Source organism: Calidris pugnax, unplaced genomic scaffold (genome assembly GCF_001431845.1).
Source record: "Calidris pugnax isolate Ruff unplaced genomic scaffold, ASM143184v1 scaffold694, whole genome shotgun sequence".
Lineage (NCBI taxonomy): Eukaryota > Metazoa > Chordata > Aves > Charadriiformes > Scolopacidae > Calidris > Calidris pugnax.
In genome coordinates, this window is record NW_015091411.1 from 98,411 (window position 1) to 151,792 (window position 53,382).

The 53,382-nt window shown below is 41.8% G+C and overlaps 2 protein-coding genes across 2 annotated transcripts; both read left to right on the plus strand.

Moving 5' to 3' along the window:
* The first annotated feature begins 2,879 nt into the window (after positions 1 to 2,879).
* Positions 2,880 to 7,452, plus strand: SPP1 (secreted phosphoprotein 1). The gene is made up of 7 exons (XM_014961493.1): positions 2,880 to 3,028; positions 4,277 to 4,343; positions 4,448 to 4,498; positions 5,394 to 5,507; positions 5,662 to 5,706; positions 5,968 to 6,219; positions 6,705 to 7,452. The coding sequence occupies exons 2-7, from the start codon at positions 4,290 to 4,292 to the stop codon at positions 7,110 to 7,112; spliced, it is 924 nt and encodes a 307-aa protein (XP_014816979.1). The 5' UTR covers positions 2,880 to 3,028; positions 4,277 to 4,289; the 3' UTR covers positions 7,113 to 7,452.
* A 380-nt stretch (positions 7,453 to 7,832) lies between these two features.
* On the plus strand, positions 7,833 to 39,589 carry PKD2 (polycystic kidney disease 2 (autosomal dominant)). Its single transcript, XM_014961499.1, has 15 exons — positions 7,833 to 8,237; positions 15,697 to 15,810; positions 19,260 to 19,393; positions 19,740 to 19,990; positions 21,190 to 21,414; positions 21,968 to 22,196; positions 25,914 to 26,084; positions 27,943 to 28,124; positions 29,235 to 29,355; positions 31,768 to 31,866; positions 32,548 to 32,669; positions 33,453 to 33,570; positions 33,822 to 33,985; positions 35,481 to 35,628; positions 36,626 to 39,589. Exons 1-15 carry the CDS (start codon positions 7,841 to 7,843, stop codon positions 36,857 to 36,859), a joined length of 2,709 nt encoding a protein of 902 aa, XP_014816985.1. The 5' UTR covers positions 7,833 to 7,840; the 3' UTR covers positions 36,860 to 39,589.
* Positions 39,590 to 53,382: the final 13,793 nt, after the last annotated feature.

The following is a 53,382-nucleotide window of genomic DNA, read 5'->3' on the forward strand; positions in this document are numbered from 1 at the left end:
ATGTTCCTAACACAGCCCAAGATGGAAGAAATTGTGGTCAAAAGCTTTGTTTGACAGGATAGCTGAGTAAAAAATGTCACTTACGTGCAACAAATTACAGCCTGTCTCAGTTGTGCTCCATACGGACCCTGACAGCTCTTGAAAGCTGAAATCATGTACCCTCCCACTTGTACAAACTCGAGCAAGTTGCTTCTGCTGTGCCACCACCAGCCAAGTGCTCACTCCAAAATTAGGTATTCTAATGTGGGAAGTGAAAATGATGAAAGTTCCCCCCTTTCTGCCCTGCTTGTTCTTTATCTCTGAGAGGTCGAGAAGCACTACCTCCTGCCAAGGCAAAGGATTTTTCAGCTTGACGAAATGATTTACAGGATAAACAACCACATAACGATGGGTATGAGGCAAGTGCTAAATTTACTACAGTTCTGTACTGGCTGATCTTGCATAAAATGAAGCCATCAAGTAATAACTGTTGCTTCACGTCCTGCTTCTGGATTACAGCAAAACACCACTGTTGTTCCTTTGTTCATACAAAATCAACCATATGTCAATATATCATATTTGGCAACGGTACTCAGAAATGCTGCCACCTCCCGGCACACTGGAAATGTCAATTGTTTGCCAGAAACAATTCCCTGGGGGCCATGTAGCATCTCTGCCTAGAGACAAGTGTTCCAGGCACTCAGAAAACATTTGCCTTGAAAAACCACAGCAACAAGTGACCTGTACTGGAAGGTCTCTAAGAAACTGCAGGAAGACTGTGTTTCTAATGGCATGACTGATAACTGCTGCTGAATTTGGTGAAACAGGTTGCTGACATAATATGTATTTTCCTGAAAGTCTGATAGGCAGTAATATGCCATTATGCAGATTGCAGGTGCTGGAAGGTTATTGTTTTGGCCAGACAAGAACTCTAGGGAGTTTTTCAGTACAATTTTGTTTTTCAGTTATGTGTACCTTGATGAATGGTTGTTAGAGTAGGTTTTTGCAGCCTTAAAACTTGATTGAGTGTATGTGGACAGGAGAGCAGAACTCAGCATATCCAGTCTCACATTCAGTGGTATGAGCCACCAAGCTTCTCAGTCTCAGTGTCTCACCCAGAGGACTGTCGCATGGGAGTAGTTTCTTCTTACCATTCAGCGGAGCTGCAAGGTGGAGTGTTCATTTGCATCGGTGTTTGGGATCAAAGGTACTCAGCTACCAAAGAGCCTCCTTTGCCATTCCCTGGAGTCAACAAAATTTGAAGCAGCCCTAGTGATGTATTATAATCTGGGTGTATCAACTCAAGCTAATACTCAGTGATACTCATAATGATTATGATACTCATAACGGTCGAGCTGAAACCTGAAAAATCCACTTACAGCTCTAGTCCTGCATCTGCATTCAAGGGCTTCAGCAAACTGGTTTCCAGAAGCACTGAGCTGCAGATATGATGAGAGATGATATAAATTATCTAAATCTGATATCCTAGTTACTGAAGGCTTTTTTGCTTGATAAGCCTTTCCTGAATTAGTAAATAATAATGGTTACATAGCTCCAAAAATAAAAGCTAGGATAGTCCTCATTCAGGCGGATGTGTACATGGATTTATGGACATGCAGAACTATTAAATGATGTATTATCTTTTTATTCAGGTCTCCTCATAGGATATTAGGATACTCTATTAAGCATACTAAGTTAAATTTCTAGCTGTTGCTGCTCTCAACTCAAAAATATAATTAGATAGGTGTGATGATGGGATGGGGAGTTGCTGAGCTAACTTGGGTATGTGTCTAATGGTGTTTCTAATCATGCCACAGAAGTGTTAGTAAGCACAGGATAACTGGTAACATGGACTGGGACATGAAGGTGTCTATTTTGTTGCTGCTTGACTAACAACACATCAAACATAAGTTGGGTATCAGAAATGAGGAGAAAGATAACCGCTTTGAAACAGTTATAAACATTCTGCCTCCTAAAGGGGCTATATGGAATGTTTTCCTGTATTTGAATGACACCTCATTGTCATTTTAAAGAGTCACAGAATGGAAGAAAGTCTCAGAGCACATCACAGATGAGGCAGAATCTATCCAAAGGTATGGCCACCCGAATGAGGTGCTTCCAGAACAGATCTGTCACCCATCAGCAGGACTGCACTGCTCCATAGCAGCCATGGAATTTCATCCCATGATGTCCCTTGCTTCCCAATGCTAGTCATGGCACTTCTCATACTGGAGCTATAACTGCTTTTTTTTTTTAACTTATTCTTTTTTTAGCTTGAAAAATATCTGGCATCTAGTCCCTGAAAAGGGTTCTTGAGCAGGTTTGGTGCAGCAGACAGCTGTAGCAGGTGATTCAACCAAACCATCTGAGAGAGTGAATGAAAAGGAGTGAGAATTTCTGATGATGTTGCACAACCCCTTTTTAATTAGACTATCAGTGGCTCTTGTGTACCTTTACAAAGGTATTGAGACACACTAATATTAGACATATTTTTGATTCTGTTCAGACCAAAACAGCAAAAGGCCATATTCTTGGGGAAGTTTTAACACCTTTTTAGGGAGCTTTATGTTCAGATCCCTTTCTTCCTGCACACATTACATATTCTTACCCCCTACAGAACAGGGCAGGGAAGGTTTCTTGGAAACTGGGCTTTGTCTTTTCACAAAAGGACAGACATGCCCTGAAGTCCTCCCACACAATACCAAATGCTGTGCATTCAACAGACCTGCTGGTTAATGATCTTGTCCATAAGTAATGTTTTAACCATAGAGTAGCTTTTGTTTGCTTCAAAACCCACAAAGCCAAAGAGGAAGTGTTGGAGAACGTGGGCAGGATGGTGGCCAGGAGCCTTATGACCTCATCTTTTTCCGCCACATGGGGATTGGTGGCCGTGCCCGGGACAGGGTTTAAATTCCCTGAGGTTGGAGATGTCAGGCAGTCAGGGGACGAGGGGAGAAAGCCAGAACTGCTGGGAATCAACTGGCTGGAGCTGCTGCTGGGATCACTAAGAGCACTCTTATTGCAGCTGACTACTCCAGCACCAGAAAAGGTAATTTTTTGCTTTTTTACCTGACATGTGCCACTCTGTCTGCAGCTTTAGTCAAGGAAGTGTTGGGCAGGAGATCTTTGAAAACTGCTTCACTGGACACGGACTCTGTGGAAAAAGGTGTGCTTTTATAGGAGCAAGATTGCTTTAGTGATGCCAGGTATTATACATAATCATAACTTTAAAACTTTGTGCTGATAGATGTTGGGAGTGTGTTACTATCTACCCTGCCACTGAATCAAGTGCTGGAAACTCAAAGCTGGTACTTGAACACAGAAAGTTTCCTCCGTCATGTAACTACTGCTTGGCAGTGTCCTTATTTCTCCTGGCAGGCTAGCAGTTTGTGATGCACGCTACTGAATGGATAGGAATGCACCCTTCTCTGCCTAACTCTTGAAAGTGCAGTACCTCTAACACAGTGCAGTACCTCTAACACAGTCTCCTGTCTCAGGGCCAGCTCTACTAACGTATTTTAAATGGGCCCCTTTCCTGCTTTTATTTAGTAAAGTTTTAAATACCTCTTGTCCATCAATAAATCAGCTTAACTTTTCAAGGATGTTCCTTACCCTGGGAATTGGTCTGTCAGCACCAGAATTTACTGTAGCTCAGCACCCTCCTAATTTCAGCAGGAATCACTAATTTATTAAATTGTGAAAACTGCAATGTGAGCAGATATCTCACTTCATCTCTGACTTGGAAACATGGGTTATTCTGTTCAAACTTCTGGAAGGGGGAAATAAAGGTCTATCAATAAAAGCAGTTTATGTTCATATAAACTGAGTTTACTCACAGTGACTTCAGTTAATAACCCTGAAAACTAGTTTTAAAATAGCTGAAAAGAGAATCCAAGCTGAGTTTGTCTTATCCTGTCTCTTCTGACGAAATGAATGAAGATAAACAAAAGCTGATCTTTATAGTACTTTGTTTTTCACAAAGCTTTTCCTTTGCCAGTGCAAGTCAGTAGCTGACAGGAGTCTGGCCAGTGTGCCTGCTCTCAACACTGCTCAGCACTTCTCAGTACCTGGTTTTAAAATTCTTGTAGCTTTTAAGTTGCCAAGTCATTAGAAAACCAGCTGGTGGTAATGAAGAACAGAGGAAAAAGATTGGCATGGGCAGGCTGAAGTAGAAAGACCAGTAGAAAGCTGGTCTTGGCACAGTGAAGTATCCAGGAGAAAGAAAAAGTCTATTGCATTTTTGTGGTATTTTACCTTTTTGACTCTAACTACCACACTGTTCCAAAATATTTTCTAGGTAAAACATCACAATGAAGGTGGCAGTTCTCTGTTTATGCCTTATCAGCATCACCACTGCATGGCCAGTGAGTAAATCACAAATGCATATCAGCAATCACTTGCATATTTTCTTTGCATATTAGCAAGAAATGAATACTGACAAATGCTTTTTGTCTTTTCTCCCTTCAAGGTGAGTAAATCCAAGCAGCATGCCATTTCTGCCAGCTCCGAAGAAAAATATGTAAGCTCCTTTTGTCTTTCTATTCCTTTTCTTTAACAAATCCTTTTTGATTTATTTTTTTTTCTCTAATACACATTGTCTGATACTTGTTTTATGACTGTAGCTGCTTGCAGAACATGTCCTCACCTGGCTGTTACAAGCTAGTTTCTCAGGTAGCCAAAGCAGAGAGCCAATGATGTCAATAGATTTTTGCCATGTTAGGTGTCCTAACTTTTGTGAGTTGCATCTCTGGACCAGCACTAGAAATCTTTTTTCTTAATGAAAAAATGTGTAAGCTGTCAGTTAAAAAAGATAAAAGGAATGTAGCATGGCACAACTACTATAACCCGCATTTATTAGTATGTATCAGATGGCAATATTTGGTGTTGGAAGAGCACTTTAATCCAATTCCCATGATTTTTTGGAGTGGTGTGAGTGAACACTATTAGTCTTGTATATAGCTATTTGATTTATACTCTGTTGCCAACTACTATCCATGTAAAATCAATTCTTTGCTCTGATTATCAGCTACTACATGTAGTTTAGAGTCTTCATGATATGGGAGATAAATCACTCTTAGAAAAAGGACCTGAGAAGTAGCAGAAACGGTGGACATACCTCCAAATTTCACTTGATAAAAAGGAGTTGGAGAAACTGATCTGAAATTCCCCAGGATCTGTCAGTAGAAGCAGCACATCTGTATTGTATTGTTTGGGTATAACATTCATTTGGGATCATGGCTTGCTCTCAGTTCTCCTCCTGCTGCAATGAATTGTACAAAAGGAGTGTGTATTGCAGATGCCACATCTGGCTGAAAACAGAGGTTGTGATGCAAGCAGCTTTGCCTGTCCTGTGTGCTCTTTTGTGGATTAAACCCTCTCTTCCTCCCCCCCCCGCTTTTGTTTTTCTTTTGAAGGACCCCAGGGGCCATCACTCACACAGATATCATCACCACCCCCACCACCATGTAAATTCTCAGTCTTGGGAGAGTCTGCAGCACCCACAGAATGACCTGGCATCACCTCAGCAGGTATGGACAACTAAATGGAAGACAAAGCAGAACATCTTTCAATGCCAAGATTAGGATTAAGCTAGGATTAAGCGCTTAAAAAATAGCCAACATGCTGATGAGCTCTACTGTATAGGCCTTTGTGTGCTAATAGTGAGTTGTATGTTGTTTTCAGACTCTCCACTCTTCAGAAGAGTACGTGGATGACCCAGTACAACCAGTAAGTGTTTTGAACAGCAAAATGTCAGTTGAGTGCTGCAGGGCAGCCAGTGTGTAGCAGCACTCATTTTTCTCAATTAAATGCAGTTCTTATGGTAACATCTCTCCCTAAATGAAACAAAGCTTCAGGCGGGGTGAGGTGAATTCAGAACAATTTGTGCACGTAGCTCAACAGTACATAAACCCTGGGTGAGCAGGACAGATATCAGTCTGCACGTCACATATATGTTTATTTGCCTGATGCATAATAAATGTTTTCCAGCACTTTCCTGATGTGTCAAGCAAGAGCCATGAAGATGTGGATGATGACGACGATGATAATGATTCCAATGACACAGATGAATCCGATGAGGTTGTCACGAGTTTCCCCACAGACATTCCAGTAACTGTACCCTTCCCTCCTTTCCCTTTCACTCGGGGAGACAACACCGGCAGAGGTGACAGCGTGGCCTACAGGGTGAGGCCAAAAGCTGCAGTGGTGAAGTCTAGAAAACTCCGCAAAGCTGCAAAAAAGGTAAATAGTGATGAGCGGTGGTACCCAGGTTTTGGGAAAAGGGTAGTGAACTTGAAAACAGAGATGTTATTTTATGAGAGTCATTTGTGGAAAGGATTGGTGGGGTGAAAGTAGGCATAAGTGAAGGAATGTATTTTGTTTCTCTGAAAAGAGAAACCCAGATCAGGGGATATCGATAGCCAGAGGGCTGTTGATGTGCTGAGGCAGAAGGGTGGCCTGCTGCTGCAAGCTATGCACCACTGCCATTTGCACTATCATGATGTACTTGCACACATGAAATCTGAGGCCAGGATCAAACTTGAGATTCTTGTAATGTGAAAAGTTCATGTAACTCCATAGAAGATCACAGTGTCTCCAGGCAGAGACGTATCATGCAGGCTTGGAGCTTGGAGTGTTCCCACAGCCCACGCAGCTTGCTTGGGTGCAGTACGTACAGCATCCTCAGGAGTGAAAACGGCTCTTTCTTCTTTTCCTTTCTAACACAGCTCATTGTGTATGATGCCAGTGAGGATGATGAGAGCGCCCTGGATGCAGGCAGCCAACAAGCAGGGCTCTCCTGGGAGGATGCTGCTGCCCGCCGCTCCCTGGGGAAGCATGCCATCAGCGGGGAATGGGCTGACAAGAGCCATGGGCAGGACACCAGTGAGCTGGACAGCAAGCAGCGTGACCAGAGCATGGAAAACGACAGCCGGCAGAAATTTGATAGCCATGAGGTGGAAGGAGATGATAGCAAGGCTAGCATCAGAGTGGATAGCCACCAGAGCATGGAAAGTAGGGAGAGCCAGGTCCGTGCTTCAGCTGAGAACCCCAAGGATAACAGCAATCAAACGTTGGAGAGTGCCGAGGATGCTCAAGATCACCACAGCATCGAAAATAACGAAGTCACCCTTTAAAGGGAGACAAATGTAATGGTTCCCTTCTTTTTCCAGTTCCTACCGAAGGGGAGGGGGGGGGTGTAGCTTTATTTCGGGTAACTGTAAATGTAGAGCGCATGGTGACTTTTTGTGTTTGGGGCTGCTTATTTACCCGGTGGCCTCCCCCCGGCTGCCTGCAGTGCCAGCCCCGCGCCCTGCCCGCCTCACCAGCCTCACAGGCCGGGGGCAGCGGCTGGGGCAGCGAGGCCAATGCTGTTGGATGTGCAGAATGAGCGTTACCTCTCTGGCATGCTGCTCTCTCTACTGCCTGCCTGTATTTTGCTGTAACTGGATTTAAATAAAAACACAAAACCCTGTACCTGCGGACTGTGTTACTGTTTGCCAGGTTGGGGTGGGGGGCTGGCTGCAGGAGGAGCTTCAATACCTCTCCTTTTTAAAATAACGTGAAATAGCTGTTTCGCCCGTAATTTATTAAGTGGCTAAAACCCCTCCGCGGGGCCTCCTTCTGCTTTTACCGAGAATGAGGGGCGACTTGGCCTGAAATACCCAGCTCCGGCCCTCGCACCGCTATCACCTCAGGGCCTCCCGCCTCTCGGCTCGGCAGGCGCGTGCGGCCCGAGCGGCCGCGCCCCTCTCTGAGGGGATGGGGAAGCAACTACATCTCCCTCCGTACCCCGGGCTTTCCGGGCTGGCGCCGGAAGGCGGGGAAGCGGCGGCGCCCCGCCCCGGGCGGCGGCGGCGGGCTGATGGCGGGCCGTGGAGGCTGCCGGCGCGGACAGGAGCAGCTGGAGCTGGAGCGGCTGGGCGAGGCAGCACGGGCCGGCTCCTGCCCACCGTCGCCGCCGCTCTCCGCCTGCTCGCGGCAGGCCTGGAGCCGGGACAACCCGGGCTTCGAGCCCGAGGAAGACGGGGCGGCGGCGGGGCCGGTGCTGGAGATGGACGTGGAGTGGGGTGGCCCCGCGGCCGGCGCTTCGTCGTCGTTGGGCAGCGGAGCGGGGGGCCAGGGCGGCGGCGGGCGGCGGCAGCGGCGGCTCCCCGCGGGGCGCGGCGGGGCAGAGGGGCCGAGCCGCCCTCAAGTGCCGCCCGACGGCGCCGCCCCCCACCGCGCGGCCTGGGCCAAGCGCCTGGCGCGGCGGCTGCGAGGTGAGAGCCTCTGCCCCCCGCTGCCCTGTTCCCTCTGCCGCAGCGTGACTCCAAGGCGCTGGGCTCCTGCAGCTCGGCTGCCTTTTCCTCTCTGTCGCCCAGAGGAGCGTTTATGAGTTGTTTGTAGTTCTTTTGCGTTTTCTTCCACCCGCCTCCTTGCTACCTCTTTTTCCTCTAGCCGTGTTGTTTTCCCCTCTCCCGTCTGTCCATCCGTGCTTGCTCCTGTCTATGTCCCCACAGCTTAGTGCACATCCATATTCTAGACTCTGTCTTGGTTATGCCTCCCAGCATGCACGTATATACGCACACCTGTTCCCTTCCTTTTGTCTGAAGCACAGAGCTCTCTGCTCCCCGGGTCTTAGTCCTGGCTGCGTTCAGTGTAGGAGACTCTCCTGAATGTTTTTTGGATACACGTGGCTATTCTGGTCAGGTGTTTGGAGAGTTTGAGCAGAACGCTTCTCTTTCTCTCTTTTTCAGCATTCTCTGTCCTGTAAAAGAAGTGGTTAGGATGGCATTTGTTGCTTAGACTGGGATTGTTTATTCGCTTTTGCTTTTCTGCGATGTGGCACGGTGCCTTGGAGCTGCCCTCGATTGTTAGAGCCGCCTGTTGATGCACAACTGGTGAGCAGGGGCATAGTTTGGAGTATAAATGGAAGCATTTGGAGTGTTGTTCTAAACCTGCTGTGTTAACCCTGTGCTGAGCTGGCTCTGTACAGAGTTGATGTGACAGAGCAGAAAAAATGGTGAACTCGCTGGATTCAAGGTTGTGGGAGAGCACGTGAGAAACTCCCCTTCCTTTTCAGAGAAGCTTAAAATGTCAGCATCAAATTGTGAGGATTTTAAACCTAGGATTTGTTTAAGTGTCAGACAAAGTCTTTATAGTTATAAAGCTGCAGGAAAATTAAACCATGTTTAGAAAATAAGGTTTCTTCTAAAATGTGTATTTTCTGAAGTGATAGATTGTACTGTTACTGGCTAGCACAGCATCAGCAGAGATGTCAAAATGAACTTGATTTTAAGCAGGGACTTGTAAATTAGGCTATTGTATGTCCTGTATGTCTTCACTTTGATTTTCACGTGCATTCAAAAACTCATTTGCTGTAATGATTTCTCTGTCTTCAACTGTCTTGCACCAAAATAAATCCCTCTTGATTATTGCAGTGTTGTACTTGGATGCAAGTCAGACTTGCAGAGATTATGGAATAGAGCATGTTTTCTTTTCAGCAGATTTTATTGAGAGAGTGTTCAATGAACTAAGTCACTTCATAACAAGAGACCAGAATGGCCAGGAAAAAGTATCAATGATTATTATGTGTTATGCATGAACTGGCACTGTGTTTTGAGTCTTCAGTGGTGTGTTTAGTTTAGTCTGTCGCTGAGACACGTAAATTCCTAGGAAAGGAGCTGCTTCACGTGGAGAAAGTCCTTTTATAAAAAAATTTGTCTAACAGACTGTTCAGATGCTCCCTTTGTACTAGTTGTTGCCAAGAGGGAACCTCCTGCATATGCTTTTAACTGTGGTGAAAAATAGTGGTGTTTGGACATGAGGTGAGTGTAAGAGTGACTTTGTTGTGACCTGGCATAAGTTGCTACTGTTTTATCTCCGTCATGTGCTTCTGCAGTAAAACTCAAAATGATTCTCAACACTAGGACCGATTTTGGTGCTGATTTCTGATCCATTTTGAACCTGAAGGCAGAGCTTAATAATATGTGATTTGTGTAAGATTACAGTACTTGCAGATGGAAAGAAGGTCCAGCAGGCAGACTTTTTTTTTTCTTTTTTTTTCTCTCCCTCACCCCATGAGATACTATTCTGACAAAGGCTTGGTAAAATGCTTTGTTGATTGTTCATCTGCATCTACAGCTTAGGCTTGGTTTTGGGTGGAGGAAGGTTGCTTATTATTACGCTTTTTTTTCTAGTAGGTTTTTTTTTGTTTTAAGCCTATATATGCATTTTCACCTTGTTCAGCTGAGCAAGCAGCAGAACCAAGAGGAATTGGCTTTTGGTGAAGCTGCTTGCTGTGCTGGCAGAATTAGTGCAGCTGAGCCTTCAGCGGCTTCAGCATCAAGCAGGTGTTGCCAGGGAAGGTGTTTTGGTTCTGCTCTGATAGATGGATCCCTGGCCTGTCCTGCTGCCTAAAGGCAATGTATCTTGAGCAAGAATAACCAGTTTGGGAGTTGATGTGCATCCATAGCTTGAACTTTTAATAGTTGTGCTTTCAGGCTGAAAGATCAGGACCACCTTTGACATGGTGACTTTATGTATCCTTTTGACTGGTGTGGTTCTCTTTACACTACTGGGTTTGAGCTTATTAATCAAGTGTGTGCGGTGTGGAGAATGGTGCAAAGTTACACCTTCTTGCAGTGCCTGAAAACAAAAGAAATATTTTCAATAATAGGTGTGGATCAAGCTGCCTATTGCTGTTTAAGACTGCCAGTGTACAATGGCAGTATTTTATTTTTAGCTATAAAGTGAAAAGACCTGGTTTCATGTTCTAGGAATGTTCAGAGTGGATTTATCCCTGTGGCTACTATGGACAGTTTCTGTTGATTTCTGACCTGCTTACATTGTGTGTTTATAGGCAAGTGTAGCAAAAGTTACTGTAGTAGACAGATCCTTTTCTTGCTCTTTCATGAGAATGTTACCATTAATGCATAGGCACAATAAATGGCTCAGTGTGACTTCTGTGCTGTGGAGGTACTGCAGGGTGCTGTACTGTACTTGCCTGCTGCATGGGTAACAACCTTCTCTGAAGAATGTGATTGCTACAGGCTGCACAGCGAAAGGGCTGATTTCAAGCCTAAATTTAATATAGGCATTTGAAGCATTATGGAGTTTTTAGTACTGGAAGGAGCATTCAGTAGTTCTTTTGACGTTTCATGGATAACCATGAGGATCTTTGAAGACTGGAAAATGTCACGCTTTCAAGATCACAAGATGAAAGTTTGTATAGATTTATTTAATGAAACGGCATTTGCATTTTTCTAAGTAGTATTCAACAAGAGGGATTAATCCTTTGTATATCAAAGGTGATAGTGTTATCATGGCTAGACAAGTTGCCATCCCCAGCTAGGGGATATTGAGTGACAGATTACACTTTTCCTGCAGTCAGTTGTTAAATAAAAATGCAGATAGGATTTAAGGTAATGGGATTTTGGTAATTGCAACTATAGGGGAGACTGTAACAGAAGTTACTAAGGGAATAGAAAGTCTTACTTCAGATTAGCTGAATTTTAGGTTCTCTTTGTGGATTCTTCTCAGATTCTGATGTGAGTGTCTGTGAAGTAGCTTTAGTCCCTCTAGTATTGCAAATCTCTTCAGCAAACATCCCAGATGCTGAGGGGAGAAGAGGGGATGAATATTCAACCCTGTTAAGCAGAAAGTCATCAAAAGTTTTGACAGGTAAGAGCAAAGTCTGTTTCCAGAGCCAGGCTGGAAAGGTAATCTGCCCATCAGAGCTGTCACCTTGTTGCTCGTGTGCATCAATACTGAGGAGTGTATGTGGGATATTTCTTGAAAGATTTTCATAGTTATTGTTAAATGGAAGTATCAAATATCATTTCCAGTCACTTACTAGTGGTTAATGCTCATGAAGGCTCATTGAGCTCATTGAGGCATTTTTACTGAGTTGAACTAGTGAGGGCTCCAATTGTACCTTACTAAGGAATGTGAACTAAGGTCTGTGAGACTGTGTTTTGTTGTTTGGGGATAAAGCATCTTTGCCTGAGGGTCATTTTCCTCTCCTTCCTCCAACCTGGTTCTTTGCCTGGCATCTGAATTTCTGTATAGGTGGAACTGTTGGTGCTATGTATCTTGGCTTGAGCAGTTGCAGAACTTAGGACTTTTACATAAATCTGAATTACTTTATATGCATTTTGTACCTTATAAACTTGGCTTTATGATTGTGTAGGTATATGTATATATACATTATGTATATTACAGAATCACAGAATCTTCATGGTTGGAAAGGACCTCTGAGATCACTGAGTCCAACCATACACACACAAAAAAACCCCTACAAACTCGGGCACTAGAGCATGCCCTGGAGTGCTACGTCTACATGTATCTTTAAATCCCTCCAGGGATGGTGACTCCACCACCTCCCTGGGCAGGCTGTTCCAGTGCCTGACCACCCTCTCAGGAAAGTCATTCTTCCCAAGATCTAATCTAAACCTCCCCTGCCCCAGCTTCAGACCATTTCCTCTGCTCCTGTCATTCCCGCGGGAGAAGAAGCCAACCCCCACCTCGCTACAATCTCCTTTCAGTAAGTTTCACAAGGCAATGAGGTCTCCCCTCAGCCTCCTCTTCTCCAAACTCAACATGCCCAGTTCCCTCAGCCTCTCCTCGTGTGACTTGTTCTCCAGACCCCTCCCCAGCTTGGTGGCTCTCCTCTGGACACGCTCCAGCCCCTCAATGTCCTTCTTGTGGTGAGGGGCCCAGAACTGAACCCAGCCCTCGAGGTGAGGCCTCAATAGTGCCCAGTCCAGAGGCACCATCTCTGCCCTGCTCCTGCTGGCCACGCTGATCATGATACAAGATGGATGCTGGTGCCCTTCTTGGCCACCTGGGCACATGTGTATATAGGTATATAACATCTTATATATTTGTAAACAGAAGGATTTTCATTTCCTATGTTGCCTAACAAGCTAAACCTTTTTATTGTAAGATAAGTTTCATGCTTTTTTTTTTTTTTTTTTACTTTGATCTTAATTTTTTGACAACTCTTCTGAGTTTGTATACTCTTTGGGTAAGCCATTTGGGCTACAGAGTGAGTATGAGAGAATTGTTATTTGCAGATTTATTTGACAAATGAAAGAGTACTAGATGCTGTCTGAAAAATTGATTAATAGAAAATTTATGTAAGGAGTAAACTGAAAATTATTAATCAAGGCTGGAAGCAAAATGGTTTTGGTCCTTGCAGTAGATGTCAATTTAAATCCAGTACTGCTTACCACTGCTATTATTGATGTATATAAACAAACGTTCTAATAAGACAAAAACATAACAACTAATGGAAGCTTCAAGATAGCTGATGGGCAAATCCAGAGTTCATTTAACACAAATATCAGTGTATGATCTCTAATGCTGGGTTTGGTATGTGGAGTTGTTTTTTTTTTTTTTTTCACGTGTAACTTTCTGTTCCTTGTTGACTGATTCCTAAGTATTCCAATATGACAGAATTCAAGCTTGCAAGCTTTCTGCTCACCACATATCTTATTGGTGAGTAATGTGCTGACAGCCAGGACTCGCTCTCTCGACAGCTTAGCTCACTGGCTGTTCCAGCCTCTCTTCCCTAATGTTTTCCTGCCTTTATTATGAGGGTTGCTAGTGCAACGTAGCGGTGTGTTAGAAGCTGGATTTGTTGAATTCTTTATTATTAGTGACTCTGTGAATGTTCTTGTTTTTGTGTTTCCGTCTTCAAGAATGACCTAATGGTGAGGATTTGGCATTCTGTGTAGTAAAATTGCAGTCTCTATCTGTAAATTCTCAGACTTAGACTTAAAGAGCAGCTTTGAAAAAGCTCTCGTTTTGGGAGCTGACACTAGTGAAGGTTCCAAGTTACTAATTAAGGAGCGTGAACAGAAATTAATGCTAAGACTATTAGTGCATGCTGTGCACTTTTTATTGTAAGAGAATAGAGAAGTTTCCTGGTAGACTTTGTGGTTAGGTCACAACTTAAAAATGTGGTAGCTGAAAGGCTTCTAAAAACAACTAACATTCCCCCCCCCCCCATTATACTTTGTATTTACAGGTAAAGAGAAGAGGTTCTCTGTTAGCAAATGATGTTCTGCAGCAGGCAAATTAACCCTTTTTCTGTCTTACCTTACAAAGCAACTGAACTCTTATGGTGTTCTTAGCTTTATAATGTGTTTTGGCTGTCTCTTTTTGCTGTTCCATTTTACTTCAAATTACTGTGGTATGTTTGATGAATCAAAGATTTATTTTTTTTTCCTGGGGAGTTTGAGGTTGGTTCATTTCCATTTACTGAGAACTTAAAGCATGTTTTAAAAGCTTGGCCGTTTAAAATACCTGAAAAGGGCAGAAGTTTGGTGTGGTTCTGTAAGAGTAAATTTTTATTTTGATATGCTTTCTCTCCCACCATAAACTAAGGTCACAGCACCTTGCTTTATTTAGGCTTAAATGAAGGGAAGTTCCTTGAAGGTAGCAATTCTGCTCTGAACATCAGCAGCTATTCCCAGCTTTTTTTCTGCTCTGTATTAGGCACAAGAAATAAGTATGGTGGTTATTAACTGCTTTCTGTTCCAAGATCACAGAATCACAAAATAGTAGGGGTCGGAAGGGAGCTCTGGAGATCATCTAGTCCAACCCCTCTGCCAAAGCACGTTCACCTACAGCCTGTTGGGCAGGAACACATCCAGGCAGGTTTTGAGTATCACCAGAGAAGGAGACTCCACAACCTTTCTGGTCATCCTGTTCGGGTGATCTGTCACCCTCAAAGTAAAGAAGTTTTTTCACATGTTGAGATGGAATTTCCTGTGTTCCAGCTTGTGCCTGTTGCCCCTTGTACTGTCACTGGACACAACAGAAAAGAGTCTGGCCCCATCCTCTTGACACCCTTTAGATATTTACAAGCATTGATGAGATCAGTTATTTCTAATGGTTATTTCTTTCAGAGGCTCCATTTAAAAGATCCTTTTGCTTTTTTGTTACCCTTTTGGAATGGATCACCAAAGTTCAATAACTTCTCTTACGCTGTCTTCTTGAGAATGTCAAGTATAATATGAAGCTAGTAACAAGCAGCAGTAGTTCAGCTAACGCGGTTGCCCAGTTTGACAGCTCATGTGGTCATGTGGTGGTTGCTCACGTAGGTCACTGCTAATGTTGCAATGACAGCTCTGTTGTGCAGAGAAGGAAATCATGTACAAACGCTCACCAAGATTCCTGCTCCATCTCTGTTGGGTATGCCTTGCCTGTTTGAGAGAGGAAAGTTAGGATTCGTTTTCTTTAAAAATATGTTTGACTGACATAAGTAGCTTCCTATCTGAAAGGAGGATAAGACTACTAAGAAAGGTTTGATACTGAATGTGCATTTTCATTCATCGAACAATGCTTTTCATATTGTAAAAAAGCTCCAAACACTGCACTTCATTTCTTGAAAGATGGCTCTCTATGCATGTCTTTGTATACTTGTATCTCTTTTCATACCATGTGGTTTTAAGTGATGGCACTTCTGGCATATCTTCCATAGATTCTGGTAAGAGTTCTGCTGAGCTATTACTAAATGATTTTTGTATCTCATGAATAGTTAATACTGCCTTGGGCTCTGTTCAGCCTATGGAAGAAGTTGTTCTTGCTTGAACTTAGTTCAGTTTAAAATCCATAGAAGAACCTGCAGCAGAAGTTACATAGGTTAAGCATTCAAAACTACTTACTATGTCATTTGTGTATCTAGTATCAGACATTTGTGTACATCATTATATATGTTTTCCTTTTAAGGTCTATGGGGGACGAGACTCATGGAAGAAAGCAACACCAGCAGAGAGCAATATCTGAAAAGTGTTTTACGGGAATTGGTTACATACATGATTTTCCTTGTGGTCTTGTGTGTCTGTAAGTACCATGCAGCTTTATGCATCCCATTCTGTACTACCTGCTTGGTTATCTGTGATTCCAGAATAAAGGTTGTTTCAGTGATGTGGGAGAAGAATTAATTGTCAGGTGTGTAGGCAAATATTTGGAATCTTTATCTTGTTTCTGCACATGGATTGTTGCTTGAAATTGAAAATACTGCAACTTTCTGTGCCTTAATAAGTGTTGAACATTTAAACAGGATGATAGCATATTTGTTTTTAGGGAGCATTTTTTTAATGTAGTACCACATTGCCATGTAACATTTCTGCTATGCATTTTGAAATCACTGAACAAAACTGCTAAATGTGAAGAGTAGGAGTTAGTCATTTAGGACAAAAAATTAAATTAAATCGCTGAGTTTCAAGTTTATCACCAAGCTTACATACAGATCATTCTAAGACTAGAAGTTCTTGATAGTAGCTGGAAAGGCAGACATAATGCTAGCTACTTAGAAATATCTGATAATTTGTGTTTGCATGATGCTGGATGTTTTAAATACATCAGCAGTCTATGTATACTCATGCGTATATGAATCACAGCTGGAGACTTCGATGATTTAAGTGGATTGTTTGTTTTGTTGTCTATGATATCATATGAAGTATCATAACACTGTAAAACACAAAACAGAGTAACATTCAACCTACTTTTTTTTTTTTAATTATTATTTTATTTTATTTGGCTTTTAAGTAGGTGACTGCTTTAAGGTAGATGCTCTAGAATCAATACTGAAGACGTTAGCAGATTTTACTAAATACAGTCTTAGTACAGAAGAGAGGAGCTTGATGTATAGCAATATTTCTGGACCCAAACAGAGTTTAAGAAAGCAGCCTGGACGGAATTTGCTGTTCTTTTCTCAGGGTGAAGAACCTTAGTGATAAAGCACAGATAACACAGGATGTTTAGCACAGGCCTCACAGAGCACCATGAACAGTTGTGACTGGCATAATGTACTGATTCTGAGAGCGATCTTCTTTTCTGGTCTTGGGAACTTAAGACCCTTACGCAATTCTATTTTAAGATCTCTAGGGTTTCTTAAGTTAATAGTCAAATCATGGCATGTTTGCATATTTGCATAAAAATTAGCAAGACAGTGCAAAATAGAATTTACTATGGAGTTGTGAAATAGATGTTTTATTTGATTACTAGTGAGAATAACAACAAAATCTATATGCATTAAGTTAATCTTTGGAAAGCGGATATGTTTCCAGCCTCCAATTTTTAGTGTGGGCGGCTGTGTTCTAAATGCCTGAAATGTCAGTGGCTCTTAAGTTGTTGTTTATGATTAGTTTGAACAGAACAAGGTGATGGTTTTATTTTTTGTGAGATTGCATTTTATTTTCCACTCTAAAATTCTAAACTACATTGGTAGACTGCCTCTGTGAGAGCAAGTCTGCCTTGCTTGTCCAGAGTAGAATTACTTAAAAAAAACAAAAAACAAAACCAAAACAAAACACAAAACCCCCAAACTTTATATTGTTGAAACAACTGTTTTGGTGTTGTACTGCAAGCATGTTTATATACTAAATGTCATGTTTTTTCCTTTCTGAGTCCTTTAAGAATTCTTACTGCAGGTTTCTGAACAAAGTGGTGTAAGACTGCTTGTGGCTTGTATGCTGTACCACCAGGTGACCAGTGAGGGACTTGAAATTAAAATAAAGTGAAATTGCTTTCAGCAAGAAAAGTTTGCCTGCAGGCTGTTAACGCTATAGGAAAAGATTTTTGGTAACAAAGTAAAGGAAAAGTATAGTGTGTTAAATACCTACAGATACGCGTTAGTATTTTTTTAAGTACTATCCTTTTAAATTTTACGTGTAAGCAATAACATGGGACAAACTGGTATGTGGCTTGGCGTGCCCTAGGAGAGAGCTTTCCAGAGCAGGCTAAATGCTATGGGTGTTTCTTGTACTCTTGTATTTTTGAGAGCACATATTTAGAGAGAATCCAGGTATTGCGCAGTCCTGTGATACATTCCACGTACCACAGCAGAAGCCTGTTAGAAATAGTTCTTGTTCTCTGGTTGCTAAAGAAAACGACATTTTCTTCCCTGTGATAAAATATTTTTATAAAATTGTCAGAACTGATGGAGATTTTTCAGTGTATATTTGAGCTTTCAGGCTTCTCTGAGTTTTAGCTGTAAAATGGTTTTAAGTATTTATAGGCAGTAACAGTATCAGTGCCAGAAACTGTTCTCTCAAGCCATTTTGGCTTTGTACATCACTATATAGTTTATGCTCTGTGGTCCTCAGACAAATGCTTGGCCCAGTGTGAGGAAAAGAAATAACACACAGTCATTTATTTTCTGTGGGGAGATTCTTTTACAAGCACTGCGCATCTTGGGTGGAGTTTCATTGTCTAACCGTAGGTGGCTAATATTATGGTGCCCTGTGATATCCTAGTTGAGCATCATTATCTGCCCAAGCAGGGCATAGTTCTCCTGAGGTTTTGTGCCATCCGTGCCAGCCCTCTACAGATGCCTTGGATAGCACAAGTCACCTGAAAAGGCACTAGCTGCTTCTCTTCAGCCGGCTGAATGATGCCATTGTTTTTCTTGAAGTTAGCTTTTGTAGAAGCATTAATAATAGAATGAGGTGTGGGGCAGAGATCTGACTACTTTAAACTGATCGATCAGTCGATCAGTCTGTTATTTGCTGCTTTTTATGTTTTGATCACAGTTGACAGACAAATGCTGCTTAGTGTGGATTTTGTTTTGTTCTGAAGCTTAAACTTTTCAGTGCAAAATCTATACAAATACAACCTGCTGTGTTCAAAACAAGCCAAGCAAAGTAGTCTTTTTTTCTTCTTTTTATTCGATAAATTTCTTCTTTTTATTCGATAAATTTCTTCTTTTTATTCGATAAATTTCTTCTTTTTATTCGATAAATTTCTTCTTTTTATTCGATAAATTTCTTCTTTTTATTCGATAAATTTCTTCTTTTTATTCGATAAATTTCTTCTTTTTATTCGATAAATTTCTTCTTTTTATTCGATAAATTTCTTCTTTTTATTCGATAAATTTCTTCTTTTTATTCGATAAATTTCTTCTTTTTATTCGATAAATTTCTTCTTTTTATTCGATAAATTTCTTCTTTTTATTCGATAAATTTCTTCTTTTTATTCGATAAATTTCTTCTTTTTATTCGATAAATTTCTTCTTTTTATTCGATAAATTTCTTCTTTTTATTCGATAAATTTCTTCTTTTTATTCGATAAATTTCTTCTTTTTATTCGATAAATTTCTTCTTTTTATTCGATAAATTTCTTCTTTTTATTCGATAAATTTCTTCTTTTTATTCGATAAATTTCTTCTTTTTTCTTCTTTTTATTCTATAAATTCTTTTATTCTATAATATTCTATATTATTTTTTTTCTTCCTTTTTATTTTTACTTCTCTTTCCCCAAGCCCTTTACCTCTACCAAATCTTTTGCAGTGACTTACGGGACAGTGAGTTCCAGTATGTACTATTACACAAGGGTTATGTCGCAGCTCTTCCTGGAAGCACCTGTATCAAAAATGGAGAAAACTGATTTCAAAACTTTGTCCACAATGGATGACTTCTGGAAGGTAATCTAAGACCAGTTTTTGATCTCGCTGTTGCTGTGGTTTGCTTGTGCTGTCATGGCCTGTAAATTTAATCTGCAGGATCTTTTTTCTAAGGTGGTAGGGGTTGTGCATGAAGATTTATGCACAATGTCAAAGCTATGGAAGAAAGTAGGCCTTAAAAATGTGAAAGTTTAGAACCTGGGTAATGCTGGTAGGGCAAGGTTGCAGAATGTCTTTGGAGGACAGGTAACCGGAAGGTCTTCTGTCAGAAAAAATATCAACTACAATTCTACCATGTCTGTGGAATGAAGATCTATAAAACCAGTGCTGGCAACGTGCAAACTGAAATTCTTGTCTTCCTCCTCAGTTCACAGAAGGCCCTTTGTTGGATGGTCTTTACTGGGAGATGTGGTACAACAACAAAACCATGGCAGAAAACAAAAGCTTCATTTATTATGAGAACCTTCTCTTAGGGGTGCCTCGCATTCGGCAGCTAAAAGTGAGGAATGGGTCATGCTCAATACCTGAGGATTTAAAGGATGAAATCAAAGACTGCTATGATGTCTACTCTGTCGCTAATGAAGATACTGCTCCTTTTGGACTTCGGAATGGAACAGCGTATGTAGTATTCCTGTAGACACGTTTTTGGTTTTCTTTTTTTCCTGACCTGGGCTATGCTGAATTACACAATAAATCACTTGGCAGAGGCAGCTCTGCATTTGCTGTATGTTTTGTACAGAAAGCCAGGTACATCTAGACCTGCTGCCAGTTCTGCTCATGGAGAAAGCTTACTGAACTTGGAGAGAACTGTGCTCTTAATCCACTTGAATTTAGGTGCTGTCAATGTGCCATTGGTAGCTGTTGTGCTTGGGAGACGCGCTGTGGTCTGAGTGCAGCACTGCAACTTGTGAGCACCTGTTCTGTAATTCCAAATTGTATTACTGCAGTGTGTTTCACAGAGTTGTCTTCCCAGGCTATAAATGGGAATAGCACTGCATCTTTTGGAGGACAGTGTGTCGGTTGAACTGTAAAAGGTTTTGGAGATGGAAGGCAACTATGTAAATACCAGTTTTCTTTCCCTGAGGATTGAAATTCTGTGCGAGTGGATTAATGCGTTCTCTTTTCATGATTAACATATTTATGACCTATCTTTCTATCTTAATTTTGTTGTGTTCGTTAAAGGAACTTTGTAAGCTTTTTCTCCAGGGTACATCAAAACTTTAGAATCATAGAATTGTCTGGGTTGGAAGGGAACTTTAAGATCATCTAGTCCAACCATCAACCTCACTCTGATAAACCATGTCTCTAAGCACTATGTCAACCTGTCTTTTCAGTGCCTCCAGGGATGGTGCCTCAGCCACTTCCTGGGCAGCCCATTCCAAGGCTTAATAACCCTTTCGATGTCAAAATTTTTCCTAATCTCCAATCTGAACCTCCTCTGGTGCAACTTGAGGCCGTTTCCTCTTGTCCCATTGCCTGTGACTTGGGAGAAGAGACTGACCCCCACCTCCCTACACCCTCCTTTCAGGGAGTTGGAGAGAGCGAGAAGGTCTCCCCTCAGCCTCCTTTTCTCCAGGCTGAACACCCCCAGCTGCCTCAGCCTCTCCTCATAAGACTTGTTCTCCAGACCCCTCACCAGCTTTGTTGCCCTTCTCTGGACCCACTCCAGCAGAGATACTTTCTACAAGCATCTCTTAAATGAAAGCAGCTTTAAGTAACTGATTGGGGTTTTTTTGCTCAGGTTTTGTTGGTGTCTATTTTGTTAATTGTTGAGTGAAAGGTGGAAGGACTAACGTGCTGTTTCACTTCTGAACTAGTTGGACGTACACCAATGAGAAGGATTTGAATGGGAGCAGCCACTGGGGCTTGATTGCCACATACAGTGGGGCTGGTTATTACCAAGACCTCTCAAGGACAAGAGAAGTGACAGCTGTGCAGATTGCTAGCCTTAAGAAGAACCTGTGGCTGGACAGAGGGACCAGAGCAGCTTTCATTGATTTCTCTGTATACAATGCAAACATCAACCTATTCTGCGTGGTCAGGTATGAACGGAACCATGACAGTGTTCAAATAGCACAGTGTAGGTTGTAGATTTGGGGCTTTCTTGTGATTGCTTTGTTTTGAGAACATGGGTAAGTGTATGTTTTGTAGAAAGGAGGCAGAGAGCTGAAGTTGTGTGCCTCCCTGTTAAAGAGGTGGGACTCCACGTGGCAGCTGAATTCGCCATCTGGAGGCAGTTCTGACTTTCACAACGGCCTGGGTGCAGGTTACAGGTGATTTCTCTAGTGAGTTGGCTTATTAAAGTTAACACATGGATATACAATATCAGTCTTTAGTTTAGGTAGCGTGAAACAGATGAAGACAGGGCTTTCTGCTTTTTTTTATCACTGTTCTGAAATGCTTTGGGTTTTGGTCAAAATTGAGAGCGATCAGGTTTACACTTGTTCTGCGTAGCGTCTTCTGTCAATCATGTGGGCTGTTGCCTGTTTCCATTATTTAAGTAACTACGCAAATAAAACAATATATCTTTCAGTAGTGCTTTTCATCAATGCTGTGTAAATGATATTTGTTTTCTATGCCTTTTTTCAAATGAAGGTTGTTAGTGGAGTTTCCAGCGACTGGAGGCCTTGTTACATCTTGGCAGTTTCAGCCAGTGAGGCTGATTCATTACATCTCCACTTTTGATTTTTTCCTGGCAGCCTGTGAAGTGGCATTCTGTCTTTTTGTTCTTTATTATATGGTGGAAGAGATTTTAGAAATTCACATTCATAGACTACATTACTTCAGAAGTCTCTGGAATTGCCTTGATATCCTTATCATTGTGGTAAGTAATCTTTATAATAAGGCTTCTGAAATGCACTTGGTGGGAGACATTAATGACCCAGTATTTCTGTTGTGGGTTTAAGGTATAGGGCCATCATTAGGAGGGATACTTACGGGGATACTTACAGACTATTGGTCAATTCAGTCTGAATAAGACAACTTTAGTCTGTGTTGTAATGTTGGTGTCTGTTGCAAACTTGCTTGTTCTGTCTTCGATGGTTTGAAACTCCGTGTGCTAGTGAAAACCTAGAGTATTTGTCCAGCATGGTTTTTTCAGTTTTTTTCTGTGAAGGCACAGCCATTATGAGGAGTAACAAACTCACCCTCATTTCTTTTCTGCATATTTGATACAGACTTAATGTGGTATTAAAATACCCACCAGCTAATGCCAAGTTTTAAGAAGTGTCTCAAAACTGTAGAGTGCTAGCAGCTCTCAGGGCTGCTTTCTTGATTAAGTGGACAGTGTTGCACGTCAGTAATTTTGGTGTAGCAGAAAATTTAAGCTTTGAATTTAAAGCTACATAATGTAATTCCCTCTGGATTTGTAACAAGCTGAGCTTACCAAAAGTATTCGAAGCCAGTGGTGCTTCAGCAGTTCCAGTCCCACACTCATTTTATGTCTTCAGGCTTGGATGAGTCAAAGGTTTAAGTCTTGAAGTTAGTATCTGCAATCTACAGAAACCATACTTGCATCACAGTGCTTTGTAAATGAACCATTTAGGAGGATGTTTTCAGGCACTGTGTGCTGTTTATTATACTTAACAATGGGGGTGGGAATAAGATGCTTTGTTGTTACAGTCAGTGAAGCGTATTCAAGCGTGAGTGTAAAATTCAGTTCACGCAAAAGACCAAAATTCCATGTCTATACCTTGTGTGAGGGACGTTGTTTAAATTTATGACTATGTACTTTATGACTATGTATACATGGTGTTCACTTACACTAATAAAAAGTGCATTTGCAGACATCAAAGCAAGAACCTTAGCTGTATGGTAGAACTACAGCTTCTCTGCTGTTGCTTCTTCATGGAATCATGGAATCACAGAATTGTTGGAGTTCGAAGGGACCTCTAGAGATCATCCAGTCCCGCTCCCCTGCCAAAGCAGGGCTGCCCAGAGCACATCACTCAGGAGCCTCCAGGCGGGTCTTGAAGATCTCCAGAGAAGGGGACTCCCCACCCTCCCTGGGCAGCCTCTGCCAGGGCTCTGCCACCCTCACCCCAAAGAAGTTCTTCCTCAGATTGGAGTGGAACTTCCCATGGTCCAGCTTGTGCCCTTTGCCCCTCGTCCTGTCACTGGGAACCACTGAGAAGAGTCCGGCTCCATCTTCCCTCAAACCGCCCTTTAGATACTTATAAGCATTAATAAGGTCTCCCCTCAGCCTTCTCTTCCCCAGGCTGAAGAGTCCCAGCTCTCTTGGCCTTTTCTTGTGAGGGAGATGCTCCAATGCCTTAATCATCTTTGTTACCCTACGCTGGACTCCCTCCAGCAGTTCCCTGTCGCTCTTGAACTGGGTAGCCCAGAATTGGAGGCAGGATTCCAGTTGTGGCCTCCCCAGTGCAGAGCAGAGGGGGAGAATGACCTCCCTCCACCTCCTGGCCACACTCTTCCCTATGCAGCCCAGGATCCCATTGGCCCTCTTGGCCACAAGGGCACATTGCTGGCTCATGGAGAGTTTGCTATCCACCAGTATCCACCTGTTCTGGGCAATACTAGTTGGTCTGTGTGCCAGAGAAACTCTAGTACCTTTTTGGCCACTGCTGTCTTTTCTCATCTTTACTCTTTTTCACCTTTGTCTTTTTGAGTTCTCTTTTCTTTTTTCCTTATATTTCCTTCTCTGTGACACCTTAATTTTTCTGAGCCCACTAGACTTCAGTCATCTTGTTCTTCAACTGTGGCAAGGAAAAGATTTCTAAATCTTCTTATTCCCAGGCTTTTTGTCTGTAGTCTATAATGATTTTGTTGTGAAAACCATTTCCTCATATGTCCAAAAATTCTAGTTTGGATCTTATCTCAAACAGCAGCCATTGGGCTGTTAAATTACTCTAAGGTGAAAAGATGGTGAAACCTGCCACCCTCCAGCCCTGACAGCTGCCTGGGCATAAGCACCAGTGTGATCAGTCTCCAGCAGGGTTGATGCTGAAGGACTGTGAGAACCTTCTGTCAGCTTTATAGTCAGGACATCTTGAAAACAATATATTTGCTTTTACTTAAGGCTCAGTTTATGGTAGTGCTATAGATAACATAAAGTTCCTCATATCTTGGAATCATAGAATGGTTAGAGTTGGAAGGGACCTTAAAGATCATTGAGTTCCAGCCCCCCTGCCATGGGCTAGTTCTCCCACCAGACCAGGTTGCTCAAAGCCCCATCCAGCCTGGCCTTAAACACTTCCAGGGATGGGGCATCCACGACTTATCTGGGAAATGTGTTCCAGTGTCTCACCACCCTCAGGAAAAAATTTCTTCCTAATATCTAATACAAATCTCCTCACTTCCAGTTTAAAACTATTACCCCTCATCCTGTTACTACACTACCTAATAAAGAATCCCTCCCCATCTCTCCTGTTGGCCCCCTCTAGGTATTGGAAGGCTGCTCTAAGGTCTCCCTGGAGCCTTCTCTTTTCCAGGCTGAACAACCTCAACTCTCTCAGCCTGTCTTCATAGCAGAGGTGCTCCAGCCCTCTGATTGCTGTGATGCTCCTCTGGACACGTTCCAACAGGTCCATGTCCTACTTATGTTGGGGACTCCAGAGCTGGACACAGTGCTTCAGGTGGGGTCTCAAGAGCACAGAGTAGAGGGGCAGAATCACCTCCCGTGACCTGCTGGTCACACTTGATGCAGCCCAGGATGGGGTTGGCTTTCTGGGCTGCCAGCACACATTGCTGGCTCATGTTGAGCTTCTCATCCATCAGCATCCCCAAGTCCTTCTCCTCAGGGCTGCTCCCTATCCATTCTCTGCCCAGCCTGTACTTGTGCCTGGGATTGCTGTGACCCAGGTGCAGGACCCTGCACTTGGCTTGGTTGGACTTCATGAGGTTCACACAGGCCCATGTCTCAAGCTTGTCCAGGTCCCTCTGGATGGCATCACTTCCCTCTAGCTCTCGGCCGCACCACACAGCTTGGTGTCATCAGCAAACTTGCTGATGGTGCACTCAATCCCAACATCCGTGTCTCCAACACAGATGTTGAACAGCACTGGTCCCAGTACCAACCCCAGGAACACCACTTGTCACTGGTTACCTTTGAATGTGACCATCCATCCAGTTCCTTACCCACTGACTGGTCCATCCATCAAATCCATGTCTTTCCAATTTAGAGATCAGGATGTCGTGCGGGACAACATCAAATGCTTTGCACAAGTCCAGGTAGAAGATGTCAGTTGCTCTCCCCTTACCCATCAATGCTATAACCCTATCGTAGAAGGCCACCGAATTTGTCAGGCATGATTTGCCCTTGGTGAAGCCATGTTGGCTGTCACCAATCACCTCCTTATTTTCCATGTGCTTTAGCACAATTTCCAGGGTGATCTGCTCCGATCTTGCCAGGCACAAAGGTGAGACTGACCATCCTGTAGTTCCCTGGCTCTTCCATTTTTAAAATGGGGGTTATGTTTCTCCTTTTCCAGTTGGTGGGACCTTCACCAGCAGGAACATCTTAACCTTATCTGACATATGTGACTAAAACAAGTAATTTTGTATCTTTCTTTTGTATCTTTATCAGCTCTCTGTGGTAGCTATAGGAATTAGCATCTATAGGACATCAACTGTTGATATGCTCCTAAAGAAGCTACTGGAAGATCAGAACTCGTTCCCCAATTTTGAACCTTTGGCATATTGGCAAATGCAATTCAACAACATTGCTGCAGTCACTGTGTTTTTTGTCTGGATTAAGGTAACTGCAAGACAACCTTGTTCTAACACTAGAATGTAAGCTGTATTTGGAGTTTCACGTGATATATTAATTGAGATTTAGTCGTGTTTTGCGTAAAATTGGTCATACAAGTGTCATGGTTTGGGCCAGATTGGCTGATCTGAATGACAGGTGTCCCCTCTCTCCCCCCAAAAGAGAGGAGAGGAAGAGATAAGGCGATTTATAAGCTTAGAATGAACTAAACTACTTTAATGAAGTATGAATATTAAAATAAATAAAAAAGAAATAATGAAATAGATACAATATATGCAAAACCCTATCAAGCTCCCAGGATGATGTCCCCAGCAGGTACTGGGGAAGTCCCAGACTGGACTCGGAAACCGGTGGGAACTGGATTCCAGCTCTGGAGACAGGGACACATGGATTGGGATCAAAGGCAGATGAGCAGAGTCCCTTTTGGACGTTGGCCATTGAAGAAAAAGAGTGTTGACCATTTGATCCCTCAGCTTTTATACTGAGCATGGGGCAGATGGGATGTTGGTCAGGTTTGGGTCACCTTGCCTCTTCACTCCTCCCCACAGGTGTGACCCCTCTACGCTTTTCCGTTTCTGACCTGCCAACAGGGCAAATAATGAAATTAGCTGACCTTGGTTGTTATAGCAATAAGTATAAGCAAGAGCCTCTCTGCACACCGTTCCTTGGCATGAACTGTAAACATTGGTCTGATCACTGTGAGGATGAGCAGTTTTCTCCACAATATGCTGGTAATTTCGGAGATTTAGAAGAGGCCTAGCTAAGATATAAAATTACTGAACAGAAAGTTGGTTCTGTTTTACCTCAGACTGGAACAACAAGAAAGCCAGAGCACAGGCTTAACTTCTTGCATATTCAAAGCAAGGTTGTAATTTGCCACAGGTTTAGTCAGCCCTTGTTTAAGTCTAGAAGATGGAGTCAGTGCTAGTGTTTTGTCACAGCAGACACATAAAGAAATATTTTTATTATTCCTGAATAGATAAGTCAGTAATTCTTACTGGGTACTGTTTTTTCTTAGCCTGGTTTAACTGTGCCCATTTTATCTATTCAAAACTTCTAAATCTTTAGAAGGGTTGGTAGAGCTAGTCCAGTTCATTTGAAAATGATCCATATGACTTTACCTAAACTTAATTTCTCTGTTTTTTTACTGCCTCCTTTCTAGTGATAGTTCTTTTCATGTCTGTACTCATTTTCCTGTCCTCTGTGTGTGTAAAGTATCAGAGGAATGTTTAGTTAATAAACTGTCTAACAGGGGAAAAAGTTAAGACCAATGATAAGTGGGTTTCCAAACAGATGCATAGGTTTATCAAGCAAGTTAGCTAATTTCTTACTGTTTTATAAGACAAAGTTGCATCTAATTTTTGCATCATGGTTTAAGAAATAAAGTTGCTCATTTATAAAAAACAATGGTAAACTGCAAAGTAATAGAATAATGCAGGGTGGAGGGGACCTCTCTGTAGTCCAACCAGTTGCTCAGAGCAAAGTCAGCTGTGAGACCTTCTTTTCTCACATTTTACTACTTCATAGCTAACATCTTCGTTGAAGATAAATAGGCTTTTGGAAGCATTTCGGTAACAGTGCTTTGAAGCCAGGGTGTCAAATAGGAGAGTGAAAAAACAAATAACCCCACACCCAAACAAGAAGTTGGTGTTTTCACAGTATTTTTTTCACATTTCAAGCATCAGTGTTTTTAGGAAGTGATGTATTTCTAAATGTAGATTAACTGACTTTGCAGTCAAATTGAGTAAGGCATCTCACATGCAAAAGGCTAGAGAGTGATTGTGTTAAGAAATTGTCTTCCTTGTCTTTACAGTTGTTGGGTTGTGTTTTTTTTTTCTTTCAACAGCTTTTCAAATTTGTTAACTTCAACAGAACGATGAGTCAGTTATCCACTACCATGTCTCGCTGCGTCAAAGATGTCATTGGCTTTGCTATTATGTTTTTTATTATTTTCTTAGCATATGCTCAGTTGGCCTACCTTGTCTTTGGCACTCAAATTGATGACTTCAGCACCTTCCAGGACTGCATGTAAGTACAAGAATAAAAAAATGCAGGGAATTTCTCAGTACACTGGTGAATGGATTTGGTTGCCCCATCAGAGACCAAACAAATCCCACGATATCCATCTAAACAGATAAGCTGCAGACATAACACTGTTGGTGTAGCTCTGTAGCATATGCATTTTTGATAACATTTTTAGTTCAAAAACTGTCTTTGCTGTGAAATTCTAAATATAGTATATTCTTATCAGTGAACTAAAAGTGGCAAGTTTTGGTTGGTGGAAGTGACATGGGGTTTATAACAGTTCATCACATACCTAGACAAAGCAGTGTCTCTGTCTTCTGTAGTTAACTGATTACGTGCTTACTTGTTTGTAATGCTTACTGAAATGTTGTGTGCTTAATAACACTGTGTTCCTGGTAGTACGTGTAGTTGGTTGACTCACAAATGGAGTCCATTGTAGACAACCAACTAGTAAATTTGTAAGTATCTGCTCGAATCCAGGAGAGAGAGAAGACTTAATATAGGGATGTTAATCAGTTTTTCCTGTATTGATTTCACTGAATTTCACTGAATTTCAGTGAAATTTGGTGAATTTTCAGTGAATTTGGTACAATATAACCTGATTCTAACTGAGGTAAATAGCAAGTTGTTCAGTTATCGAGTTCCCCCTGGCCCCTAACACTGGAGCAGTGTTGCAAGAAGTTCCTTGTAGAGAAGCGGTGGAACTTGAAATATGCTGATGGTGTTGTATGGTGGCAAGCAGACTTGGAGGGAGAGGGCTTGGGTAGTATGTATGTGAGAGGCAGAAGGGATAGGAAAGAGAGGAGTAGGTCTTAAAGCTCCACAATGGTAGTCATTGGTTTGCTCTGCTGCTTCTTGCCCCCGTTATCAGTTCTGACCGAAAGCCAGAAGTGACCACCCTAGTTTTGTTCTCTGTGTGTGGCATCTGCGAGTTTGGTTATGCTTAGAGATGGGCTTGAGGAATTAATATTGCAGTGCCTGATAAAGTATTACAGTAGTGCAGACTTCTCTGCTGCTTATCAGTAAGACTGTTAGGGTAAAATAGATTGAGAATTCTTGCACAGCTCCAAAAAGTGTTTTGTTTCAACTTCTGGATGTGTTTTGTTTTTTAAGATTTACTCAGTTCCGCATCCTTTTGGGAGACTTCAACTTCACAGAGGTTGAAGAAGCTAATCGAATTTTGGGACCAGTTTATTTCTCTACATTTGTGTTCTTTATGTTCTTCATTCTTTTGGTATGTATGCCTTTCTTTATGTGGGGTGGGTAGGTTGCTGTTTTTGTATCTCTTGTTCTTTGATTTCTACTGCTATTTGGGGCTTTTTAATTTATTTATTTTTTTTTATGGTGAGTGTGTAGTCCATGTAGGGGCCTGACTTTTATATGGTCAGTCACTACGCTCTCTCATTTTTTCTTCATTTAAAATAGATTTGCATTGTATGCTTGTTGTCATTCCCGTATAGTGCTCCACGTTGTGGCTTTTTTACTTTATTTTTCATTATTATTTGAAAGAGTTTTTTATTTCTAAAATCTGAATAGTGCCTGGTTGGCATACACAGCAAGCCCGTATCTTTTGGTGAAAAATAGCTGTAGTGTTCCATACAGGCTCCTGGTATATTAAGTGCTCTAGTGTGTGGCTGGCTGTGTTTACAACAGTCTAGTTGATGCGTGCAGCATTCAGCTTGTCTGCTAGAAGAGCCTAACTCATCAGCAGTGCAGCAGCTTTCAGATAGGCAGGTTTGCCTGCAAAGGCCTCTCTTCTATCATCTTCCTTCTTCAGGGCAGAGTCGGGCCCTGTCTTTCTCACCTTCCCAGTGTGCATTACCTGTATGCTTTTTGATAAACAGTATTATAAGAAGCTCAACTTATCTGAGAGGCAGTATGTAGAAGTGATTGTCTGACAAATGAGTATATTGTGAGGAAGTACTTATCTTTTGTATACTCTCTATTGATTCGAGCACTGCATTCATATCACAGTCTTACTAATAATTTATATAACAACATGGAGGGAGGAGACTTCTCCTTTAGAAATGTAGGAGACCAAGTAAATAATGTTGGGGTTTTTTTTGTCAATAAAATTGAAAAGCCCCAGTATCTTCTACCTGAAATTAGTTTTCAGTTAGCTTGGTACCAACATTAATATATATAGTAATTTTGTTTCTGATGATGTCACCAGATGGAAGCTGTTAATGTGAGCAAGAAATCATCAGGTTATTCCCCAAACTGTGTGTCTTTTGGTGATTTGATAAAGGTGGCAAGCATTAAAGCAGGATTTTACTAACCTTACAACAGTACAGCAGTCCTGTGTTGTCACAACTTTTAGTTATTTAATGACCCTTGTACTTGATGAGGCTTGTTATTATTCTTTGAGATGAGGAGAAATGACATGCAGGTATTATTTGTGGGAGAAGACTTCATCTTGGCTATTCACTAGTAAGGAAGCAGAGAATCTGAAGTGTTCAGTGAGATGGAACTGGTGGTCAATCAGAAAATAATATATTGGTCACTCTGGTCAAAGAAGCACCTCAGAAAATCCAGAGGCTAGGGGTTCAGCAAGGGAAAGAAATAATTAGTTTTCCTAAGGGTTAGCGGAAAAGCACTGGGATGTGAAGGCACAGCAGGTTATTCAAAATACTCATTATAATTTGTGTGCTTATTAATATCTGTGCATCCTGTCATTTGGCTGGAATGAAATGTTGCTATAAGCTCCTTGAGATCAGTCTGAGACCTGGAAGCTAAGTTAGGAAAGATGGGCAGAAAGCACCAACTCTTAATGTTGGGCCTCTGAAAGCAAAATAGAGAGTAGTCAAGTTACCTCTTACTTCTCTGGTGTTGGGCAAGAATGCATATATTGAAAGATTGTTCTCCTAAAACATTTTTTTTCAAGTCCATGAGGAAATGCCTTTCTGCATGAGAGGGACACATTGAGCACACCAGTAAATTGAGTAATTCATTTTGAACGTGAATGTCCAGGTTGTAATTCAGTCATGTTTACTCCATGTTCAGCAGGACCCTTTCAGTAATGACAGCATGGCTCAAGTAAATTATATGCTTGGTACAGGGTTAGTGAGACCAATTTTTTCTCTTTTGTCTGAACAAGTGACTGAACTCTTTTCAGAGTGGCCTACATACCAAGTGTCTGATTTTAAGCTTTGTTTGGTTTTATCATTAGTCTGAAATGCAAGCAGAGGTGTAACTATATAAGAGCCTTGTGTTTATGCTGGTTATTCAAGGATGAATAATTAACTTGATTCCTTGGGCATTTTGTTGCCAACCTGTGTTGCCTAAATTAATTCACAGTTGTTATCTGTGAAGGTTTGACCTTGCATGTAGAAGGTCAAACTTAAACAAAAAACGTTAAACAGACATGGTTTATTGCCACTGCTGTGTGTAGGTGTGAACCCTCTCTGGAAAATAATTCTCCAGTCATGTTAGTAGCCGGTAGTCTTGATTAAAAGTTGTTATACTGCAGGGCATCATATTTCATATCTCAAGCTCTGGATGTTAGTGCTTTTTAAACAGCCCACCATTTTCTCTTGGCCCTTTTTAAAAAATTCATGTATAGGTCTGCACGTGAAGGTCATAGAAGTAGTAGGGCTCAGACTTCCTGAAAATTTCAAGTGGGTATTTTCATTTCTCTCATGAACAGAACATGTTCTTGGCCATTATCAATGATACATACTCTGAGGTCAAATCGGATATGGCACAACAGAAGGCAGAAATGGAACTGTCTGACCTTATCAGAAAGGTAAAACTAACATTTTGTTTGTTTGACATCTCATTCCTCACATCTGAACATAAAATGCTATATAAACTGTACAAAGTAAAGCTTTTTTACACATCTCAATTAAAATAATTTAATTTGAGCTGAGTGTAAATTAAATTAATGAAAACTTTCTGCCACAACATATTTTAGTCACCTGAGGCTTTGCGTTGAATCATCAGCCTACTGAGTGTGACATAGGATTTTTCTGCCTACGTCCATACAGAAATATTGAACTGATGGAGCAAAACTGCTGTTTGGTCACAGAACTCAGAATTACCTCATTTCAGGCAAGAAGATGAGGCAAGTCTTGGATAACGTGTTGAGAGTCAGAAAGTTGTACCTGTTTTGTCAGCTTTATTTAAAACTGTCACTTCAATATCAGTAACTGCCATAGGTGTCTTACTGGGACAAAAATACTCCATTCCTGCAGTACAAGTTGAACAATGAAAGCCTTACCTCTAACTACAAAGGTGTTTGTGTGTTGCCCATTAAAATGGTGAAATAAAAGGTGGATAAATTGCAGGAAAGAGGTTCTTGCAGGGCTTTTGGAACACGCTGAATGATAGTGTACACTGGCTGATTTTTGTAATCAAGAAAGTTAATGGAAATCAGGTGTTAACATTTCATGACAAGTAAAACACGAAATTTCACTTTTTACTTTAGGGCTACAACAAAGCCATGATCAAACTTAAATTGAAGAAAACTACTGTTGATGACATTTCAGAAAGTCTGAGACAGGGTGGGGGAAAATTAAATTTTGATGAACTCCGTCAAGATCTAAAAGGGTAAGGAAGCTGTTACTTCTCGTCTTGAATAGTAACCCCAGAGACAAGTGATGCAAATTTCTTTCACTTCTGTGATGTGGCAATTCACTAATGTGAATAAAGAAAACACAGCAGAGTACTTTCCTTTTAGTTAGTGGGCAACAAAGCCTGTGCTTTTCCTGTATCTGATGGAAGGTTTATGGAAACAAACAGATGTGTACAGGTACACAAACTGTAGCATAGGACTGTGGAAAAGGGCAGAAGGGAGGAAGAAGAATAGTCAGTTTGAGATGGAAGAGAAGGCTTAACTAAGGAGGTCTGCTGAGCTCTGGTGCCTGGTGCTGCACTATGGCTAGTGTTGCTGCAGGGGGGTGGCATCCCACACTGGAGCAAGGATTTGGCACTCTGGGGTGCAACCTCCTTGAGATGCTGTGTTGTGGGGGAGGAAGGGTCTGAGGAAGCAGAGGTCTAAGGCCTTTGAGGAAATGGTGATGTTTCTATCTGAGCCACTGCAGGAGTTTGTGAACAGGCAGGAGTCCAAGGGAAGGGAACAAATAAGGATGTATAAAGGGGATGTGAAGGAGCAGGGTGCAGCCTAGGGGAGATTCGTGCTATTAGCAGAAACCTCAGCCCTTACATTTCATTAGTTATCAGTGTTGTGAATTCATAGGCAGCACTGGGATCAGTTGTGTCTTTGGCTTGGGGATGGAAGTTTCTTCAAAGTGAAGTGTTTTTCTAATTCTTGAAGTTTGTTCAGTATTTGAAAAATGGAAAGTAAGGGAACTGTTTTTACTACCTTTCCAGGAAGGGGCACACAGATGCAGAGATTGAAGCAATATTTACCAAATATGACCAGGATGGGGACCAGGAATTGACAGAGCATGAACATCAGCAGATGAGAGATGACCTGGAGAAAGAGAGGGTGAGCTTAGCATCAGGAGTGGTATGCCACCAGCACCATCTGCCAGCCTTCTCCCTGTGCTGTTTGCTGCCCCACAAGTGTCCTCTTGTTTCCCTTCACTTTTGCTCTTATCCCTGGCTATCTGAGCAGAAATGTAAAAAGGCAATGGAGCTGATGGAGGGCAGAAGATCTTAGACCTTGACACCCCCATCCCCCTTGTACCAGTGAAAGTCTTTACATCATCTCTGTCCATGGCTTGTGTTTTCACAAAGGAGGATCTGGACCTGGATAGGAGTTCTCTGCCACGTCCGCTGAGCAGTCGCAGCTTTCCCCGGAGCTTGGACGACTCTGAGGAGGATGAGGATGAAGACAGTGGACACAGCTCCAGGAGGAGGGGCAGCAGCTCTAGTGGGGTTTCCTATGAAGAGTTCCAAGTGTAAGTTTATCCTTCTGAAAGGGATGAATCTGCATGGTGTGTCATCTCTTTTCTCTTTTTTTTTCATTCTTTTTTTCCCCCCATGGGTTTTCTGATTTCAGTTATATAGTGGTCTCTCCTATAACTCAAATTATTATTATCATCATCATCAAAATATTCATAAATATTGTACCATTGGCGGAACATGAGCCAGCAGTGTGCCCAGGTGGCCAGGAAGGCCAACAGCATCCTGGCCTGTATCAGGAACAGCGTGGGGAGTAGGACTCAGGAGGTGATTGTCCCCCTGTACTGGGCACCGGTGAGACCACACCTCAAGTGTTGTGTCCAGTTTTGGGCCGCTTACCACAAAAAAAGACATTGAGGTGCTGGAGCGAGTCCAGAGAAGGGCAACAAAGCTGGTGAGAGGTCTGGAGAACAAGTCTTATGAGGAGAGGCTGAGGCAGCTGGGGGTGTTCAGCCTGGGGAAAAGGAGTCTGAGGGAAGACCTTCTCGCTCTCTCCAACTCCCTGAAAGGAGGGTGTAGCCAGGGGGGGTCGGTCTCTTCTCCCAAGTCACAGGCGATAGGGTAAGAGGAAGTGGCCTCAAGTTGCGTCAGGGGAGGTTCAGGTTGGATATTAGGAAAACTTTGACATCGAAAGGGTTATTAAGCCTTGGACTGGGCTGCCCAGGGAAGTGGTTGAGGCACCATGCCTGGAGGTGTTGAAAAGACAGGTTGACATAGTGCTTAGAGACATGGTTTAGTGATGTTTTTTTATCAGAGTGAGGTTGATGGTTGGACTAGATGATCTTAAAGGTCCTTTCCAACGCAGACAATTCTATGATTCTATGAAAAGTGTTATGTTTTTAAAGTGCTTAAGTCACTCCTTTTAGTAGCTTTCAAGTAATATCTGAACTGGAAATACTTTAGAGAGGATCATGGGAATCAGAAGACAAAAAAATAAATCAAAACAAAGGAACAAAAAACCACAACAAAAAAAACCCCTGTCCTTAAAACCTGTCAGTTGAAAAGACAGAGAAAATAGTCATGCTACAATAATACCAGGAGACTTTTCTGGTTTGTTTTTTTTTTTTTTTAAAGTGGTGAAACCTTGAGATTGTTTTAGGTTCAGGAACTTCATCTGGTTTTTTAAGTAAGATTAAGGTACTTGCGAGTGTGTATTTTGTCTAAAATAATATATCTCCATATTAATTACAGCAACACTAGCTGAATGAAGAATTTGAGTAACTAGAACCAATAAATTTTCATGAGGATGCCCTAAAAGCAGGGAAAAGGAGTGGAATGTGTGCTTTCTTCCCATCTGCTTTACCCCTCTGTTATCTTCTTGGTCTTGGGTACCTTGTCCCTTCCTGGAGAGTAGGACGTATCTGCGGAAAGTTAGATGCATGCTTGAAATAAAATGCTTTCTCATCCTTATCTGCTCTGTGTGTTGACCTGCTAGAATGATACCAACTCAGAAATATCAGAGTCACTGAAGCTCATACTTGTTACCCTCAGACTCATGAGGCGGGTTGATCGCATGGAGCACTCTATTGGCAGTATTGTCTCTAAGATTGATGCGGTGATTGTGAAGCTTGAAGCGATGGAGAGAGCCAAGCTGAAAAGGAGAGATGTGTTGGGAAGACTGTTAGATGGAGTGACAGAGGTAAGAAACCCACCCTCTCCTGTGGTGACAACCTGCATGGCTTGCTTACTGTTGGCACTTCTTCCTACTGCTTGGCTTGGGAGGGTTGAGGAAGTGGTGGTAAAATGAGGTGGGTGCTTCGGCAGCGGCCAAAGGATTTCAGTTTTGTGTTAGGAAAACATGAAATGTTAGGGACGTGATGCAAGTTTCAAACATGACAACCCATCTTTTAGCAGACCTGTGTCACACTGAGACAACAGCACCATTTAAACCCCTGAACTGGGCAGCAGTGGTGTTTGGTACTTGAAGCAGCTGAAACATCTCGTTTATCCCTTGGTATCTGTCAGGATTAATGCAAAGGTTTTTATGGACTAGTCTGTGAGAATGTGGGGGATCCAGCCCAGCAATCCTGTGCAGCCAGCTCATCTTCTCCCATGTTGTTTCTGGGATTGTGTGTGGTGGGTGGTGACTTCTGTCACCAGGGTTATCTAGCTTCTGTTGCCTCCCTTCCCACCCTCTCTTTCTTGAGGACCCTATGGAAGTGGCCAGTGAGACAAACGTGTTATTTCTGTCAGCTTCCTGATGGAGCAAGAACAGCCAGAACAGGGCTGTTCAGCGTGGGCGAGGTGGACTGTCTTGGTGGGTTATGTAGGTCAGACTTGCAGCTGCCCTGTCACAGATAAGGTGTTTGTGGCTGTTACTGTTATTATAGCCATTAATTCTGCTTGATTCTTGAGATGGGTCTTCCTTGCGGATGTGTTCTCCTCACTATATTTTGTATTTCTGGACGTGGACTTAAATACTAGAAACTGTAGTACAAGTTGGGCTTTGATAAGTGAAGGTGACAACCTGGGTGTTGCATCACTGGAAAGAAAATAATTTACTGCAGTAGCTGTGTTTCTTCATGAACCTATGGAAATACTTGAGTGGCGTAACAATGTCTCGTGTTTGCACAGGGTTTTGCTTAGACTGGAGTTGGGAAGCTGCGCTTCCAGCTTCTGTCTTTTAATCTGTTTAGGATGAAAGACTGGGTCGTGACAATGAAATCCACAGGGAACAAATGGAGCGACTTGTGCGAGAGGAGTTGGAGCGATGGGAATCGGATGATACAGCATCCCAAATGAGCCATCGGTTGGGAACACCACTTGGAGTGAATGGCCAGCCTCGGTCAAGGAACTCTCGGCCGTCTTCCTCCCAGTCAGATGGTATTGATGGGGGAGGAGGAAATGGGGGGAATAACATCCACATGTAGGATTAACTTGGTAAGTGATTCTAAATATTTCAGGGCAGTATTATGCCAGCAGACACACTACTACAATGTTTCCGAGTATGAGGTGATCATCCTGATCAGCCTGCTAAGGACAATTTTTACTGGTGGGCAAAAGTAAATATTCTCTTCATAAGGCATTTTCCAGACCTGTGTAAGCCATGTGTCATGATCAAGTTACCAACAGTGAGACTGTCAGTCTTGGAAATGAAAATACAGGAAACAGAATGGAAACCAGGTCTGACAAAATCTACCTGGACAGAATTTTGGTTCCATACATGTATTATGGGGAACACTTTAATGAGGGCAGCAACTTCAGAAAAAGTAATATGCTGTGGCTAAAACACTCAAATGAAAGTTTGAGTTTTCTGATTTCTGTTGGAAAAAAGGACTTTAAAATGCTTTTATAAGCAATTTCAAAAATAAGGTGGCATCAGTTTGTCTCATTCATTATAGCAACTGACATTTTTCAAAGAAAACAGAACTTTTTTTTTTTACTTCAAGTTTCTGCCTATTTTTCTGAGTTATTCTTGGTGTGCAAACAATTTAATTAAGTTAAAATGTTCAATTTTTCCTGTTTCTGAGAAATATGATGTTTTTTCAAATGGAAGAAACTGCACTTAATTTGTAAGACTGTAAATTACATTTTTCCATAATAGAAACTGTACACATTACGTGTTTTTGCATTTCATTAGCCTTTCAAAAATTATTTTGAGAACTGTCTCTTACCCAACTAACAGAATAATTTTCAGCTTTGTTCAAAGTAGCCATTTTCTAACGCTGTGTTTTCATAATCTAAGTGTTCCTGGGATAAACTTTCCACAGGTTCTTTAGTAAATATGGTTACTTTGCAGAAAATATATTATTTAAAAGCACACAGAATTGAAAAACATTAACTCTTCCTTGGATGTGACAGGGAAGAGGACAGAGAAGTTGGGAAAATCAGAGTATAATCACAGATTTTTAGTATTTCATTTCCTCTGTTTTCCGTGTTGTAGAAGCTTTGGTTTTGAAAGGAGATGCAACACTGAAATTACGATGGTTTCCTATAGAAAGCATCGAGGTATAGTGCTTGTAATTTTGCTGAGCCAACATGTTTCCATACGTGGAATGCGAGTTTAGGAGGGAGGTTGTCAATTGGGCTTTTTTCCTGAAGTTGTCCTGTAAAGACTATCAGTTGATGTAAAGAAAAGTTGAAAGTTACATAATCAAACACATCTTAGCTACAGTAGGGTGCACAGAAGAAAAAAATGCATATTTAGCAAAGTATAAGTAGCATGTATATGTTATGTTGATGCTTTTTATTTCAAAAATGCCAGGGGTTAGCACCTTTTCTTGTGGTAGTACTGCTTGGGCAAAGCTTATGCTTTGCATACGATCTCTCAGCTGCATTGCCGGGATGTGCAGTGACTCAGAATGCCTTGCTAAAACTAAATAGGCTCCATGTCTTTCCCTATTTTTAAGTGTATGAGAAACCGTATGCACAGAAACTTAATGTAAGGGGAAGCAGGAGGAGGTTCATTGTGGAGACTGGAATTTATTTGTCTCAAGAATAGAATGACGTGAGAAAGCAGGTTGTGATTCTTGTGAAATATTTTTTTCTTTCTGTGGGGGTTATTTTGTCCTGCACAAGGTAGAAATTCATGCTCTTTCACAAGAGGCTCCGTCAACTTCCCAAAACAGCATGCAGTACAGTGGTTAGGGCATTTGTATGAAACAAGAGACACTTAGACTAAGCTCTATCTTGCCTTAATTGAAAGTTTTTGGACCTTAGAAACCCTTCTGAGGAAAGCTTTTCCGTGTTGAACTAGCATTTCTGACTTCAAACAAAAAACTCCGTAAGCTGTACACATGACCACCTGGTGTGCAAGGAAAAGAGCCAATACAATAGAAAGCAATTTAAGTATACATAGCCTTGTCTTTATATTCATATCCAAAATGTGATCAACAGCTTAAACTTGGAGGCATGCTGACTAATTCCATGTGTGCGTAACATGTAGTTGATGTTGGGTTTCTAGGGTCAAAGGTTGCCTAAATGCAAAGATAGTACTTAAATAATCAAGTACTTAAAATCAATGACCCAACTTGAGTTGTCAAGCGATCAGCTGGAACCTTACTAAGAATACCTTGTGTTAAGGCTTGTGCCTATGGCTGGTGAGGAGGTTTATGGCAGCAGGGGCTGGGGGGCGTGCAGAAATGATCTGTTGGTCATCTGGGACCATCCGGAGGGGGATGAGAGCAAAACTACATCCGTGAGTATGGTTTTAAATAGGTTTCCTGTAAAAACATATCTTTCAAAATGTAAGTTTAATCACGTGTTTCATCTTTTATTTGTAGTATATGATTATTATGAAAATGTTTGCATTCATAGCTGTACTTGTTGAGGTGTATTTCTGTAACGTGTCGTTACTTAATAACAAACTTCATTTTGAAGTGCAGTAAGTTTTCATGGGGTACCCCTGTGTGTTGACAGTGGGTCTTGCAGTAAGTGCATGGCCACTTGATAAATGTTATAAACATTTTATTATTTCATTTTTCAACTTTAGATTATAATATCATTTTTCACACTACAAAAATAAAGTTTTTGCATAATAATGTACAGTGTTTGGTCTTATTAGGAAGCTGTTAATTATGCAAGTCTTCTACAATGATCAGGAATGTATTGATCTGTAAAACTGAGCACTTTACTTCCTAATAAACGTTTTGTATAATCTATCGTACACTTGGTTTGTTCATAATGGAACATTAAGAATCCTACATTTTATTTGTATGTGTTACTTCTGTCTCATACCTTATTTTCAGATTACCTAATAATGTAAAAAGGACTACAGGGTGTAGATGAACGGAGAGGACTGGGATGATCCTACTTCTCCATTGCCCAAACAGTACTTTTTTTAACACTTTTTTTCAAGTTTGTGCAAAGGCACAAGTCTATTTTCTGCTATTTCAGTTAGCAGCTCCAACTGCTGGTAACACTGTCCCTTTATTACTTTACAGTTGCTGTCTAAGTTAACTTCTCTACTCTCTTTCTCCCCTTTATTTTTTCCCTTTGCTTCAGGGAATCCCACAGTATCTGGAGGGTTGATGGTCCTTGGACATTCCACGCTCACATGTAAGCCCCATAGTTCTGTCTGGGCAGCTATCTCACCCGTTCAAAAGTATAACATATTAATGAAAATTAAATGCTTAATGTAAATCCATCTTAGTCTTTGATGAAATACATACATACTGAGTTTATGAAGTATATTTAGCCTTTAGTGTGTTATAGAAGTCACAGTGTGTGGGAAGTGGAAACCATTTTTTATTTAATACTGTGTGCATGCTGAAGGGTCGCTGACATTTGAAAATTTTTTAAGGACGTGCAGTTTGAGATACATATTTGAAATAAGAATGACATAATTCTTCCAAATCCTCCAAGCATCACTTGCATGCCTTGCATATTCATATACTTTTCTCCAGTAAATCAAAACAAGAAAAAAAAAAAAGAGAAAAAGGGAAGAAAGTTAATTGCATGCTAAAATATCTGCAAGCAATTGTCACTTGTGTATTTAGGCACCAATGGGGCTTTTTTGGTTCCCTGCTTCTATAGAACATTCAGTGTGAGTGAAGAGGGTGGCAATTGGAGGTGGAAGAGTCCTCCTCCAGAGTCTGTTCTGCAGGCACTTTTCGGGAGAAGGTTTATACTGTTTGTGTCCCTGGCCCCTCCCCATACAGCCTTCCAGAAAATACATTCCAAAAGAAAATAGTTTGCAAAACAAACCAGCCTTCTACAGTGGAGAAATGCAAAAAAGCTGTGAAACTTTTTCCCTTTGTGGAATCTTAACAAAAATAGCAGCTTGGGTTCTGACTTGTTTTCAGGAACGTAGAAGTGCATTTTTTATTTCTAATTTCACAGTAAGTTTGTGTGCCTCCTGTGCCAAAATGGTCCTTCCAGGTTTTAAGCGCTGATTGTGCCAAATAGGCACAGAAAGGTAGAGGGACAGCTCGATGGCTTGGGTGATAGACTGACATTCAAGAGTTGACTCTCTTTTATTTTCGATGGTTTGGGTGATAGACTGACATTCAAGAGTTGACTCTCTTTTATACACGTCACCTCACCCCGACACGTTAAGACGCAAATTCAACCGGTCCCAGCTTGGTTCAAAGGACAGTGGTGCTTAAGTGTCAGTAATGCTAAAACAGCAGTGGGATCACAATGAAGTTGTACTTGGACTGAAGATTTCTGGCAGCTCCTCTGCTTTGCTTCTATGCTAAGAAACACTCAGGGAGACTGAAACTGCATCCCAGGAAGCAAAGAGCAGGCCTAAAGGCAGCAAACTTTTGTAACAGGCCTGAATTTGGACTCTGTGTGAGAGCAGCTTTCTGGCTCCAGGGTATTTAGGAGCAGGCTTACCAGCAGTGGGGTGCTAGGAAGAGAGCGAGAAGTTTTTTGGGATGGGGAGTGTACTGGGTTTGTTTGGCTCTCAAGAAGTTTTTAGTAATAAACTCAACATGCTCAGATTGTCAAAGGACTGATGGTGACAATTTGCATCAGCTACAGTTTTACTGGTGACACTTTGACAAAAGTTTAGATCAGTAAATTAATTCATTTTCAAAGCCTTGCAATGAGTGAAAAATCGATTAGGAGATATTCACAGATATTAACAATGAAATGTTAATTGAAAGACTATTCAGACAAACCAGATCAACAATATTAAACTTTTATAGAGCTCGAATTTGTTTAACTTCTGTCCAAATTCTGAGACTTCTACCACTGCAAATCCAGAGTAACAACCAACTCCAGTGAGCATCACGACCGGAGCTTCTGGGCAGTCTCCTTCCCCAGCTGGCAGCACCCAGCCTCTTTGTTCCCTTCCAGCCATCTCCTGACGCAGGAGGAGACAGCCCAGGATCTGAAAAGCTCTCTGCTGAAGTAGGTTTGTTGTATAGAAAAGGCATGCAGCTATTCTGGATTTAAAACTGCTATATGTTACTGAGCTTTGAATACTATTACTGTAAAGGTACTGGTCATGCTTGGCCAATTAGTCCTTCCAAGCTGGGTAAATGTCAAGAGGAGATTCCTTTAGCAGGAGTTCCTTTCCCAATATGACCCATTTCATCACAGTAATACTTACCAAGGACTGAGGTGGATGTACTTGAGACATGGCTTTAGAAACTTGAGCACAGTTAATTTGCCTAAAATTTGTGACGCTTCTGCCCTTTTTTCTAAGCAGGCAGCAATTCACCATGCAAGAACCTCCAACTTCAATTTCAGAAAAATGATTGCTTTGTCATTGTAACCCCCAGAAAGCAGGGCAGAAATCCTTGCCATGAGTCATGCACTTCTCATGGTAAGAAATTGCCCTTTCTTTCAATGTTCTTGTGTTAGAGCTGTGTAATAAAGGCCAGTTGGATTTCACTTAATTTAAAACAATTAAGTGAGGGGAAAAACAGGTTTGGCAAGGGTTTTAACTGTCTAATTGGCTGTTAATTCATGCTGAGAAAGCAATAGGAGGGAGACTCAGTCTGGGGAAGAAAGAGCATTTATGTTATGTTCAGAAGTCTTTTCCCTTTTTTGATAGCTAGTAGTGAGATAAATGTACCCTCTACCTGACAGAAGGCGAAATCATTAAAAAAAGAAGGCAAATATTTGGATTTAAAGAAGCTGTTTCTGTCTGCAAGAACCATAATCACACAGATACAGGTTATTTAGAAAATAGAAGTGTGTCACGTGGAAAATCCTGGGAAGCAATTCCAGGAGTCTTTTTTGGTGTTGCTGCTGTTTACATCATCGGATTGTACTCTCTTGTACTGTGCCATAGCTTTTGTGTAAAAACACACAGCTAAACGCAAAGCAAGTGATTGTACTTTACTGTCAATGTGCAAGAGGCAGTTGATGTTTATGAAAAAGTCGACATTAACTGCTAATGCTATTATCATAAATGTTAGAAAACCACTGCTCCTTTTTTTTCCAAAAAGGGTGGTTTCTTTTGGGAGATTATGTGAATAAAATGTGCAGAAAACCTAGCACTATTAGGCCGCAGTGAGGTATACTGAAATTTTTCATCCAGGAAAGAAAAATTTCAATACTTGTAATATTTATCAGCATCCCAGAGAAAATCTGCAAACAGAAAATATGTAACTACAGATCCGCAAGAGGGATTGTTTGAAGAGGTTTGACTCACCATGGCCTAGTGCCAGTGCGTGTCCAGAAACCATTTTTAGCACATTACCTGAGGGCCTGTCTGCCCTCATACAGAGGAGGGTGTCGCATCCTAAGCGCTTGACTCAGTGCCCACTAGGTCAATCGAAATACAGTCAGTGCCTTAAAGGTGGCTATTTCACAATTCTGGAGAGTGAGGGAATAATTGCAGAGTTGCATTATTTGAAGAAGAGAAGTGCCTAGAATATTGGCACGGCAGCTTTCTTGAGAATGAAATGGCTTGCATAGACAGCATGACTCAAACCCCTGGGGGGCAAAGAGTATTTCTCTCTGAATATGAAGGAAATACATGAGGCTGGAGAAGCATGATTTACTCTTTTATTTAGTTTAACAGGCTAGGTTAGGACTTAGCGATGTTTGGATTTCTGCAGCAGGAGTGTAGTCAAAAACAGGGAGGGGGGAGCAAGAACTGATAGAAAGTGTATGGGTCCACAAACACATTTTGACCTGCCTGTTCTTGGGTTCATGAGCTATGTGGATTAATCAGTATGTCTCATGACTTCTTTCACCCTCGTTTTGTGATTGTTTCAATTCTTCGGTTGTTTGTCAATTCTTTTTGGATAAGGATGGTTTTCAACAGCATGTTAGCATGTCAGAAGTTGTGCAGCCTTGGTGATACGGTTGTGAAGTGCTTTCATCAAAGAGCTAAGTGTAAAATAACAGACTGCAGAAATGGTAACTAAGCCTGAGCATCAAAGACAAGTTTTCCTCTGCACAAGGCACCTTTGCCCTTTTGACATGCTCTTTTTTCAAGTATTAAAGGCATCAGGTTTGCTGTGTAGTTAGTGTTACAGCATTGTCAGATATTGTTCCAAATAATATTGCAAACATACTGCAAATTTCCAGGGGGTTGCACTGAGTTGTTTCAAAGTATATGTTAGAAATTATTATTTCAAGTAATCTAATTGTGTGTCATATCAAAGGTGCAGGGGAAGAAACTGAAAAATCTGTCAGTGCTCACAATCATAAAAAGAGAATAAATGTTTATTAGGAGATTTAGCATCTGCGTTTTGTCCAGTTGCTTTTGCTAGAGCCATTGAACTGGCTGTATAGGTGTTAGGATGAGAGTAATCACCATGTTGAAGGCAGCTGCAGCTTTGACTTAAAAACTTTAAAATCAAAGCGTTACTCAGTCAATTACAGCAAATGGAGCATTCATTACAAGGAAAGAGAAATTACTTTCAGTTACTGGCACTGAAAATATAAAAACCTTACTTTTTGTAGTGCAAGTAGTAAAATTTCAAGTGGTAGCTTGTAAGATTTTTGTTACATAAAGCTTCCTTCAAACTAATCAATTCAAACGAATTATATTACCTCTTTAGAAAGTGAAAGCCTTCAGCTTGTGATTTATGTTTAATTATTTTAAAGTTGTTCAGATGGAGGATTTAAAAGAAAAAATTTTAAACTATATTGAATAATTTCACATAAAACCTAAACGTAAGTAAGTCTTAAAGTTTCCTAGAGTCCCCATTAAATCCCTTACTGTTAAATTTAAGCAAACTGAAACAGGAATTTTCATACACAAAACCAAATTTTCAATTGGGTTCATGTTATAATCAGAACGATTAAATTCTGTACATCACAATTGTTTAAATTCAAATGACAAAAATGTGAGGAAAACAATGGTATCAGGCAGTTATGTCATTTTAAAACTTGAGCAAGGCGTGAGTCTTAACACTATAAACCACTTGATCCATGGTACCCTATTGCTAAGATCCTGCCGAAAGCAACAAATGTCAGGGATAATTCAGCTCCTAAGCCAATTGCAGAGGAAAGCAGGGATCATATCAAGACCAATTTGGAGCAGATTAATGAAAAAAGGCTTAATGAGCCACGTACCTCTCAAAGAATGCTTGTAAAATCCACCCCTAATGAGGGTGGGGAGATAGAAAAGATTGTGAGAAACAAGTCAGGACTGTTAACCTTGGGGTATTACGAGATCCTTGCAAATCTAATTCTTGTCACAAGGTCAAGCTTTTACAAAGCAATTATTAAGGATCTCCATACTATCAACATGAACGCATACATATATACTCAAAGCCTTTTAACCTAAGGTATTCTGGACTCATTTCCCTTTTCCTACTAATCACTTTTTTTTTTCCTGCTTTCTTTATCCGTAAAGGTACATGTTATGCTACCTATGCAGATGATATATCTCCTGGCTTGTGCAAGCGATCTAATTGTAGTAGTCAGTGCCTTAACAAAAGTGAAGAACCAAGTTGTTTTTTTATTATTTCACTTTGGCTTTTCTCTCAGCTTGATTTGTGTGCGCCTCTGTTGGAATGCAGAAAGGAAAGGAAAATTCTCATCTTTCTGCCATAGTGGGCTGGCAGTTCTAACTTGGCATTAGTGCCTACTGTCAGTTTGGTTTCCAAAGTACAAGAAATTAATCTGCCATGAGTGATCAAGTAATTTATTAGTCCTATCTTCTTCTGATCCAAATATATAGAGAAAGTAGAATGCTGGTTAAAAAAAAAAAAAATAAAAAAAAATATCTTAATTTAAAGCCTATAATGTGACAGTGAAGTCTGACATGACTACTGTTGTAATTTCTGTGCATGGAGCTAGCTAAGGTATAGAATTTTATGAATTTCATTATACACCTGCAGAGCTCAGCTAGATTGTTTGACAGATTGTGCTGCTTTTAGTTCATTAGTGTTTAGGCATTCTCATCAAAATCACTGGGAGCAAATAAGATAAAAAGTGATGCACTTGAGAGTAGCAGAGTCTGTCCTTTCACTGAGATGAATAATAATTATTCCTGGGCAACAATTCTGGGATTTGCTGTGGTCACAGGGGCCACTTCAATGGAAATGAAATAATTTCCAGGCAGTATGTTTAACTTCTCTGCAGAGTGAAATACAAAGTTAAGTACCGGGCAGTGCAGGAAGAAAAATATTTTTATATGCAAATACATTCTTATAGATGGCCAACTGCTAAAATGAATCGTGTAAAGCAAGAAAAGTTTAGGAGTTTATTGGTAAATACTATCTGTGCGATACTGCATCAAAGTCTGTTCAGAATGTGAGTAGTTTAACTTAATTTGATTATTACAGTGGAATTGAGTGCACCATCAGCAAGTTTGCTGATGACACCAAACTGTGTGGTGCGGCTGAGAGCTGGAGGGAAGGGATGCCATCCAGAGGGACCTGGACAAGCTTGAGATGCTGCGATTGAGAGACGGGACACTGCTTGATGCAAGCAAGTTGTCGATTTATTATGGTTTTCTCTTCTACTTTTATACATATTAGAAACAATACACTCAGATCAAGGGATAGCACGTCCCTTGATGACTGATTGACTCCCCAAGCACCCACTAATTGCTGGTTAACAGTTTCCAAGTTAAGCACACGCTAATTGCCTGTTAACGGTGTCAAGATGACCTATTGTTCAATGTAAGGTGGGCACTCTTTTGTTTCTTCTAAGTAAGACTGTTATCTTGTGCCTCCCAGGGCTTGCGTCCAACAAGTCTTAACATGTCCTCCCTTCTCAGTTGAGCAACACTGGGAGCCCTGCAAAGGCGGGCTGAGCCATTTCCTTCATCTCCCCCTTCCTGTTGCACAACAAGGACCCTCTTCACAGAGTTTGCTATCAGCCTTTGCAAACATTGTAACAGACAAGGCAAACAAAGCAATAAAAGGATAAAAATAGCCAGAGCATATACAACGGTTCTCACCAAGTTTCTTAACCATCCAGATAGACCCCAACCCCCAAAAAGTTTGTCTAGCCAATCCCAGCTGTACAGGTATCACTCGAGTGTCTAGCAAGTGTTGCTCGACACCACCACTCCTTTTCACACGTATAACGTATACACAAAACCCAAGGGTCACAATTTTTACATAAAGCACAGGTAATTCCTTCAATAGACAGTTCTTTATACTTATTCATGTAACTCTTCTTCGTTTGTAGCGCTCAGTCCTTTTTGTTCTGCTTTTTCTTCAAGAAATTCATCCATTTGTTGTTCAAAAGTCTGGTCGAGGGGCTGATCCAAAGGCTGATTCGGAGGGCGATCAGGGTTCTCACCAGATGGTTGTGGTAGGGAGTCACGAAAAGGTCGTACATTCTTCGCGGGGATCCATCTAGGGCCTTTCTCTGTGGAAACACAAGCATAACCTCTGCCCCATGTGATAAGGGGATAAGGTCCCACAATTTTACCTGTTTCTGGATCTCGGACCAGTACTGGTGGCTTGGTTCGCATTTTGAGTGAAGCATTCATATTAAAATGACGGACTATAGGAGGATTGCTGTCTAACAAAGAACAGTTCAAAAAATTAAAAACATATAAAGCTTTCTGTAAGCGCTCCTCGAGGGTAGCAGTCCCTACTCCCCCTTTCTGTTGTTGTAACAAACGTTTTAGAGATTGGTGAGAGCGTTCAATTAAGGACTGACCTGTAGGAGAGTAAGGGATACCGGTGATGTGACTGACTCCCCAAGAATCTAAAAGCTTTTTAGTTGCAGCTGAGATATACGCAGGGCCATTGTCCGTTTTAATTTGGGAGGGTATACCCAAAGTGGCAAAAGCATGCATCAGATGTCTTTGAACATCACGCACCCTTTCTCCTGCGCGGCTGAGAGCTGGAGGGAAGGGATGCCATCCAGAGGGACCTGGACAAGCTTGAGATGCTGCGATTGAGAGACGGGACACTGCTTGATGCAAGCAAGTTGTCGATTTATTATGGTTTTCTCTTCTACTTTTATACATATTAGAAACAATACACTCAGATCAAGGGATAGCACGTCCCTTGATGACTGATTGACTCCCCAAGCACCCACTAATTGCTGGTTAACAGTTTCCAAGTTAAGCACACGCTAATTGCCTGTTAACGGTGTCAAGATGACCTATTGTTCAATGTAAGGTGGGCACTCTTTTGTTTCTTCTAAGTAAGACTGTTATCTTGTGCCTCCCAGGGCTTGCGTCCAACAAGTCTTAACATGTCCTCCCTTCTCAGTTGAGCAACACTGGGAGCCCTGCAAAGGCGGGCTGAGCCATTTCCTTCATCTCCCCCTTCCTGTTGCACAACAAGGACCCTCTTCACAGAGTTTGCTATCAGCCTTTGCAAACATTGTAACAGACAAGGCAAACAAAGCAATAAAAGGATAAAAATAGCCAGAGCATATACAACGGTTCTCACCAAGTTTCTTAACCATCCAGATAGACCCCAACCCCCAAAAAGTTTGTCTAGCCAATCCCAGCTGTACAGGTATCACTCGAGTGTCTAGCAAGTGTTGCTCGACACCACCACTCCTTTTCACGCGTATAACATATACACAAAACCCAAGGGTCACAATTTTTACATAAAGCACAGGTAATTCCTTCAATAGACAGTTCTTTATACTTATTCATGTAACTCTTCTTCGTTTGTAGCGCTCAGTCCTTTTTGTTCTGCTTTTTCTTCAAGAAATTCATCTGTTTGTTGTTCAAAAGTCTGGTCGAGGGGCTGATCCAAAGGCTGATTCGGAGGGCGATCAGGGTTCTCACCAGATGGTTGTGGTAGGGAGTCACGAAAAGGTCGTACATTCTTCGCGGGGATCCATCTAGGGCCTTTCTCTGTGGAAACACAAGCATAACCTCTGCCCCATGTGATAAGGGGATAAGGTCCCACAATTTTACCTGTTTCTGGATCTCGGACCAGTACTGGTGGCTTGGTTCGCATTTTGAGTGAAGCATTCATATTAAAATGACGGACTATAGGAGGATTGCTGTCTAACAAAGAACAGTTCAAAAAATTAAAAACATATAAAGCTTTCTGTAAGCGCTCCTCGAGGGTAGCAGTCCCTACTCCCCCTTTCTGTTGTTGTAACAAACGTTTTAGAGATTGGTGAGAGCGTTCAATTAAGGACTGACCTGTAGGAGAGTAAGGGATACCGGTGATGTGACTGACTCCCCAAGAATCTAAAAACTTTTAGTTGCAGCTGAGATATACGCAGGGCCATTGTCCGTTTTAATTTGGGAGGGTATACCCAAAGTGGCAAAAGCACGCATCAGATGTCTTTGAACATCGCACGCCCTTTCTCCTGCATGGCAGGAGGCAAATAATGCACCAGAAAAAGTATCAATAGAAGAGTGAATATACTTTAAGTGGCCAAATTCTGAGAAGTGAGTAACGTCAGTTTGCCAGAGTTGCAGACTCTGCAATCCTCTAGGGTTGACTCCTCCTGTTACCGACGGAAAGGAGTGTTTTTGACAATCGGGGCACACAGCAATAATATTGGTTGCTTGTTGAGTGGTGAGACCAAACTGTCGTTTAAGACCCCCAGCATTTTGGTGAAAGAAAGAATGACTGAGTTTGGCTTGTGCTATGCGGTCCGGTAATACCTGCACTGGTAATGTAAGCATATCGGCTTGTCGGTTTCCTTCTGCAATGAAACCGGGTAAAGAAGTGTGAGACCTGATGTGCATAACAAAATAAGGGTGAGGGTGAGAGTCCAAGAGAAAAATAAGTTCCTGCAATAAAACAAATAATTCAAAATGTGAAACATCACGCAACACAGACGCTTCAGCTCGTTCGACAATTCCTGTAACATAAGCTGAATCAGTAATTATATTAAGAGGTGTGGACCACTTTCGAAAAGCTCGGACGACTGCAGTCAGTTCTCGTTCAACAATTCCTGTAACATAAGCTGAATCAGTAATTATATTAAGAGGTGTGGACCACTTTCGAAAAGCTCGGACGACTGCAGTCAGTTCTACTATTTGATGAGAGCCTGGCACAGTCTCTATATCTGAGTCCCATTGTCCACGTTGGTCATCCCACCAGAGAATAACCGATTTGTGTGATTTTCCAGACCCATCTGTGAATACGGTAAGGGCTTGCAGAGGCTGGTTACTTCTTTTCGGCTTGGGCATAAGATGGAAGTCAGCACTAAACAGTTTATGAGAAGGTGGATGAGAAGTAAGTTGACCTGTATAGCCGGCTACTGCTATACTAAAGGCTTCTGATTGTTGGTGGAGCCACTGCAGATAATCGTTTGCTATGGGTAAATAAATACAGGTAAAATCCATTCCTGACAATGTCAATAAGCGCCGCCAGGCTCGAATGATCAAAAATGCAAACATTTCATGCTGTGTTAAGATAGTTTTTGTAGGTTGATTCGGTAAAAAAACCCATTCAATAATTAACAGTGGATCCGATTTCTGAGAGTCCCATTGAAATATCAAGGCGTGAGGCTGTCAAACAGGATTTAAAATGATCAGATAAAAAGGTAATTCAGGAGCACATCGGTGTGCCTGTCTGAGAGTGATTGCTGTAGCAACCTTTTGCAGAGAGTCAATGGCTTCAGGGCCAAGAACACGGGGGGGAACATAAATCAGTATTCCCTTTAAGCAATTCAAATAAAGGACCTAAGTCTGCATTAGAAATTCCCAACAATAGTTGGACCCAATTAATTGTTCCCAACAATTTTTGCACATCATGCAAATTCTTTATGTCTGTTTGTATCTGTAAGGGCTGGGGAACTATGGTTTGAGCTCGTATGCGCCAGCCTAGATATTTCCATGGTGGCATTTTTTGAATTTTTTCCGGCGCAATACAGAGACCTGCTGAGTTAACAGCAGCTGTGACAAGGGCTACAGCTTCCTCCAGGACCTCGTGATGTTGTGCAGCCACCAGAATATCATCCATGTAGTGGTACAGTAAAACACTGGGCATCACAGTCCTAACAGGGCTAAGGACCTTGGCTACATACCATTGGCATATCGTGGGGCGATTTTTCATTCCTTGTGGTAGCACAACCCACTGATACCTTTGCAATGGAGCTTGCATGTTGACGCTTGGAACTGAAAAGGCAAATTTAGGAGCATCGTCTGGATGCAATGGGATATTAAAAAAGCAATCTTTGAGGTCAATAACAGTCAAATACCAATCTCGGGGGATCATAGTAGGAGACGGGAGTCCTGGTTGTAGAGCCCCCATGTCTTCCATAGTGTCATTAATTTTTCTGAGGTCGTGGAGCAGGCGCCACTTGCCAGTTTGTTTTTTGATGACAAAGACAGGAGAATTCCATGGACTGGTAGAGGGTACAATGTGTCCTTTTAATGACTGTTCTGTGACCAGTTCTTGGAGGGCGCGAAGCTTTTCCAGTGGTAGGGGCCATTGATCAACCCAAACGGGGGTATCGGTTTTCCAAGTTAGTTTTAGGGTGTCGTGCACCTCAATGGCCCTGTCTAAAAATGTGTCTGAATGGACATTCCCCACTGTGATAGCACATCATGCCCCCATAGAATCATAGGAACAGGCAACACAAAGGGCTTGACAGAGGCTATATGTCCTTCCGGACCCTGGATCTGAATTAGCTCTGAGCTTTGGTGGCTACTCCCGGTTCCTCCGATTCCTGCCAATGTTTGGGAAACATTAGCTAAAGGCCACTGTGGTGGCCATTTAGCCTGAGGGATGACCGTTACATCGGCTCCTGTATCAATGATCCCGCTTAACACTACTTGCTGGCCCCCACGAATAAGGGTACATCGACATATAGGCCGCTTTTGTGAGATAGCCTGTACCCACAAGATCTGTGGATTCCCTGTAGATCCAAAACTTCCCTGCCTCTGCTGACAAGGCTGGTTGAGGGTAGAGGGACACACTTCTTTAGGAATTAATATCAACTGTGCAATGCGGCTAACTTTTGGCACAGTACAAGGGGGAAACGGGGTCCATGCCATTATTTTGATTTCATTAGTACTGTCCCTGGTAACACAAAAAGTCCCGTCAGAGTTGTAGATGATCTTCCTAACAATAATGCTTGTGTCTTAGGGGGTAAAGGACCCGAAACATCGGTTGACAATAAATGAACAGAGGGATCAAGTAACGTTACTGTGTGGGCTGTTGCCAGGTCCAATCCGGCGCTCCCTGCTGTTGCTGGACGGAGACCTGAGGCGCTGCCACTTCTCTCCATGGAGGCTGGAATGTTGGCTGCGGAACTTGTGTCTGCGCGCGCCGCTGTCCCGCGCTCTGTGATCGGTTTCCCTGTTATCAGTTGTCCCTGGAGATCATACTTAGATCGACATTGGTTAGCATAATGACGTACTTTTCGACACCTAGGACAGACCCCCGGGGCCAGGGGTCTGGTTCCAGCATTGGTAGCTAAACAATTCTTTTTTAGGTGACCGGGCTTACCACAGCCATAACAATTCCCAGGCCCTACGGGGCTGCGCATGGCTGCGAAAGCAGCAGCCATGGCTTCAAATTTATGATCTACAGTACCAATTCTATTGCAAGCTTCTATCATTTCCACTAATGTGGGATTCGGATTTGGAAGAGACTTTAGTAATTTTTTACAATCTGCATTAGCATTTTCAACTGCCAGCTTTAATAACAAAATTTCCTGCGCTTCGGTGTTGTCTATTTGGTGCTCCAAAGCCTCTTTCAATCTATCAATAAACTGCATATAAGGTTATCGGGGCTCCTGAATGACAGTGGTGAAAGCTTTTTGCGGTTTTTGAGAGTCCAGGACTTTAAGAAAAGCCTTTCTCGCCTCTTCCCGGATCGCCTCAAGGGCTTCCCGAGGAATATCTCGGGCTTGAGCTGCTGGGTCAGAATGTTGACCTGTCCCGGTGAGGTGCTCTATGGTTAAAGCAGCTAAAGCTGCATTGTCATGACCCATATATGTCACAAGAAGCGCCTGGAGTCCCCTCCTCCAATGTGATTCCCACAAAGTATATTGTGTCGGAGTTAACAACAATTGCGGGAGAGATTTTAAGTCATGCGGAGTCATTACATAAGAATCAAAAACAGAGGACAGCAAACTCGCGAAATACGGAGAGGAGAGACCGTGCTCAGTAACAGTGCGACGCAACTCTTTTACCACCGCAAAAGACAACGCTTCCCACTGAACTCCCCGACCTTGATAAATAACAGGGGCTACTATCGTTTTTGCAATTCCCAGCTCTCCTTCCTTCAAAGCTTGGCGCCTTATGTTAGCCCACACATCATGCGGGTCGGGAGGATAAAGCTGCGGATCTCTTTCTGGATCCCCTGGTCCTGGGTCGAAAGGATCCCCCTCTGGGGGGTATCCCGCGGCACATACCTCGAGAGGCTCAGAAGTCTTTTTGTCTTTTAACAACATCGGAGGCGCCGACGAGAGTTTTCCTTCTTCCTTGGTCTCTTTTCCGTTACTCTTTTCTTGTGCCTTTAGAGTTTCAAAAATACTTCACCACCACGGGAGCATATGCTGAGCCTCAGCGTTTCCCGTGGTTGCCGCATCCCATAATTTTACCCCCACATCGTCCCAAAGTTCCCACGTAAAAATGCTTGATGCAGTTACACTTGTACCCATTTAAGTATCATTTTAAGATCTTGTCCAGCAAGAT

Coding starts and splice junctions, on each gene's coding strand:
- SPP1 (XM_014961493.1), top strand. CDS start 4,290: ATGAAGGTGGCAGTTCTCTGTTTATGCCTTATCAGCATCACCACTGCA. Junction 5,508..5,661: donor ACCTGGCATCACCTCAGCAG/GTATGGACAACT, acceptor TGTTGTTTTCAG/ACTCTCCACTCTTCAGAAGA. Junction 5,707..5,967: donor TGGATGACCCAGTACAACCA/GTAAGTGTTTTG, acceptor AATGTTTTCCAG/CACTTTCCTGATGTGTCAAG.
- PKD2 (XM_014961499.1), top strand. CDS start 7,841: ATGGCGGGCCGTGGAGGCTGCCGGCGCGGACAGGAGCAGCTGGAGCTG. Junction 8,238..15,696: donor CCTGGCGCGGCGGCTGCGAG/GTGAGAGCCTCT, acceptor TTTCCTTTTAAG/GTCTATGGGGGACGAGACTC. Junction 35,629..36,625: donor TGTTAGATGGAGTGACAGAG/GTAAGAAACCCA, acceptor TAATCTGTTTAG/GATGAAAGACTGGGTCGTGA.